Genomic DNA, 72089 nt, shown 5'->3' on the forward strand with positions numbered 1-72089 from the left:
CTGTATCGGAGGATGAGGTCGTGTCATCACTGGAATCGGACACATCAAGAGGCTCATCGCTTGGATGTAAATCTACACTGTCTTCTCCGTTTGCAATGAAGCGTCCACGTTTTGCGGCTTTTGTGCTTCGATACCCATCTACACGCCTCTTTCGCAGAGCTCCATCAGGGTGTTGACTAAGGAATAAATCTGTGGCTGTGGCATAACGACTGGGGGGAATGTCTAACACTAACCTTACAAGCGCTCATGTGGCCTCGGCATTTTTATTGCCGACGCTAATACGCCATTTATGCATCAGCGTCAGCAATCACCTCGGCAATTGCCGATACTAATTTCGAAGACTGAGAAACTCTTTTCTTAATTAGAACAAAAATATCGAAAAGTATCAAAATATCGTATCGTTTTGTTTTTTCAATATCACTTAACACTAGTTCGAAATGACTTGAAAAAATTAGGTCAATTTTAATTATTTTGGCCATTTTGAGTCATTTTTGGTCATATATATTATATTGTCAATTGACTATATATTTTTTCGGGTCTGCTACTATTCGGCGAGTCCAATTTGGCTAGTCCGATTCGACGAGTGCCCTATTCAGCGAGAGCCCTTTTCGACAATTTTTTAAATTTTTTGAAAAAGTTATCGGGTACCGTAGCCTAATTATCATTGCCGCTTTTACATTGTGTTAACGTCGCTAAACGTTGAAATAAGACCCTAAGTAACCCCTAACTCCTAACCTCTACGGTTCTACCCCTAATCTCTAACCCTAACCCTAAAACGGCAATGATAATTAGGCTAGGGTACCCAATAATTTAAAAAAAAATTCAAAAAATTGCCAAATAGGGAACTCGCCGAAAAGGGCTTTCGCCGAATAGGGCACTCGCCGAATCAGACTCGCCAAAACGGGCCATTCCGTATTTTTTTCAGACATTTTGACCGAATTGACTATATTTTTTTCGGACTTTTTGCTAAAAAATCGGTCAATGACCGATGAATGACCGAAAAAAAAACTCAGATTCGAAGACAACCTTTTTCTGAGAAAGCCTTTTTTGGAGAATTGTTAAATCACAGCGGCATATGTATGTTGAAAGGAATTAGCTTGCAATAGAGAAATGAATGATTAATTATGAATGAAATGAATGATCATTCAATAGTAGAGGATTCGAATATATTCTTAGTTTGCAAATAGACGGCGACACAGGATTCATGTCACTTTTATGTGAGCAAACATTTTAATTTAATAGTTCAAAAATAAATTTAATTCACTTTTTATTTTTCGCTAAATTTCAATTCAATTTATTTTTTTTTGTCGGAATGCAAAGGAAACAATATTGTGGAATAAAATACAAATTCTTTAAATAAACAGAAGGCGTCGTTGGATTTACATAAGGCGTCGTTGGATTTTCAAAAATCTCCGAATTGGGATTTCTCCGAATCAGATTCTCCGACACGAGCTATTCGAACCGATTAGCAACCTCTACTAGCAACCTCCAACCGATAATGAACAAAGAATTATGCAAAATACACACTTGGCTTGATAACAATCAGTTGACACTATGCTGGGAGTCGAACCAGGATTGCATGATTGGAAAGCGAGCGCCTTATCCGCTGGTACAAGAAAGCAAACTCTCTCCAAAACTAATATCTGTTTTATTTCTTTTTTTGTGGCGACTTGTTTTCAGATGTAATTTGTAAAGCGGAGTTATGGTGGCTAGACTATAGAGCACTAGAGCAGTGGTTTTTATTCAGGGAGGTGTGAAAATTTACTTGAAGATTCTTCATGGGGGACGTGAAGGTGGTAGGCTGTGTAGCCAATTTGACTGGCTCCTAACTGTCTGTACCTAAAAGACGTGCTCTCGAACTGTCATGTGTAGAGAGATTGCTAAGCAGTATCTGCCAGCCTTTGTTCTCAACCTCAAAATAAATGTAAGGTAAATGATGTAGAGAGTACATTCGATGTGGTTGTTACAAAGAATGTGAGATTATTGCACATATTTTGTAGCAATGCTGTTGTGTATTGTACATCTTGGTATTGTCAATCAAAAAGTCTGAGTTTACAAGAAAAGAGTGGCAATGTATAGAAAAATATTTGTATGTTGCAGCAGACGAAGTCAATTGATGACTGGAAAGACAAGTTAATAAATTATTAAGTCCACTTTCTATGCTTACTGTTCAACTACTTGCAAGATACTGAACAGTTTATAAAGAAAAACACTATTATGTACTCTTAAAGACATGGGATTTCAGTCATTTTGAGCAACATTTTAACTTGTTTTCTTCTAAGTATCATACAATAGTACATGGCAAGCATCTGCTAATAAAAAAACTACATACATAGCTTGGCATTTTGAGTAGAAATTTGTATTGCTGATCTCAATGGTTTTTCCCATTTCCCTTCAGCTGTCAGGTTAAGCGGATTCTACTGTACTTTCAAATAATTTTATTTCTTGTAGTTTTCTTACTTATCAGGCCGCAGCAATTCAGACATCTTCCAACTCCTGCGGCTTGTGCACTGTCTGAGTGCTGAAGTCTGTGGGATCCACATCTCCCTTTGGTTGAAAAACTGCACTATGATGTGCTTCACTGTTTTAGGTTCACTATAAGTGCAAGATGGCTTTCTTACAGTGCAGGTGAAGTAAGTCACTTTAAAGAACATCTTTTCTCTGACTCTGAGTGAAGCCAAATATGTGCACAGACACAGTCTTGTCTACATTAATGGAGTCTAGCAGTTTTAATTACACAATTCAAGTCATTTTCAGTTGATGCTATACATTTTCCACTACCGTATTCATTCCAAATTTCAGAAACTGTGACCTTTGCGATTGTCTTTTGGTATACTGGGCTTTCTTCTTTATTCCTGTATAATTCAAGGAACATAGGCGACAACTAGCATTAGAGTTTCGTTTATTCTTATTCTGCGGTGGCTTATCAATTCAAAAAACTTGACTGAGGTCCAATTGTTAGAAGATGTCTTTTGTTGCATCACATTAAATTTTGATACACTGTGTTGTTTTACAGACATTACAGTGCACCGGCTGCTTTTTAACACTTATTTGTATATACAATTATACATTGTATTATATTAAGAAAACATATTTTTCATTAAAAAACCATTTCACTTCAACATTTTATTGAATTGTCTAATATTGCTTCAGTTGATAACTTTGGTTGTGATACCAAATCACTAGAAATTATTATGGCATAATCTGTAAGGGTATAGTTAATGTTTTAATTTCAGTGCAGATATGTGTTTGAATTTTATACAAAAAAGTGTTAACATGAATGCTTTCAACAAGCAGGATCACTGTCCAACGTGGTTATCCTAACTTCATAGTTCAACCAAGTTATTTTTGAGTATGAAAATTGTTTTCTGCCGATATACTTGTAACACTTTTGCATGCGCTTGTAACTTGGTGTTTGATGAAGCAGTGGAATATATATCTGTGTACTGGAGATTAAGTTTATAATATTTAACAAAATTAAACTCAAACCTGTAGACTTGCCTCGGGCTATGTCACTTTCTGACTATATGTGAAAGAGATAGAAATTGTTGCCTGTGTTAATATCAGGTTCTTTTATAAATTGCTTTTTTTTTTCGGTTGCCAATTGCTCCTTGTTTTATTTGTGTGTTCATTTGGAGATAATACATACATGTGGATAATAGCTTCTTAGTTGCTGCTGAGATGTATAAGCTGTTTCTGAGATTTTGATTTGAATATTATAGTAGTTTATGCTTTGATACCTTTTAGGTCAAGCATATGTTTCTTTTTGCAGCAGTACATTGTTTAAAAGTGAAAAAAGCAGCATTAGAAATTATATATAGACATTAGACATGCACACCTCATCACCGCTGGTATCAATGCACAACAAACGTCAATACAGAAGCATTAAGCAGAAGTTGAGAGGTATATCAGGATGTATATTCTAACCAAGTTTCCTGTAAAAAACGTGCCTTGCAATTTTAGGAGTATGCACCATTTTAACAACAGAGTTACCCATTGCTTTATGAATAAAAATTGAATGGTTATGTTTACTTTTTAGTTTGTATTTTGTGATGTGCATCAGCATTTTCAGAAGTAGCACTGTGTAGTCTGACTAAGTAGGTGAGCCAGGTTTTATTGCTGACAATAAATGTAAATTAGACCCACGAAATTGGATAATTTCTATGTTAGCAGTTAAAAAAACCTTTCTGTATGAGTGTATGTCTAACTTCAAGGAGTGTAGTTTACTTTTAAACTAGGTATATATGTTTCTTGCTACTTTTATGTGTAACCATTTCAATCTTAAAGCAATGTAGAATGAAATATATATTATATATTTGTTATTGTGTTCTACCTTTGCTAATCTTTGGACATTATTGTCACTTAGATATATCAAACGAAAACGCTACTGCACTGCCTGAAGACAACCATGTATGTCTTGTTGCAGAGTATTATTTGAATTTAAATATCTATAAAATGAGTATATAATGATTGATTTATTGAGCTGTGCCGGAAACGGCAACGACATTACTTAGTGCGTAGATTCTACCTTAGTTTGAGCAATTTTGTTGATTGCTGTACATGTGGATTACAATGGTTCGAAAAGATTCATCAAGTTCTGCATCAGGAATTAAATCTCCTGCAACAGTAAAGAGCAACTCTGATAAAGAACTGCTTTCAAAATCTATTATAGAAGCTATAAGACGGGTAAGTATTGATATACTAAGCTAATAGTTTTTATCGAGTTTGATCATTTGTATTTTGTCTTTCGCACCTTCATCATTTATATTGCAAAAAAATAACAATAAAGTTTCGCCAAACTTACGGTACCGTACCGTATTATTTTAATGAAGCATATTGTTCAAAGACAAAGTTTTTGCAAACTTTAAAATTTTTACAAAATTCAAACAAATACCAAAGAATAGCTTGCTACATATATTATATAGTACTGGATATCTATTGTGACAAGAAAGCCAATTCATAGTACTGTATCATATGTATTGTCTTTTCAATCTTTTTTTGGCTATGGCACACCAAAGAATTTTGGAATATATCACAGCACATTGATTTACTACGTCAATTTTTTCTTTTCATTCATTTCTTAATCGAAGCTGCTATGTTGAACAAACATGACAGTGGTATGTATCTTGGTAAAATCAGCTTTACTGCAGTATGGAAGGTCGGTGTGTATAGTTTTGTGCGCAAATAGACTTGATTCGTTTCTGGTAATTGACAGCGCGAAAAATGCCAATTTGCGTCATCCAAAAACCACCAACGTCAATTAGCGTACATTGTGTCTCGGCTGTAAGAAGCTATCCATGCTAAATTTGAACACTTGCTCATATGCTGCCAATTTCAAGCTGACGACATTCAGCCGTAGTTTTCACTATACAGTTTAATGGTAGGAGTTGGGAGTGGTCTGATGATCAAGCGATTTATGCAGTTAATCGTGGGCAGTTATCGTAGCCCACTGTAATCCAAAAGCAAATATGCTCCCTTTTAAACTAAATTGACAAAGCGTTGCGCTTACGGTTACAATTACAACGTTCAAATTACCAGACTATCGCGACACACTTTGCAAGCCTCTCCAGCCTAAATCACCAGGCACACAGTTTGGGAACCTCTGGTATATGCTATGTAGTATGTATCCTTTTTAGGTTGTTATAAACTTTCTTTGAAAGTACTGACACTCATGCATGCTGACTGCAAGGCTTGTGAAATTGTTCCTTGTTTGGTGATGGACTTCATCAGTGCATAATTATATACATGAAATCTTGCAGAGAATACATGTGTTTATGTCATTTTTTGCATATCATTGTGTAGTGTATCACTTTATATGATATGTTTTAATTACACATAGATTCGAGCTCAAAAACAACGTCCTTCCCTTGAAAGGATTACAAAATGGATTCTTACTCACACTGAAGGTCAAAGTTATACGTTTGATGAAGTGACTGCACGTCTGGAAGCCATGACTAAAACTGGAGAAGTCTTGAAAGTATGATTTACTTAACACCCAAATTTGATGTATAAAAGGATAAAACAACAAAGTGTAGTTTACACTGCACAACTTTAACAGCAATACATGTTGTGTTTTCTGAATGCCTCAATTTGCATTGTTTAATCGATTTTGTGATTGTTACTTATGATAACATGCAGGTTTTAAATCATGGAAGCTTTTCTTATCGAGATCCTCAAACAATGACTCCTAGAGCTTGTGGAAATGTTTCAAAAAGCTTTAAAAAGGAATTGCCTGTTTCTACTCCAACTGCAACTCCAAAAAATGTCCATAAGCAAGCACCGCCTAAACTTGCCTCTCCAGAACTGACTCTTTATCCTAGAGATCCTTTGATGCGCCATAAGACAATAAAGGTAAATTGCAATTGAAAACCGCACATCGCACATATACTGTCACATTGCTTATTAGAATGATTCGCCAATTAAGCAAATCCACTGAGTGTACTAATTTAAACTCTTCTTTGACAGTGATATGTAACTTAACAGTTTCTCTCAATGAAACTTCATTACTGAGATGGCATCACAAATGAAATTTTTAAGCATGTTTCAACGAAAATGTAAACATGTGCAAATAATTTGAACTTACTGGTTCATTCATACTTTTATGCTGAAAGCGCGAATCTTTTCATGCTTTAGGCCACTGCTCCTCAAACGTAAGTTAGAAAGTACACGCTACGTTCTTTTTTGTTACAGATGATTATCATCCCTATGTTGTAGCAGCAGTTTGTACCAATGGTGATTTCTAATATATTTACAAACAACGGTAAATTGGTGCACTACCTTCTTTGTTTAAATTGTTTGCCTTGTTTTTATTTTGTTTGAAACTTGCTAGGAAATTATCATTATTTCAAATAAGCAAATGAGGTCTATCAAACTAAATAAGTTTGAGAACCACTGCTTCAGATGAAGAACTGATATGTTGTATAAAGCTATACCTTTGTCCAGGTTTCAAATTATATCAATCTTGTGCATATTGCCATAGAAGGATTAAACAAAACTGACGGAGCTACTGTAAAAGATATGGATAAATATTTGAAAAGCAAATACTTTGTTCAGGTTTGTTGCAATATTAACATAGTGTGGTGACTGATTCTCATTTCTAGCGATTTATCGTCAATAAGCCAAGAACTTATAATCATCGGATTGCTTTTGTTCAGTATATCTTAGTATTTTTATTTTATATGCATAGAATGCTTATTGCAAAGCCTACACTATCACACACGTATCGTTTGTAATCCTGATAAATCTTTCCCTAGATCAGAGGTGACGAACCTGCGGCCCGTGGGCCACATGCGGCTCGTCAAAGAATTTTGTGCGGCCCGCAAAACAATTTGACAATCGCTCATGCATTAAACACAAAAGACATCTCAAAGCTGTTTTATGCCTTCACTGGTACACCTATCCTTTGCTATTTTCTTACCCTAAACACTTACGGTACTTTCAGGGTTTAAAGTTAGAAAATAGGAAAGCTATAAGGTAAAGTTGTGAAAACACTAAGCCTATTCACCAACTTCACCTTGTATTTTCGGTCGATTCCAGTCTATGGCGTCATGGAATTTTGACAAGCGCTAAGTTGTGTGGCCCGATAACTCATGTGTGATTGACAAAGTGGCCCGCAACCGCAAAAAGGTTCGTCACCCCTGCCCTTGATCGTCTTTGGTGCCAAGGCAGAAACTTGCTTTGGTATGAAAACAACTCTCTGCTTCCGCTTTAGAAAAGTAGGCTAGCGAGATTTTGCTATGCAATCCCGGTTGTTGCCCACTTCATCTTTCCGGCAACACTCTTAACTACTGCTCTTGAGATACTGTTTGAGATGCGTTTCGTGTTTTTTACGGTTAAGCTTACCCTCCATGATTTAATAATAAGATAGTTTTTTTTCTTCCCATTCTATAATAGAGACAAGCTTTTGAGTCTGGTGAACGTTCATGGAGTCTTCAGTTGTTACTGTAATGCGAACTCCAAAAAGTTGATTTTTATCACCATTTAGGCTTTAAAGCTTGGTAACAATGAACAATTTTTCATTGGTAAAAGCTCCAAAAGCAAGACCACATCTTATGAGGCGTGGCCTTTGGTACCAGTGCTTGACTTTTTGTGTCTGTTTTGGAGAAGTTAAAGTGTCATTTTTTCCCGCAACAACTCAATATCTTTTGTATTTCGAGCTCTACAGCATTTTTTTTTCAATTACATCCTGGTAATTCTTGCTAGCTTTGAGGAAATCTTCATACTTCACGCCATTACGGTTTGTGGGCAACTCATCTACAACACAATCTTACATCTTATTATTGCACTAAATTCTATAATTTTTTTTACGTATTAGAGCTTAAGTAAGGAACTTAACTCATGTTTAAGAAACGGTTCGAAAACTCTTTAATTAGTTTCAGCGTTTAAATTATGTGAATTCAGTATTTCAATCAAGTTTTTTTTCATACTTTTTAACACCATATTTACAATATTTTTGCCAGCTGAGGATCAAAAGCTTGGCTTTCTGCAGTTAGAAAATTTTTCATAGCATAGAAGACAAATTTTTGTTTTGTGTGAAAACGTTACTAGTTTGTGCAATGTAAAAACCATAGGGTCAAGGGCTCAAGGCAAGAAAAGGTTTAAGACTGAATTTCATTGCAGGGTATATCATCAAACGATTTCAGTCGACATCTTCGCTTGGCTTGCAAACGAGGCGTTCATGCAGGAAGGCTGTTGAAAGTAGGGTTAAATCAGTTGAAATTGGCAGAAGACAAATTGGCAACTAGAGACAAACAGGTGCCTTATTTTTTATGTACTAGTGAGAGATTTTGTATTAAAAAAACGTCTAATCAAATTAGATAATGTTAGTGTTTCAAAACATTGACATGCTAAGTTCGGAATGGCCCGTTTCGGTGAGTCCGATTCGGTGAGTCCGATCCCTTTACGGGGGATTTTTTCAATTTTTTTTTTAAATTATTGGGTACCGTAGCCTAATTATCATTGCCGTTTTAGGGTTAGGGGTTAGGGATTAGAGGTTAGGAACTCACCGAATCGGACTCACCGAATAGTAGCAGACCCTGCTAAGTTTATAGTATATTTTAAGTGGTAACATTATCAAGTACCATTCATAACCCTTTCTTGCAAATAAAACGTGTGATAGACTGATAGTTCGTTGTATTGATTGCTTGGGTTTTCTTTTTTCAACATTTGTAACCAAGAGTCTCACACTTGTAGTTGAAAAAGCACCTAATTTATTGAAAGATTTTGCTTGCTTGTCTGTTGATAAAGATATACGTTTCCTGTAATACCAACTTGTTGATGAACATTTTCTACACGTGTATGACAAAATGTTGATTCTATTATGTCTTTTACATTACTGTGTACTGACGTTGACAACAAATAATTAACAAAAAATCTCATTCTGTGTGAGTTGATTTTTAAGTAGGCTATTATTTGAATTGCGAAGTTAGATTTCTTACTCCTTTCATTTTGGTGATGCTCTGGCAATCGATGCTGCGTTAGTAAAAAAGCGTTGTTGTGAACAAGCTAAATTGAAATTATTTCAGTCTTTGATTTTCATATGGTATTTAGGCCTAGAAACTGATTTATTGTTTGATATTATGCCTAATACGTTTTGAAGATGTTTAATGATAACAGGCAAGCACTATTACAGTATGCCTTTGAGTGATGTGTTGAGTAACAATGATTATAGTAGCCCGAATTTATGAATGGCCTTCTTGGTACTTCCCCCAGGATATCCGTTTATATATTATTTTGTACATATCCTCAGAATACGTCTTGCGAGTACATTTTACTGTAGTAAGTACCTTGTCACACAATGTAACACAATCGGGACCTTTGGTATCTGCTTTTTAGTTGTTAATCCTTGCATAATCATTTAATGTCACTTTCACGTTTCAGTTATTTTTGTTTTTGTTTAGATGTATTAATTTGTTTCCTGATGATCACTGAGTTTTGCCGAAAACGTTTGAATTGATTACTATATGTACGTTAGTTTATTGTATTTTTAAAAATAGTGTCGTTCAATCCCATTAACTACTGCTAGTTCCCAATTATTATTTGTCTGTGGTATTCCAGAATTGCTTCTCTCTCACAGCTATGATGTAATACCAAGTGATTCATTGTGAAGCTAAACTTACGTTTAAAGATTCAGCAAATAACACTGGATAAGGTCGAATTCTGTTTGCATCAAGACATTTTTTTGTTCAGTTAACGAAACGAAAAATGTGTTTTCTTGCGCTGTTGTTGCCATAACTACATGAACGCACGTGTTGAACTCCTCATCGCTTGCTGAGACATCACATGTTGTTCTTATCGCTGATTGGTTAATGACCATTCAAACGTTTGAGTCACGTGCAGAGTATTATGCGGCCCCAGTGGTTTCGTGGCTACAACGTCTTTTTTCGATGAATATCAATTATATTTTACAATCACTGATCTCACAAAGCCGATCAGGGCAGTTCGAAACAGTTGAAGCGAAATGAAATTTCACTTTGTCCGTGCTTGATTTTGAAAGAAATTTTGTTTGGAAAAGTTAAAACTATCTTCTTCTTCTTGCTTATGAGGCAGCAATTCAGGCAACATCTCCCAATTGTTGTAACCAGAGTAATGTCTTCATATCAGGGTCTATGAGATCCACATGTTTGTGTCCTGAAGGCTTTGAGTTTTTACACTCATTAATCACATATATGCAAAAAATGTCACTCCCATTGTAACGGATAGTTTGGTTGTGTCAATAGCAGGTAAGTGATATTATGCTACTTTCATGGCACATTTTACACAACCACCATCAAACAAACAGTGCAAAACGTTTGCGTATCAACTGTGCAACAACGTTCAATCAACGTTAAGCACTGTTCACGAATCATCACTAAGCTTTTTATTGACCTAAAAATTGTCTTGCATTAAACTATGAAGTGGTATTTTTTTGTTCCAAAGTTCAAACCTCAAATGAACGCCGCTTGACTACGATCCTAGTCATGTACTTGCGTCAGAAGGTGATCAATAATATGCAGATTATTTTTGCTGAAGACTTGTTGACACCGGAACTTATGTATGTTGTCAACAAATTATTATTTTTTTGCACCAATTAGAAAATGTGCGGAGAGATAATAGGAAGTGTCAGGGCTGTCATAAATGCCTTTAACACTGCACACTAGTTGAAACACCAAAACGACCGCATGTAAGATGTGCAGTTTGTGCACACCATACGATTCTGCTCTCTGCTTGTTCAACAGAACAAAACCAGTACACCAGTTAAAAATAATCTTCATTTTTCTCATCATTTACTTTTTTTTCAACAAATGGTTAAAATTTGTGATATCTTTTGCAAAAAATGTGTTCAATATTAAGTGTTACCCATGCTTACATTTTCATTATGACTGTTATATTACGCAATCAAAGCAACAAATTCATTATGTGCTTTATTTATATACCCATCACTTGCGTTAACATTGTGTAATACTCTTGGATTATGAGTAACCATTACAGGAAGAATGTCCCATGCAGTTGAATTTCTATGTTACGTTTCACGTCTGCTTATTCCAGTGGTTCTCAACCTTTTTGACCTTGCGGCACCCTATCAAAGAGATAAATAGTTTGCGGCACCCTGGTAAAACTGGATCAATTTTATGAGGTTTCTGCATTTCAAATAACTGTATGAAATAACAGAATGAGTTGTACAGTAGCCTATAGCGCGGGTAAATAAAGGTATTTATTCAAAAGTTAGTGTGAAATTTGGGCATGACTTCTTGCACAAAGGCCCTTAATATTTGGAGGCACATTCGATAAAGCCACTCGCATTTCTTCCTCGACTATAAGCAGTCGTTCTCGTTTTTTAGTTTTTATGTTCGTTAATACAGAAAATCCACTTTCACATAGGTATGACGTGGAAAACTGCAGCAAAAGCACAATAGCTTTCTTCCAAACGCAAGGTTATATATTCATTTTGAATTTTTATCCAGAACTCGTCGAGAGGCATCTGCTTGTGCATAAGCTTAAAATTTCCATTGTTACGAATGTCAATTAATTCTTCTTCTTCTTCTTTAAGATTCAAAACAATATGAGAGTCCAGTAAAAATGGATTTCTCGGTATCTTCGCAAAATAAAATCATGAAACCTTGCAATAATGATGCGTTTTAAACGTTTTTATGGAAAGAACAACAACGAGTTAAAATCTCTTTCACACTGTTTTTCCTGGTTGAGAAAACAAAGGCTTACCGCGGATTATCAACCTACCGCCAGCGACTTCCCCACTAAGCGACTCTCCAGAAAGGAGCAGGGAATAACTGGGAGACGCCAAACTTAATACGCACTGAAACCCGGTTAGAAATAAATAAATTTCGCTCTTAACGGGTTAAAGTTAAAATAAAGAATGAGCCGCAGTATTGCAATATCTCAATATCTCGCGGCACCCTTGAGCATTGCAATTGGCACCCCAGGGTGCCGCGGCACCCCGGTTGAGAACCACTGGCTTATTCACTGGCCAACAAATCAGTTCATTTTAATGTCTGCAAAGTGCAAACGTTAAATCAACGTAGAAAAAGGTGATTTGTTGGCTATGTGGCTTTTGTAGGGTAACTGTCATTTGCTTTGTCAAGTTTCAACATAACGTGAAAACTTTTAATACAATTTATACAAACTAGTTTTTACAACTATTTTGAATGGTATGATATATGCTGTGATACTTTTAGGTGGTATCTGTTGAACTTTCTTACACTTCGAGGTTTTCGAAAGCACTCATCAATTTTCTGACTCATAATTGGACAGGCATTATATGTTACATTGTTTTGTGGACTTATGCCTTATGTGTTGTTTCAGTGCTGCATCAGTAATGTGTGTGTCTGAAATCGGAAAGATGAGACCTCTTTATTTCTTAACATCTGGCATTTCACCAGCTAGTAATGCAACGAAGTGCCTTCTATTTCAATGTCTAATTTTCAATTATAACGTCAATTCTACTTTATCTAACATCTATTAAGTGTAATGGTGAGTTTTGCAAACTGTGGCACAAAATGCAATTGTATGATCACATGCCCCAACCAGCAATTCAGTCTCCATTTACATTTATTCAACGTCTGCAGAAGTTGAATCAATGTAAATGGAGACTGATTTACTGGCTGGGTGGTTGTACCTCTCTTTTTGTTTGCCACATCTGTCACATCAGCAGTTCTTTCCTTAAAATCTTACATTCCGATTAAGCTGTTCTGTGAGGTGATGTGATTTTTCTTTCGGCCTCCAATCAGTTGTCTTAAAAAGATGCTAATACCTCAAAATGTCAATCCAGGCAATTTTTCTAATCACTGTATAACACAGATCGTATTCAATGTTGGTTATTGTTGAAACTGAGTTGGTGATTGTGCAGTGTCCGGTAAAAGAAACCTTTTACTTCTGAGGTCATGTTGGCAGGCCACATTATTCAATCGTATATATGAAGTATAACGGAAACGTGTATTGCAGCGCTTATGCTGTCTATTGTGTTCACATCATGAATACAAATGTTAAAAGTAGAGAAATATCAGAGCACTTGTTTTCATTGTCGATTAAACAACTTCAATTATGTTGTTTAATTGACCAGTTGTTTATATTCTGTTCACACGTATACCGTATGTCAAAAGTAAGCAAATAATATAGAGCATTCGTTTATTTTAGCCAATCGAACACCTAATAATTCTGTATAAATCTCCTGCAGCAGCATCCAAATTGCACGTGTCAAGTTAAGTCTTGACAGTGATGATCGTTGATTTGAATATTTATTGATTCTAAAAGATGAAATGTTATTCATTGTTCGAGTACTCCATTCTTCGTTTCAAAGTTAGAAATAAGATTATAGAGTAATCTTCACAAAATAGTCTGCAAGCTTCTGTGAATGAAATGTAGTGTCATTTTCCTATTGCCATGTGTTCGCTGTGTGAAACGCAAGGCAGATTTTTGAAACAAATTGACTTTCTATTAATAATAGATGACAGCAGGTAGGTCATGTCAAACGGCCGTTTACCTTCTTACCAAGACTCATATGGCTTTTGTCAATAGTGTTAACTTATTATTTCTTACCATGTTGCAATCGTCCTGAAAACTAATTAGGGCAAGTAACAAAATATTGTTTGTTTAGCTGGTTGTGATTAAGGAACAAGATTGTATTAAAATGTTGATCTGTAAGTTTGTTCCTTTCCAAAACAATTTGACCTGCCTGCTACTAAAATATGTTTTTTAATGCATGAGTCATCCTTGACAGCAAATCAACCGTTTTTCATTTGAATCAACATTGGATCAATGTAAAAACGGTTGATTTGCTGTCAGGGTAAGCAGCCATACAGGAGGTCATGCGGCTGGCAAGCTGGGGTGATAGAATTGCATTATCTGTTCAGTACATTGTACACTATCAACATTAGATACCCAACTTGACGTTTTTGTAACATTGAATAAATTTGTTGGGGTGTCTAGTTTTTACACATGCAGTATTTCAATTTTCTGTTGTAGCACTGAAATCTTTTCCTTTTTGCTTTCGGTGGGAAATTTTGTAAATGAGGTCAATAAAAATGGTTACCGGTACTTTGTAAGAGCAATCACTAGATTAAGGTTAGGACAGATTTTGAAGGTGCAAGTCACTTTTAGCATTAAAATTCTTGTTGGTATCGATTTGTACGTGGCGATGGGTCAGCTTTCAGCTAGAAAATATCAATTGTAGCAAAAATTTAGTTGAAAGATCGCTTTCATCCTTTGTGCTCAAATGACATCAGTGTTGTCATTTGTATATATATTTTTCCTGTGTGATGATTGTTACTCATGTAAATTTGATGTAAGATTTCTTTTATTTGAATCGATAAGGGTGTTATTACAATAAATCGAGTTCGAAATTCGACCAGTGTTGTTTACTTTGATTGGTATGCCATCGTGTGTTGACAGTCATTTCTCTTTTGTTTGCGTTATCTTTGCGCTGCTAGATTGCGTTCACATTGTGTTCAAACTGTTTCTCTCATCTGTGCGGTCAATGATGCCTGTTATTTTACTCGCAATAAGTCGACTATCTGAAGGAAAGGATAGTCCTCTGCGCAGTGGTAAATCAAAGTGAAGTGACGGTTTTGATCAGTCAAGCGCATCTTCTCTCGAACTCAGACTGAAAGTACGTGGGTAACATTACATGTTGACTGACGTCACGCGTCATCAAAGCCTTCGTCAGCAAGCGCAACTCGCACAACGGTTGTTTTAAATGTCACGTGCATAATAAAAAACGATTCTTATTATTTTAGTAAATATTTGCTGAATTGCATGTTTATTCACGCGACCTGCCCAATCTGCAGTATTCACTTAACTTTTTAAATTATTTAGAGGTCGTGGTCATTGGGTGATTGCTGTTAATTCGACAGGTCTCGATTTGTTGGTATGTGCTGTGATGCGTTGAATATGTTTATATCACATTAACACATTTGATCATTCTCTCTCAAGGTTAAATGTTTGCTTTGTCAATAACAATCCGTTCAGATAGTCATTACTCATCGTCTGTGATAGACTCAGGGTTAAATCACACTGACATCTCAATGCGCATGTCATTTGAAAGCCATGCTGTGATGAATGTAATTTTTTTTCCTTTACACTCTTTCGCTACCAGCCGTTTTGCCACTGTTGTCAGCAATAAGAGATTTGCTCGTTTGTTATTGACTGTGTGTTGAGCATACGTGGCTAAGGTTTAAACTCTCTGGGTTGTGCACGTACACACACACGTTGGGCAGGTCTGCGCGATCCCAGGAGCATGTATGTGTAATACTTCTTGTTTAAATGGTTGGGCGCGCGTAACGTCTGCTTGCTAAACCAAGATATTGATTTGTGCTGAAGACTTTTTCGCTACTTGTGCTTTATCTTTAAAGTCGCTAAACACAAGATCAATGATTGCTTTGTCTTGTGGCTTTGAACTCATCTTCGTCCATTGTTCCTAAATTACTTGCACTGAGGGAATGATTAGTTAGTTTTTTGTGATTTGCAATTAATGGTTAAACACATTTTTTTATTATGTAATTGTATATTTACAGTATTTCTACTACAATATATATACGCAATTTTTGAAATACAAAAAAAAAATTATGAAATAACACCGATAAACAACTAACACCGATAAACAATTCCTCAGACAGCAAATCAGTCATTTTTTACATTTTGACTGATTTATTAAAAAAAAACTGATTTGCTATCTGGGTCTTCTTTTGTGCACATCTCGTTGTAAATCGTAGTAAGTTTTTGATGTGTTTATTATTGTGGCCCTTCCAAAGTGACCAACGAAAAAAACAACTTGAATTTTATCTCATCCGCAACTTTTTTCGTTCAAATGGCTTTCAAGGGTAGGTTTCCAAAAGCAGTTATGAAACTCATTATATAGTGTGCTTTCTCGATACGCTTTGCTTTTAGGGGCTCAACCAATAAGTGATACTCACAAGCAAGTATTTGTGACAACCCAAGGACTTCGTGTTGCTGTACTGAGCTCCAAATGTTTTTAAAGTTGTCAATTGGAACGGCTGCGGTCGGCGATCATACTGATCGCATTGTTTAACCGCGAGACATCAACAACCTGTTTTTCACAAGTCTGCCTACTCCAGGCATGTAAACACACATGCAGAGAACAATTCAGATAGCAAAAGACGTTAGTTTGCATCGAGATGACGTTTTTAGTTCACAAATCCAACCAGACTATAAGCTCTTTTTTTTAAACTGTGCACATTGTAGTACTGTATTGCAATTTGCAACGTAAAAAAATACTGAATTGCTGATTGAGAAGCTTGATCTTAGTAAATTAGTTATTTGGTGACATTACTCAGCATGTGGGAGAGCAAGGTTGTGGCAAACTGGCAGTACGTAAACGTTAAACTATCTTCGGAGACGTTACAAAGGACTGCTTTTACGAGCAGGGATCTTTGCATTGCGTAGTTGTGGGCTTATAATCAACGTTAAAACACACACCAAAGCGTCCTTAAATTGCATGTTTTGTCGTTTTCCTGTGATCTTTTAGCACCCCATAATTGGCAATGTATGTCCTGACTTCTGATGAGCAGCTATGCTCTCATCGTCGAAGACAACACTGATTTCTGATTCTTTGGTGAACACAGGAAGATGTAGGCTAATGTGCAGTCAACGGGATTCGTTTTTCTGCTGTCTATTGTCTGTGTACAGTTTCAAAGATGGTATCGAAAGGCTGAAACTTGTTTTTAAACCGTAGCTCGGTTTATGCTCTAATTTCATTTACTGGTTGAATGTCGAAGTGCCAAAAGCTGTTTTCCGAAAAAGGCATCGAATCAATGTAAAAGAGGACAATTTGCGTACCGGGAGACGTGTTGATTTGTAACTTCGTACAGTGCGATGAACCGCAAACACAATAAAAAGGGTTGTACAAATCTTGAAAGTCCACGCTGTTCGAACGTTGCGTTCATTAGAGTCGACAAATGACAATGTGTCTGTTATCGCCCGAGGTGTTTCTACAGGACATGACTTGCTGTTTCAACCCCGACGAAAACGCACTGATCATTTATGTTTAACGTTGGGTTGGTGTTGGTTTTTGAAATCTAGATTGTTCAAGAAATACAACATTCAGTGCACTTTGAAAAACAAACAATTTCAAAACTTTCTGAGTTTCTAATTCTTGGAAATGCTTTTTTTCATAATTTTCTTCTGTCAGTGAACTGTGTCCTAATTGTTCGGCTTTGCGTCGCAACCCCATCCATAGCACGCTTTATCATGGACGAAACTCGAGACTTTTTACAATTTTGATTACTGGTATAATGGTATTATGCCACTGATATGTCACTTGACTCTTCTTACTTCACTGTATCTGAATAGTGATTAATATCTAAATTACCAAACACGATAATGGTATTCCTTCTAAAGATTTTAATGAGAATGAAACAGGCTGTTTGTGAGACAAGATTACTTTGACCATAGATTTGATATGTTTTAAATGTATATTATATATGTTAGTTAGTGGTTACTCTGGCAGGAAAAAAGTTTTGTCGTTGAATTTGGAAAACTTTGCTTTGGATCTTACGCAACTTCCCCTTTTGCTATTCTAGACTTCACATCACGTTTGTTTATTTTTAAGTTCTCGTTTAAAAAAGCATCGAAACTCTATCATACTCTTGCATTTGGCAGACAAGATGCATAGTTTTTCCATATAATCATAGATAACTTATTCCTATTATGCACGTTTTTTCTTAACTTCTCGTTCAAGGGTTTAAAACTTTAAATGAACTGAGATAGCCATCACCTATGCGACGTATATACAAAGTTGTTCGGCCGATGATGGCTCAAACCCCTTGAACCGATTGTGCCCCAGACAGCAAATCAACCGTTTTTTACATTGATTCAACGTCTGCAGACGTTGAACCAATGTAAAATAACGGTTGATTTGCTTTCTGGGGCCGGAACGAAAGTCGCATTATCAATCATTTAATGTTATTAGAAAATAATCAACTCTGTTCTATGTGGACAAAACTCTTAGAACATTTAGCTCAAGGCTCTCGTTGAACGCATCTCTTATTTTCTCAATGTATTTGCTTGTTGGTGGTCTCGTTGAAAGCGTTGTACTGAGAATACATGCTCTTTTTGTGGCGTGATGGGATTTAGTTGTCGGTTTGTCTGAAAGCTTGTTGATGTCACAGGCATTCTGAAAATATATGTGTTATTTCCTTGTTTTGGAAATAGCTTTGTGTGGAATATGTATTGATTGGGTTCATCGTTTTGATTCCTTTACACATCACAAATATCACGAAGGCTTGAAATCACGAGAAGTTTAACTTCTATATTCCCATTGGTCTTCGTGGAATCATACCACCTCAAGAGTTTTTCTTTTAGTGATTTGTCTCATTTGAAAGGTGCACTGCTGAACATTTAACAATATGAAAGTGCTTTAATGAACAGCACGGGAAAAAGTGTTTCTGTCATTGGTTACACAATATTTTCATCACTCTTTCATGATTTACATCCACGCTGCGAGATATACCGTTGGAACTTTGTCTGACTGGTCACGGTCAGGACAATTGTGTATGTGTATGTGCATTGTGCATTGCATGTTCAACATGTGATGCAAAAGATTTTTTTCAAGTTTATTCCTACATAGTTTACCCACTGTCTAAAAAACAATGGATGCGCTACGAAATTTGATTTTTTTTTTCTAACGTGATAAGCGCACATGATCATTGATTGCAATAGAGTCAATAGACTTTTTTCAATTTTCTTCTGGGCATTAATTTGCAGCCATTGTTTGAGGAACTGTCGAACTGACAAATTTAGTTCGCATTAAATAAATAGCTGCGCGCGTATGCAACGCCTTGTATTGTTAATTTTAATGTACGTTTGCGTATTCAACTATATAAGTTTCGAACAAAACAAATGCTTTTGTAGGGAGGCGGTAATTACCACAGCGTGCTTGTGTCCGAGGCAGACTCTAGTGTCGTGTCGGTTTGCAACGCTGTTTTGGCTATTATTAGAATCTTCACAGAGCCAACGACACGACTTTCTATTCTAATCTGTGCAGATGCAATGCTTCTGTTGTTTTTCAGTATGTTCGCTTTCCTCAACCTAAACTCAAAAGCTTACAAATCTGAGTTTTGACATGCTACTGCATTCAACCTGGTTGCAGTGATGACATCATGGCCACGATTAAGCATTATCATTTTTTAAAGTTCAGTTGACCTACCGGTATGTGTTGAAATTGATTACGTTTGATCGTTCTCCTGGCTCTACCACCCTTCTTTGTAGACATCCTCAGTCAAAGCAACTGTCTGCAGGGTTAATTAGAATTATTTGTTCGTGTGCCAAGAAACACTTGACGGAGGAAAACTCGTCTAGCGTTGTTGTCATTTCCATAGTAGCTTGAAAGCTGTTCGGATAAACTCTATTGTGTGAGCGACGGCAACTTTCAAGGAACTACGATATTTCAATTACAGCACACGTATCATATGAACAAACTTGAGGTTACGCAGCATGTATATATTGTGGGTACTTTGTTTTTTTTTGACGAGAGTAGTCTGTTGATTGAATAGGCAGACTTTGTTGTTTAAAAGAATATAATTTCCAGTGTAATACTTTTTCGGATACAACACATGGCGAAATCCTAAAAGAACCCATACCTTACATCGGTTTAGTTGTGCCAACCTGTGTGTTTGTATTAAAGATGTTGTTATTTTGGTTTCATTGGAATTTTTTTGTTGGATTCCTTCCTTGGTTAGATGCTCGTTTGATGATTATGATCATTGTAAAACATGTCGCTTGTCTATTTATTATACTGTTTAATTACACAATTTATAATCTTTTTGTTGCCGAGTAATTTGCTTTGTTGTTTTTTCACTAAAGTTTTTCGAGCCAGATTTGAAGTGTTCACGTAAAAGCATTATAACCTGTTTGCCATGTTGTGTATTAGGTTGTATGCAACATCCGTAATATTCTCTATTAAAATGATCAGTGTAAAAGGTGCTTCGTTATCTTGCAGAAGGTGACAGCTGTCCTTAATCTAACCTGTGGTGATGCTGGTGATGGCGTGAAATTTGAACTCGCCTTTACGATGCTTATCTCCGTGCAGGGTTGCAATTTGGCCCACCTTTCAATCGATAACCAAAAGCGATGAACTTGCATCAGTCAATATCACATTTTGAAAATGTTAGTTGATACAAATTCCACTACACATGGAGTTTTGTAATAAATTATGAAGGAAACTCCCGTCGACCCTCCACGCCTGTACTGTTGCTTAGTGACGTTGAAACAACGTAAAAACGGCAACTTTTATCCTGTCAACAAAATTGATCCTTTTTACATTGATTTGAGGTTTGCAAACGTTGAATCAATGGAATGAGTTTGGCTGGAAATAAACAAATTTTACGTGGTATGCTTGCTGCTCTACCTGTCGCTCTTTTTCATGCTCATCACACAAACCGCAAAAATTTTGATAAATTTTATGAGATATTGGCAACTTTAATTGGCACAACAAACAATAGTCAATAATTTCTTCATTGATCGCTGTCTGAGTGTTTTCTGATCGGTTTTCAAGTCTTCATCTGTGACAGTGCAATGTCAACCGCTGTCGATCGTTTTATGCAAGACCTGAGGTCATTCAAGGTGATTTAAAGAAATTCGGAACGAGCGTTCGTACTCGATTGCACTGCACTCTTACCGCTTCTATGTTTTGGCAAGATTTCGTAACTTGGCAGCTTAGACCTCACTTGCACATTGGTTTTAACGTTTATAAACATTGATATCATAAAAATCTTTTTATTTGTTTATGAAAAATTATGTTCATTACTCCACATCACATGCTGCATAAGCTGTTGATTGAATAAAGCAACAACAGCGTCTACATTCTGGAATGCGTTGTTTTGTGTCACTTGATCTTCCATAACAGACCACACAGCTTACGTATTATTTTCACTATCGCGGTTATAAGATCCACAATGGTGCGAGGTTAATTTGCTATGTATCTTTATCGTATCTGAATGTCGCACTCAGTTCATGTATGATTGTATGTTGATGACTCAAAACATATTAAAGTAAATTTTTGCTTCTTTTCATTGGCTGCACAGATTTCGTCGTGTCGTCAGTTGCATAGGATGTTGCGTAATTTTAATTTTTATAATTGACTCGTCCATGTGTAGCAAATGACTAATCACGTACGCTCTTGTGCATTGTTTAGACGCAAGTGCGTTGTGCTATTCCGAAGTTAACATGCAGCTACTGTTGTGGGACAGCACAATGCAACAAAACAGGAAGACATGAAGCACTTCTTTCCTGCGTTGACTGTGGATATAGCGGTGAGCCAAACTAACACTTTAATAATAATTGATTATTGTTTTAATAATAATTAATTATTCTTGTTTTCTTTTTTATTTTGCATGAGATGGTCGATTTATTGAAATGTTCTTTAACAAAGAAGATCACAGGTTTAGTTGTGTGAATTTCATGAAAGAGTTTCTCAGGTTTTTTGAAAATTTTCCGTTGAAAGTTTGCACTAGTCTGTCTTTATGTCTTTAGAACATATGACTGACATGGTTATGGCCATTGGCGATATATTTTCGTTTTACTTTGAATGGCATAATTTGTAGATATATGAATTGACTACTGCAATTAATAATCTTGATTTTGAGATAAACTACATTGCTAAAATTTGCTTCTAGTGACACCTGAAGGATTGAAGGGACCTTCCAAAAAGTGTCATTATGGAGAAATGCCACAACACTAACAGCCGAAGTCATTATATAGCGATATTCGGCTGTAGTTTAAAAACAGGACTTTGCAACAGATGCCACTGTAGAGAAATCTCACTATAGTCGAATTCTACTGTATTACCATGTTGGTATTCATCATATAGCGTAGCCTACTGAACAGCAAGTGCAGCAATAGGAAGCTTTGAAAACAAACCTACGACATGGTTTGATCTTTGATCTTGTCATCTCTGGACAGAAAAGGAGCGTTTTCAATTATTGAAGACTGTTAAAAACTTTGCATCATTTCTCTTCCAGGGCATCCGTCATGCATGAAACTGTCTGAAGAGATTTCTACCAAAGTGAAGGAACTAAGTTGGCAGTGCATCGAATGCAAAAGTTGCAACATCTGTGGCTCCAAGGGAAATGCTGTAAGTTGCAATTGCTATGTTTGTAGTAAGGAAATGCTTGTGTGATTGTACTAACAGTGGTGTAAAAGTTTAGAAACAATGCGTTCCTCTGCGAATTTTTCTCAGCTACTATATTCATTTCTTGTTCGTTGTTTAATATTGAAAAGGTTTTTAAGAGATTAACTTAACGCCAAAGATTTGAAAAATAAGAAGCATTTCTTTAGAAAATAATTGAGGTTCTTTCCATTTTCCTATTCACACTATCTCTTGGCCATCCGTGATCTTACAAATCACATGGCACTCAGATTATGAGCTTACCCACGGCCTACCATACCCTCTTCATTATCTTATTCTGCTTTGTGGTCACGTGGTTTATGCGGCGTCTGGTACGTTCCCTTTAGAATTCAAAAACTGGCGGTCTGATATTTAACGAGGGTAGTGGCTGTACCTTAGCAATGCATGGCATGCTGTTGGTAGACGTAATGCTTGAGGTCTCTGAATCCTCCTTCACTTAATCCGGATCTTCCTCCACATCTGCCTGGATGTGACAAAAAGTCACTTTACCAGTCTTCACTAAAATGCATGCGATGCATTTTTTCTTTGTTCTTAAATGGGTACTGCAGTATATGTAAATTTATCTCTTCATCGGAAGCTTTCTTTATAGCGATACCGAATGATTCAACAATTTTTTTGCACATAACTCTCCTAGGAACGCTGTGGCTTCGCTGTGTTGAGCGATTTTATGGTATATAGTCACTATGTTTTTTCATTCTTTCGAAAATATGTGCAAATTTGGTTGTAAAACGACTGGCAAATTGTTTTTCAAAGTCATTTAATCGACGATAAACGGAAGGCTTTTTGTTATCGCAGATAGAACGCCAGTTATCCCAGACAGCAAATTTTGTCGTTTTTACATTGATTCAACGTCTGCAGACGTTGGCAGACGTTGAATCAATGTAAAAAGACGGATTTTGCAGTTTGGGATATTTGCATTCTGACAAATATCATGTTCGGATGCATCCTTCAGCTAAATTGGGATTCTTTTATCAAATTGCGAGTTACTTGTGACGTCACCCAACGTGATCGTGAATATCTTGTATTTCCGTTCGTCCTTTGCAAGTCTGGGTTAATTTTGTCACTCTAGAAACAACTAAACAACTCGTTAAACTTAAAGTAACGTTCTTTTCATCACTAACATTTATTTGCGCTTACGGATTCTATGTATTTATTGTGTGTGTACAACTCTTCCGATTTGTTTGTTTGCGACCGATGCGCTTGTGTTATGGTGATGACAAAAGTGACAAACTACTGCACAAAAATAAAACATTTTTGACACGGTGTGTAAAAGGAAGTGTGGAAAAAAATTCAAGGTGGCCTTAAAAACGCCTGTTGATGCGTTACAATTTCGAACGCGCAGCCACATAGCAACGGATTACAATGTTAAATAAACTTGCTCAATACGATCGTTGATAGGAATATCATTGGTACAGATGCACAGTTGCACAATGCACACTCGACTAATATTTGTTCTTTGTCGACTTGAATCAACAAGCTGCTAGACCGGGCGAATAAAGCCTAACCATCGACTTTCAGTGGCAACCACAACAAAAGAACTCTGCTTAACTGGTTTGATAAAACGCAACTGTTTTTTGAGTCATGATCCATATTGTCGCTTTTTTTTTCACCTGCTGCTGTAATATTGTAACGAAGCACCCAGTGGATGAATAGATTTTAACGTTGAATCAGACATTGTTCACTAAAGGTGTTTGTGTTGATAACATCTCGTAATTAAGCGTTTTTTCGATGAATGTTAACGTTAAAGTGACGCAAACCTATCGGATAGTGTTGAGTCATGACAGTTGTTCGGTGGCTACCTGTTTTGGCTGCTCAGTCGCAGAAGAGAATCGATTTTCGGAACCTCGTCTTCGATAATGTAGGCGGATGGCTACCCACATTGCCTCTGTTATTAAACTGCCTATTTGCATAAAGTCAAAATTTAATCTTTCCTATCATTCTCTTGTATACTTGTATCAAAGATGTCATAGAAACAGCAACAAACCTAAAGTGGCAATGGGCGGGACATGTAGCAAGAATGAAAGACAACAAATGGGCCAAGATAACCACAGAATGGACACCAAGATATGCAAGAAGAACTAGAGGGGGACCAAAAAGAAGATGGCGAGATGACATAGAAGAAAAGATTGGCATCACCTGGATGAGAACAGCAAAAGACAGAATGGTGTGGAAACATATGTGGAGGCCATCTGCCAGCAGTGGCATGACCGGCTGATGATGATGATGATTATTCTCTTAGCCACGTAGCCACCAAGATTTTTTTAGCTTGTATTTGTACTGCTTGTATGTTGCTGAGCGAAATGGCTAACAAACCTTACCACGTAACGTAGCATATAACATTGGTTGGAGAAAAAAAAGTAAAAACTATTATTTTCGCATTTTTATAATTTCATTGGACTAGTGTTGGAATTTTACAGCGTTATGTGCTGAACAGCGAACCCCACCCAATAACTTTAATTTTGATAAAGTTTTTTTTTTAATAATTTTACGTTAACCTGATTGAAGAGCATGTTCAACGGCAAATAGACACACGCTTAAAAATTAATTATCCAACAGAAATTGGCTTTATGCAGTTAATCTGATTCAGATTGTCTTTTTATTGTATTGATAGTTGCCTTTACCTTATGAAGCCAGTATTGGATTTGTAGTGGAGTTTGTTTTCAGAGTTCAATAATTCTGATTTGCAATATTGTTGAGGTTTTGTAAGTGTTACTGGTAAGGTGTATGAAAATTATGCTACCTGTGGAGTGGATGCCTACAAGCTATTTAACTTAACAACAGCTTTTCGGCTATTTCTTGAAATCACTTCCAACTCTTGACGTTTGATTCCGATTGTTGTTGTTGTTCAATCTTTACAATTGACCTTGTGACGTATAACTCAATGTTTTGTGCAGTTTTCATGCTATCCTTTTTGAAGGAGTTATTTGCAACTTGTCCTCCAAGAGATATTTGTCTCAAGGGAAATCGAGTTAAATTATAACTTAATCGATTTAAACGCGTACATCTTTCTACTTGTGCGCACAAGGTGTTGCGTAGCAAAGTTGGAGAGCGTTCAACTAGCGTCCAAAAAGCATGACGCGACGACAGATTGCGTGGTTGCGTATAGGCAAGAACAAGGTTTATTACATGTTTGAAATTACACACGGATATTGACTGCCATACTTTTCCACACACCTCTTTAAATCTTCGACCAGGAGGCATTAGCCTATGCATTAGCCTATGCCCTATTCCTATATATGACAGAACTGTAGTGTTTATGCACATCGATAACAGTAGCTCAAATTAAGACATTTTTTCAAGGTATACAAATCATCTCCACACATCTTATTTTTGGTTTCATATCAACGAGCCCAATTGATACATTGACAAAAGCGGGGAATAATAATCAACAGTTATCTTCTTGGAAGATCTCACTGTGTAGATTTGTTCCGAGATGAATTGGTAGTTCCATATCGGCATTCTACCAATGTTCTGTTGATTGCGGTTATTCCCCACAGCAAAATCCGTCATTTTTACATTGATTCAACGTCTGCAGACGCCGGATTTTGCTATCTGGGTCTTGTACGATTTACGTTCATCGTGTGAGCGCAACTGCATACCAATAAAATAAACGTTGACACCATCACAACTAAATCAACATTCCCTTTGTTTACCTTCTGTCTTTTTCAGGACAACTTGTTGTTTTGTGATTCTTGCGATCGGGCTTTCCATATGGAATGCTGCACTCCTCCGCTTAACAAAATGCCAAAAGGTGAGCTAGAGTCCGGATAGTAAGATGACTCATTGCCCGCAAAACTGGTGCGTTCGTGTTTACTGGGAAATACGATGTGTAAAAACTAAAACCTCAACTTTTTTCAGGTTCTTTCGACTGTGAGTTATGTGGAGTAGCAGAACCAGGTGCGAAGAAAAAAGGTAACAAGTTGAAGACCGCAGCGTCATTTAAAGCCGCTAAACGGGGCCCGGGGCGGCCCCACGGTAGCCAGCGTCATCATGTGCCCACCGAAATGGCCAATGGACATGCTTCTGAAAAACGTCGTAAGTGCAACACGGCAGATTTTAGTGTGGAAATTTTTGTGGAAGCAAATTAAGAACCACAGTGCCTATATACTGTGTTAGATAAATGTGAGTTCTGTTTTTGGTCAGTTAGAAATCAAAAAAAGGAAACGCGCCTTTTGAACTGTAATACAATTTTACTGGTTCTGCTTCTATAAATACTTTTGTTGCTAGCGAGCCAAACTTGATCAAACCAGCATTAAGATTTACTGAAATGGTTTTGCAGTGTCTACAGACAGCTCGGGTGAAGCCACTCATGAAGTCACAACGAAGAGCGGTCAACATTTTCTTCAAGTTCCTTATGACAAAAAGCCTAAAGGATTAATTGATGGAATGACAAAGTACGTTTTTGAAAGCTAGTTTCGTCAACGAAACTGTATAACTTATGAACTTCTCTATGTTATAGATCCATAGGATGTGTTGATACCGGCACTTTAAACAAATGTGGTGAAAGCAGATTTGCAACCTAAACCCAAGCCAGACGCAAGACTGCGGTCTCGCAAAGTTTTAAAAATAAAAATTGCTGCGTCTTTTTGAAGTTTTGTGTATATTAAAATTTTTCCACTCATGGACTTTCAAACGCTTTTAAAGAAATGCAAGTTTCAATGACGTACTGACAAGGAAAGCATGATTCTTTCATTGCTGCTTCTCGAAGAAAAGTTTCACCAGTCAAATGCTTGTAGAAAAATAAAAAGAAGCCGTTCAACTTTTGCTGAAATTTTACCATTGATCAAACGCTAAGCCTCCATCTCAGGTTTTTCACACCTTCCATGGGCGGTCGCAGGACTCACACTTCCCAAACACGAACGACACAGTTGATGATTATGCAGAACACTAGTGAAGGTCTCATGAACGGCGATTCTTATTCAGAAGCGGACGACGTATTTTGTGAAGGTTGGTTTGACAACGCAGACAGCAAATCAGTCGTTTTTTTAACATTGCAATGTAAAAAAACGACTGATTTGTTGTCTGGAAAAGCTTATTTCTGTTGGCAGCTGTTCAAAATGCACGTCATCACTTTAGTAAAGTTAAAAAAGTACCGTTTAGCAGCGTTAAAAATTGGTAACAAAACTTTGTTGGTATAGGTTCAGTCCGACGCACTGTGTCTCAATATTTTCTAACCATTTCCTTCCTTATGTTGTATGAAAGTTGCTTTTGCTTTTGAGTGCAAAGGCGAATTTCTCGATTGCAACAGTGTACTCTCTCGTTTCTAACCTAATCCTGTTGCTTCAGAGAGCAGCGAAAGATCGTGTAAAGCCAACATCACCGAGCAAGATGAACAAATGTTCTTCCACGCCAGAGAAGAATCCTTTCAGGTTTGTTTGAAAAATGCAAAATTTGTTGTTTTGATTTGGATGTCGTAATCTTTCCAGGCCTACAATTTTCTTTGTAGATGCCGGAGCGTCTTCTGTTAGCTTCCACCGTATTGTATGATGTCGCCAAGAGGGTTTTCCGTTTCCAAAATACTTTATTTTGTTCATCCTTCATCTTCTTCAAATATTTTTGCTATCGCTGTATCTTCGCTTTGGTCTTCCTCTATTTCTCCTTTCCACGTTCAAATATCCGACTGTTCTTTTTTTGTCATTATCTTTCCAAAAACCGTCTCTTTTCCCAGTTGTGAATAAAACTAACTTGAAATTGTATTGAAACTGAAAGTAAGGCAGTTCACGTACAGTTCAACCATTTTGTTTTCTGAACAATCACTTTACTTTTGGTTGTTTCGCAGAGAACTGGCGCGGTTGATATCGACGCCTCTGATCCCTCATCCACACGATGTCCTGCAAGTATCGAGTTTGGAAAGTACTTGATTGAAACCTGGTATTCATCTCCCTATCCTCAGGAATATGCCCGGTAAGATACCCTTGAACAAACACTTCTTCCAATTGTAGACCTTGCAAAATGGTAAAAAAACAAACTCTGATGGTTACGGTTTTGGTCTTGTGACGTCATAAGATTGCGTTAAATTTGTTTCATTAATTATCTTGTTCTCCCGCAGGCTCCAAAAGTTATTTCTGTGCGAGTTTTGTTTGAAATACATGAAGTCGCATTCGATTCTTCAGCGGCACTCTCAAAAGTGTGCCTTGTTCCACCCTCCAGCCAATGAGATTTACAGATCCGGTGAATTATCAGTATTTGAAGTCGACGGAAACATCAGCAAAGTAAGTTGGTAGGATAGAGTGTAGGTATTTTACTGATATATAATAGTATAGAGATCAGAGGTGCCAATAGTTCTTTCAATAGAAATTTAAACGGGACTGTTCACCAAAGATCTAGTATGTTTGGTATGCGAAAGTTTCTCTTTTCCGCCGTGCACTTGAAGAACTACCCCACCTAGTTTCAAAAATTCAATATTGTTTGTGTTTTACTCGGTTATTTCTAGTTTTTATCTGATTACTGCGGATTTAATTTTAATGTAGTAGAAAATCTATTTTAATATAACTGCTCATTTAAGAAACATTTTGTTTTCAGATTTATTGCCAAAATCTATGTCTCTTAGCCAAGCTCTTTCTTGATCACAAAACTCTGTACTATGACGTCGAACCGTTTTCCTTCTATTGCTTGACAGTCAACGACTCGAAAGGCTGTCATCTTGTGGGTTATTTTTCCAAGGTAGGTTTCAATATTTGCAGCACTGCTTGAGTTCTAAACAAAGTAACTGTCTACCCGTCACTGGATTATTCTTCAGATGCCATGTTGTTGAATCTTTCTTGTGTATCCGGGAAGCAACTTTCCAAAATGTACCATAAAAAAAATCTCTTATGTTAAAACTTCGGAAGAACAAAGAAAAAACGCAAATAGTAGCTAAATTAAGTCATCGGTTTGGCATCGGCTGACTTAGCGCAGAGGGTTAGGGTGATGGTGGTCATTTCATTGATGTGGATTTGATTCTTACCACTGCTATTACTGTTTTTTCTTCTGTAATTACCAAACAAAGTTCAAAGTCATAAACGTTAAAGTGCCTACCCTGCTGATCAGCGCGACTCTGATTGGTCAAATTTCAAAGTAGGGAATTTTTTTATGGTACCTTTTGGAAAGTTGCATCCGGGCATTGAATGTAAAAATGGTGAACTACGTTGTCTCTCTGCTGTTACGTCACAGTCAACTTTTGTTTGTTCTCAGGAAAAGCATTGTCAGCAAAAGTATAACGTCTCCTGTATTATGACCATGCCACAGTATCAACGACAGGGATACGGACGGTTCCTCATAGACTTCAGTAAGTAGCAAGGCCACGCGGATTTTCAGTTAATTAAGACAACAAATGTTCTTCCGCTGATAACAAAGTTTGTGCTGTGAGCTTGTGACACTACCACTTTGTCATGGAAGCAACACTCCGTTAACCGTTTACCTTCTGCAGGTTACCTGTTGTCGAGGAAAGAAGGCCAGGTTGGGTCGCCGGAGAAGCCGCTATCGGATCTCGGGCAAGTTTCGTACAACGCTTATTGGCGCTCTGCTCTTTTGGAATACTTTGCTGTGAAAACGAAAGAGAGACTCATGTCGTTGCAAGACATTAGCAAAGCAACTGGTAAGTTGGAGTTAATTCTCAAACAGTGTTCTTCTCTCGGCCGCCTTTCCTTCAGCAACTACGCCCTCCCCATTTATTACACCATGGGTAGAGGTGAGCGGTGTTTTTCTACAACCAGCTTAAGCCGGGAGTCGAACCAGGATTGCATGATTGGAAAGCGAGCGCCTTATCTGCTGCGCCATCCCACCAACCGCAATGTACATTTCCAAAACGTTTGATCTGGCATTTTGCCCAAACTTGGCAGTATTGTTTAAGCTCAACAGCGCGACCAACGACACGTTCATTTGTTTTTCGTATATGGAACTATTTGAAACAATTGCGCTTTGTGGCGGTTTTCCCCCGCTGACGCGGTTGATTGCTTAAAATAGTTTCAAAAGTGAATAGTCAGATCTCGCCATCAGGAAGTTTGACGTCGGTATTCCCTGATTTTCGACACAACATCTTTCAAACTACTTTCTTGGATTTTTTTCACCTTTTTTATATCAGGAAAATTTCCCAATCTTGCTGAAGCGAGTTATTTGACGAATTTGGTCGAATTAACGAGACGTGACACTGTGTTTTCATCAATAAAGCAGTATCGTTTGTTTGTTTTTACGCTGCATAGTGCATAGCCCACAATTCCCTCTTCTATTGTACGTTAATATTAAACATCATACAAACTTTTGTTTCTCTGCAGTCGAGTGTTGCAAGAATTGGACTCATTAGTATCACGCCACCAACTCACGTCACAGAGCTCTCGATCGCTGTTTTTGGCAGTCGATTGAAATTACCTTTGTGGAATATAAAGAGTTAAACCGCATAAATCTTGCTATTTTATAAAAAAAAAATTGTTTGCTTTTCCAGGTATTTGTCCTCATGACGTAGCCAGCACCCTGCAAGCGCTCGGAATGATTGAAGTGAAGACAAAAACCCAGACTGATGAGGCAGAACCTGAGATCACGTTAGTAATTAAACATTCAGTACTTCGATGCTCAGAGTTGTTAGCAATATTTCGGGGTTGTGATCTCGAGCATGTGATAGTTTCCCATTTGAATTTGCGAGATCTACTTGTGTCTTTGTTACACAAGTTGTTCAGGTATGATTTACTCAAATTAATGGAACAAAAGCAAAGAATTAAAAAAAAATGACGGCAGGTTGATAGAAGATTCTCCAAGTGTTAAGATTAGATTTAAGATTACAAGATCCCAGACAGAAAATCAACCGTTTTTTTACACTGATTCAACGTCAGTAGACGTTGTAAAAAGCGGTTGATTTGCTTTCTGGTATTAAGAGAAAGGAAGATGGTAAGAGCAAATCTTCTTGTATCCTTCTACAGGTTCAACTTCCACCGACGCAAGCAACTGGTATTGGAATATGTGAGGAAGCAAGAGGACTACAACAGTGACACCACCCGACCCCCACGGCCACGTGTGGTGCCTGACTGTCTGCGATGGACTCCCCTGGTGGCTTCAAACTTGTTTTCGGATGAGGTACTGCTTCCGAGATATAACAATGCACGTTCGAAGTCCATTGCTTACTTGTGTTCGAAGTAAAGTCACTTTTAGTGATTGAACGATTCTAATCCATTGTTGAGATGTCCCAGATATCAAATCAGTCGTGTTTTACATTGATTCAACTTTTGCAGACGCTGAATCGATGTAAAATACGATTGATTTGCTGTCTGGAGCTGTTATTGTCAATATCATAGTGACCTCATGGTTTACTGTTTCAGTCTGATGTGACGTCGCCGGATGTGACGCCAAACAGGCGGTTTCGACGTTCTTCGGCTTTATTGGGGCTCGGTCCATCTGAATTTTCGCTCAAAGAACCGAACGTTGCCGAGCTGCTTGCGTCAGACAATGAGATTGACAATTTGATTGACGTGCAAAGTCGAACTCTTGCCGATCGTGAACTAACGCCGGTTGACTATGACAGGCCGGAAACAGACTCAAATTCAAAGCTTATGACAAAATTTGATGAACTTCCATTGAGCTTGCTCATAGAAAAAGGTATCTTGCCAAGCAACAAGAAAGTAAACCATGCCAATAAAGGGACTTTGGTCCAAAGCAAATCCCCCCCGGGGATGACTCCTCATCGAAAGAGAGGTCGCCCAAGAAAGAATTTCTCAACTATTTCTGCAGTAAAACCTCTTTCTGCTAATCCAGGCCTAAACTTGTCTTCTTCACTGAACTTGAAAAAGAAGAAAAGAAAAAGGAAAGTGAAAGGATACCCCTGGACAGCTGTGACCAAAAAGAAAAAGAAAAAATTATTGGAGGTTTGTAATTGTGATTTAAAACCCATCTATTTTAAACTCGCTCAATCAAATGCAAATTATGCGTTTTCTAAGCTATTGTTTTGACATTGAATCATCATCCATCCTGGTTGTTTCCTACTAGTTGGGGCTGTCGGTTTTATCTAGGCAGCTATCGACTCCACCCCTTTTCTTCATTTTAATCTTACTTCAGTCTTATTTTTTCTATGTCATCCTTTCCTTGTTGTATAGGTAGAATGAATCTAATTGAAAGAAGGTACCTTCTTGTTGGTTTCCTTTGTCTATAAATTTATCACCACTTTACGATTGACTTTATTCCTACGACAAGTTCTTAAAGAGAGTCAGAGGAAAAGCAGTGAAAAAAACTTCTTCTCGCCAAACTAGTTTGCCGACTCGTCATTTTTGTTTCAGAATGTTTCGGAAAAACCGTTGGAACCCAATGAAAGTGGGCCTCCTGCACTGGTGAATGATATCGACCAAAATGGGCAAGACAACCACTGGCGATTGGGTAATCCCCGTTTGTCATCCGATTCTGATGACAACAACGATTCGGACAATGGAGGTATGGATTGCGTAATGTCTCTTGGTTTTATCGGTTACTGATACGCCATGTTCAATTTGAATTCAATAAAAATTTTCACTTTTGCCAGGTTGCTAGTTAGTTAGTTAGTTAGTTAGTGCACGGTTTTCCGTTTTTTTGTTCTCCTTGTTGCGATGGTTGGACGTCAGCAAATTTCGATTCGGCTTGATGGCGGCTTCCCACGTATTCCTATTTTGATCGTTGACCGCCATAAGGTTCCCCTTTTAAAGGTCGCCCCGCACGTTATCGCACCACCTCTTTGGCCGTTGCATGATAAAAACTTAGCGATATGCTTAAAATGTAAACATCACGCCAACAGTATGTAGTAGACCAATTGCACTAGTAAACTAGTTCAACAACTCTTTGAAATAGCTTTCTGTTTATTGATCGGAAATCTATTTTTCCAGATCCTCATGATGCGGATTACCTTCCAACTTCAGGGTCGGCAAAACTCGTTCAGAAGACCGATAATGGACGCTTCATTCCACAGGTTGCTTTAGGACAGATAGTGCCGGGCAAGAAGAGACGGCGGAGAAAACCAAAGGGATATCAATGGGGTATAAAACGCAAAGTGAAGAGACCTTTATTCTCTCAATTAAAAGGTGTCGATAATGAAGTCACAAGACTCCACCCAGGCAAAGCTCCTGAATATCCCAAGAAGCAAGAATCTGCAACTGAGTTGTCAACACAGCCAATTCAAACCACCATTGGTGATTACTTCAAAGCTAAGCCAAAACCTGTATTGCAGAGAAAATGCTCCAACTCAAACAGCAATAATGGGACCCATTTATCTGGGAGCGTCGATTCATCTTCCAATGCTGCAAATGAAAAGAAAGGAAAGTTTTACGAAGCACTCACTGATTCCAATCACGTTTTAGTCGCGAGTGTAACCGTCTCGCCAAGTAGCAAACGCTCATACAGCCAATCGTATTCATCTATTGCATCTGCTCTGAAACCCAGCAGCTCAAAAGGAAGTCAACCTTCATCGATGAAGTTAAATCAATCCCCATCTTCTGTAGAAGAACCGAAACGACGGCGCCGCAGTGCGATAGCTGGCGAGAATTTTGTTGCCAGTATTCTGTTGTCCAACAGACCATCATCTTCCAGGAAGAATTCTTTACCAGAGAAGAAGCGCCCGAGAGGACGCCCTCCTCTTCATGGTGTCAAGCATAAGCTGATGAATGCACAATGCAAACCAACCGCATCAAATGAAAGCGATCAAACCAGATCCGTGGAAGCAGATCCCGAAAAATCCCAGCAAACCAACGGGACTTTTTTAGGGGTGAGCCCCCAGGATCAAAGCGCTGATGTGATGTTAAAATCTCTCAAAAAAACAAATGGACAAATTTCAACAGTCGCATTTGCGAAACCGTGGATTGCCACTCTCACTTCAGGCTCGTCAAACGTCACCGAGGGCTGTCGCAGCTCATTCAAGTTGGCGAGTGAAGAAACAGCCAACATATCATTCCGTGCAGCCAATCATCAGTCTGGTAGGAAACTTGCAAAGTCGATCAACTGGTCGCTGTATCGTGATATGACGCGAAAGGATGAGGATGACTTGGATGAAGAGAACGATGAGTCTTCATCGTCCTCTTCTGATGCGGAATCGTCTTACTCATCATCGTCTTCTGATGAGAACAGCACTGGTGAAGAAAGCGATGGTGATGCCATTGTTGCTGGGAGCGATTTGCTTAACAGCAGATGGAGGGAAAAGAACAAAACTGAAAAACCGATGAAACAAAAAATGAATGTTGCGAAACCCCACTGTTTAAACTTGGAGAATTTGAATCGATGCAAAGAAGTTAAACACAAAACGAATGTGCTCAAACCGTTGACCGTTTTCAAGAAAGGAGACAAATGCTTTGAACTGGGGGCTGAAAAGCAGGTGGTGAAGGGAAAGAATGCAAACAAGGTGGTTGAGAAAAGGGGCCGTGGTAGGCCACGAAAGACCCCACTGCCACAAGAAGGAACGGAAAAAATGTCTGTAAAAGGAAAACCGAAAACTAATGTACGAAAGCTGAGGAAGCCTAGAGATTACGACATCCCTGGTAGCATCAAGTTAACTGTGAGTAAAACTGAAGCTGGGTATCATGCAAAGTCGTCAGAGAAGTGTGAAACTGTGCCAGTAGATGATGATACAGCACAAATTGTCCCAAAAAGTTCTTCCCAAACACCGCTGACCGTTGAAAGTGAAAGAATTTGCTCCGATCAACAAAGTGAAAGTAAAACGCCGGAGTCGAAACAACAGTCACTCTTCAATATTGAGGACCACGAATTGGATGGGAACCACGGTCAGTTTCAACTGGAAAACGATGACATCCAACTCATCAAAGCAACAAATAGCATCTCTCCGAATCCCCAAGACTACAATTCCTCCTGCAGCTCTGCTTCGAATTCGGAAGATAATTCAAGCAGTTGCTACAGTGATAAAGAGGAGGAAGCATCCACGAAGAGCGATCATCCTCCAAAACATCATGGTGATCCCACGTTGCCAAGGTGGTCCGAAAAGAACAGTTCTGGCCTGACAAATCCATGGAATTTACCAATAAATTCACCAAAATCTCAACCAAGCAGTGATGATTCTAATCAGGAAAGTTTGATGAACACTTTGATGGACGATAGCTTGGGCAGTGTGTTCCCAACAGTGGCGAATGTCCAACAATCCTCACCACTCCCTAATGTTTGCAGCGCTGCTAGCTTAGAGTCAGACGAACAAGATGATGTCCCAGTTGCTGAGCAACCGACGGTAAGAACCTACATTATGTCTTTACATAGACTGATGTCTCTTTTGCTTGAATTCTAGTGAATTTTTGCTTTTACAAATCTTACTAATTTCAGTGTTTGGCCGTTTTAGTAACTTTAAACAGTTTTTTTTAAATCTGTTAAAAAATCTTAAAATTTGTCCTCTTGTTGTGTAACAGCTCTTTTTAAGCAGTGTGTGTTGTCATAATATTTCTGCGCTTTTAGACCACGGCCAACTTAGCTTTACCCAATTCGACCAACTACGTGTCGTCTCCGTATGAGGAAGAAACCAAATCGGCAATTGCTTCAATCACACAGTTGGAACCGAATTCACCAATTGGTAATTTATTTTTTTACTCCATTATTGCGCAAGGGTTTCTCCGCTTTGATTTGCTGTCTGGCCAGGGTTACTGTATCCACTGTTTGGACTTTATTTCATTTGTAATTTTTCTTGCAAACGAGTTTGTCTTGATATTTTTATTACCTATTTAAATTTTTTTCCCTAAACATATTGGAACTCGCAATGCATATCAATTTTGGGTGAAAAGTCACTAGTGATTATTTCGGAAAATGAATGCAAAGTCGTAAGAATGCAAAATTTGGCACAAAGACATCTTGACAATCAGGCAAGGTTAACAAAAAACTCAATAATTCTTGAAATGACTGAAAAAAGCATCAAATACGCACAAATAAAACATTGAGATATGGTGAAGTTTATTATTTGATGAATTATGACGGAATGATTTTGTAAATGTTTTTTTAGGCACATCACTTCATTTGATTTACACTTAACTCGCTTGTCTTGTGTTTAAGGCATTGATTTCGAAGCCGGTCCATCATCGATTCTTTCGCCTCGTCCCAATCTATGCGACTATAGCAGCTTTCCCATCGTCAACAATGGAGAAGGAACACAGAATGTCGATGGAAATCTTCCTGAATTGAGTGATACGGGTACCGTTCCATCAAACATTGGAAACGTTTGCAATGGTGATGAAAACGACATTATTCAACCAACTACTGACGTATCTGCAAAATCGCCTGAAAATGTCGCTGGTGGTCGCACAGACGTCCGCGAACGTGGTCAGTCCATTCAACCGCAAAACAACCCATCCGGTATTACTGACCAGGATTATGATTTTCGAAATGAGTTCAACGTTCAAACGGTTCCTGAACATAATGCAGAACCTCTTCAAGCCAGTGACCTGAACTATCCCAACGCCGTCTCTGAGCAAGAAGTAAACCGCGAGCCATGCGACGACATACAAAGAAGCTATGAAACTCAATTAGATACAGCGCAGGATCAGCAGCAGTGCCAGTACAATCAAATATGTGATGACGTAACGGCGAAAGATGAAAGTTGTGCTACTGGCTATAATCGAGGCACAGCGGCCACTGATTGCTATGAGCAAGGTTTCATGCAAGCGCAATCAAACACCTACGAGCAGCCCCCCTTTCAACAAAACTACACTGAGGGCAACGACGTTCAGTATGATGTGAGTTACACTACGGACCCAAGTTACAGTGAAAATCAAGTACAAATGTACAAGCAACAGGCCTGCAACAACGAACCAATACCACAAGGCAACGGCCTGTCTTGTCAACAGCAAACCGACAACACTCAACGAGTCATCATATCTCCGAATGGAAACCTTTCACAAGTCACAGCTGGCAACACCGGTAGTGCCGAGTACAACCAGGCGAGCGAAGGAGCAACTCCAATGGCGGCTCCCGTCCCTCATGCTTTAAATCCCGCTGTTACTCTTCACCACGGTCATGGTCACCCAGGAAATGGTGACATTGGCTCATCGAGCGGATATGAAACTCAGAGTAACAACAGCGCGAGCCCATACACGTCACCTGACAGCAACACCAGTCTAAACCCAGGCAGCTGTGACCAGACGAATTGCACTTCAATGACAATGTCGCGGATGGATACCAACTACGCGCCGTCGCAAGTTCAAAACAGCGGAATAGTGAGCACCATGGTGCAAGGAAGCACGCATCAACAACTTACGACCGCTCTGCCAACTATACTCTACTCTGCTCCCAGCAATGACTCCGGTAAGTCACTTTGACATGAAAATATTGCACACTACCATGTAGGCACAGCCTTACCATTGATATGAATAATAATAGCTTTCGCATCAACCGCTATGTTGTTGACCCAACAGTTAAGCGTGCAGCTGTTTTTTCGCTAATGTGCTGGCGAAATAGAAATGACAACTGTCCAAATGTCCACCTTACCACAATATGTCGTTGGTCATCTTGTGAGCTACGATACTTTGCAATGCATTAACTGTACACTGCTTTTGTTTTGAAGGTCACGGAAGTGAAACCTTTTCTTCTCCAGTCAGCCACCATGGGATGGCTGCGTGCCAGGGAACTCCTCCACAACAGCATCCTCTTCCTCCTATTGTGAGTCCGGATTCTTTCCAGAAGTCCAACCAACAACCGATATCTGGCAATCCTGGCTATGCGACAAATTCATCGTCAAGTCTTAGTTCTGCTGGAAGGTCCAGTTGCGCAATGCTTGCTGAAGGAAGCCATGTCCCAGCTAACGATCACTCATTGAACTCTTGTGCCATGCAACAGCAACGGCGTCCTTCAGTTATCAAAACACCCACCACCCCTCACCAAAGTTCCATGTGCAATTTCGGGTATAGTGAAGATACAGCTAAAACCAGTTACCCATCATCAGATGTTCCAAACAGAATGTACCCTCAAACCACGTTAGCTGCGGTAGCGACCCCGGAAACTGACATGACTAGTCTTCGGAAGCTTCAACAGCTAGCGCACGATATCCCGCCTGGCTCTGCAGTCGCGAAACTGACATTTACTCAAAGAAAGATTTCATTTCAAGAGCCACCGACCTCGTTCTCACAACAGGCAGTGGACAACCGAAGACCGCGGTATGGTTCTGTAGGGGGACTCGAACGCCCGTCCAGTGTACAGTCACCAATGGTGACGAGCATGCGTCCGCCATCTCAGACACCTCCTACGGCCCTTGCTATAATCAGCGAAGGTTCGCCCTGTCCCCAGCTGCCAGAACTCCATCACAATCCGGTGTACAGAAAAGAATCCGTTCCCGATAACCTTTTTGCAAACTCGAGGCAATCCGCAGGCGCTTCGACAATGTCCAGTTGGCCCCCTCACCATCCAGCACATTTATCACGCCAGCAGTCTGCTCCACCTTGTAGCTACCTACAAGAACCATCATATGTCCATCGCGAATATAACACGTATGCGGGCTACAATGGCGGCTATAGTAATTCTCAGTACAATCCCATAAACCCTCAGCAACAAAGGTACAACGCTGGTCCTTCTGGCTCGTTTCAACGGAAGGGAATCTCCCCTGAAAACGCTTTTACTCAATCAAACCGTCCAACACCAGACTCCTTACCTCAGAACCATAGTTTTGGTGGGTTAGGGATAAACCCTTACTTCCAGCAGGGCGAACCAAGACAGGAAGGGTACAGTCCCTATGCTGGTCAACTCCCATACGCCCCGTACCCACCACATCAAAGTGGGGGTTACTTTGGGCCATACGGGAGTATGTACAGATAGCAATCATGTGATATCACTCTTTCTCAATAATGTTTCGGTTTTCATGGACTGTTTCTCCGCGAGCGGTAACAGCAGTGCACACAGGACTCAAATGTTATTTGATCATTCTATTGCAGTTAACAGAATTCTGAATTGAACTTTGGCGAACCTTTCTTTTTTCTTGTTTTTTGGCCTCGATTCTATTGCACATTATTGAGTGTGTATTACTTTATTACAAGTGTACAAGAATGTTTTTTCGCGTTGCCTGCGATGCTCTGCGGTCTGCATGTCAAGGCAAATCAGTAGAATCAGCAAATCGCTTATTTTTTTCACATCGGTTCAAACGTTGAACCGATGTGAAATAAAAAACGAGTTTTCCGACTGAGCTATGGAACTTACATTACAGTTGGAACTCCCCAGATAACAAATCAGTCCTTTTTTACATCTATAATTTTTTACAGTGTAGAAAACGACTGATTTATTTTCTGGGTCAATATCAAATGATTTTGTGACAAGTCGTTGCAAGCTTTGCAAACGAAACATTTTGACTTTACTTTCGCGCGCGCAGGGTAGTTTCCCAATGTACAGAGCTGTGGCGTTGTGTCGCAGAAAAACGAAAGGTGTCTATTTGCGTGATCTATTTTGTATCAATGTGCTCGTCTTTTTGTGCCGCCTTTTTTACAAACTCACACGCAGTGAAGAAGAAGCCAACATCACAAGAATCCCTTGATACTTGATGTCAAATTTGGCAAAAATAACTTATCTACAAGGTGATGCCACCTCTTTACTACAACCTTTCTTGCCCTACTTTGGCCCTCATGTATGAGTTTGTTATACAGTACACGGTGGCTGGTAGTGCATTTTCCTCAAGCAAATGATTTTTTTATACTTTGATTTCAGTTCCCAGTCACACTTTCTTAGAGTGTGGGTAACTCACCGGTTCAGTCTGATATCTGCAAATTCTACGTTCTTTTATTTCAGTGCTAAAGATACAGAGAAAATATTAATCACGTGTGGAAGTTTCTTTTTGTTCGAGATATTGTTGCAACTAAACCTTTTCCATGCTAATCAAAAATTTCGGTTCCAATAACTCATCTTTTTTTGTTTGTGCGCATTAAGTGTTTTGTTGCAAGGGGTGCAGTAAGAGTAGATTATGATTTTAATTTATACCGAATCACCTAATTTTTGCTTCATAAAAGTAACATTGAATAAATCATTATTAATATAGGATGATGTTATGGTAACACTTTTTACAACCGATGGCACTTGTGCGACGTAGATGCTAAACCAACAATGCTATCAGGGCGATGGAAACCAACAATGTTATCAGGGCGATGGAAACAAAGAACATAGCAGCATATAAACGGCTTTATGATAGGCTCTCGTTTATCTGGATTTGGCCCGAGACACATTCAACTCTTTCGAGTAAAATAACGTTCGCTAATTGTCTAGCCATCCCCTGTATCAGCCCAAAATTGTCTAGTCATGGGATGAATCAAGAACTGTTTCATCTTTTTTTTTCTCTGGACGTTTCACATTGTTAATGTTCGCTGGACTTTTCACATTGTTAACGTCCCAGACTGCAAAAAGACGTCATTTTTACATTGATTCAATGTAAAAATGATCGATTTTACTATCTGGGGTTGTGACAAGCCACCTGCTGATTACCTATTTTCATCGCAATGAAATGTAAATACATTTGACTATTTTTAGCATTGTGTTTGTACACTTGCACCTTTCTGCTGGGAATGTGCATTGAGACGCACAAGTTCTATCTCTTTTGCTTGAACATTGTTGGATGATTAGTTGACATGTCATTTGATAGATATGCGCTCATTGTATGCTTTTTTTGTTTTTGACGTGTATATATCGCCTTTTGTGAACTTTACTGCATTTGTAATGAAAATGGAACCCTCGTTCATCAGCAGAAACGTGTCTTGTCTGGGTTAAAGTTTACGGTCTGCCAAGGAAAGGTGAACAATTGCAGTCTATTTAAGCGTTTGCTTAAGCAGTTTATTTAAGCTACGTATCGCTTTATTCAGAGATGGTTGCCTCGAAGGGACAAATAAGTAACTAAGCTGAAGAGGCACTGGAAAAGTAATGCAGAAACTTAGGGTATTCACATGAAAAATGATCAAGCAATAAGATGCCTTACCGTATCAATTTGACAATTGCCATTTTTCATTGAGGCTTTGTCAACGAAGATTTTGATGCGATCTTAGATTTGGTGGTTGACGTTGACTGGAAACAATAGGTTCTTTGGCCATTATAATCAGCATTAGCATGTGTGCTCGAAATAACTTGAAATTTCAGTTTAACAGTGGCTTGGAAGTGCACAGGCGTAGCTTGTAGTATCTTCGGGGTAGTAGCCATAGAGACCAAGAGTCTACAGTCCCTTGCCAACGTACGAACTGCCTGGAGGCTGGTGTAATAATATTTTGCTTCAAGCTCTTAGCAAAATACAGAGTAGGCTACATCAACTGAAATTTACAAGTAGCCTGGTCTTGGGCTCGTAAATTGACCTAAGCAGTGTTGCCACAAGCCGCAAAATCAAACTCCCAACAGTCGTTCCATAAATTACCCAATGGCAATTTGATTTTTACAACATTCTTCCACTTCTGCCAACTTCTATAGAGATGATCCAAGACCTTGGATGATCTCATGACAGGTAGGCTATATTTGAGAAATCAAAAACAATTTTTACTCTGCTTCGGCTTTTAATTATACGCTGGCTACGGCCCTGTGTAGGCGTACCTACGAGTGGATCGGTCAGAATATCACGTGCTGAGTCGCATGACTGAAATCAGCTGATTCGCAAGGAAAACTGTCCTACGTCAAAGTGCCTACCCGCTGCAGTAGATCGAATTATTGACCAATCCGAAGGCAAAATTTGAATGATCCAAGAAAAACAGCTGGTTCAGCACGAGATGTGCGCCTACTTGGATGAACAAACTAGTTACAAGACCATCAAATTTTTTGCTGTTGATATAAAATATTTTTGTAAAAAGGTACTCTAATTATCACAATCAGCTTCACCATGTTGTCTCAAAAATTATTTTCTAAAAGTATAATGATAAACCTTTTCAGTTGAATGGCCCAGCATCTCATAGCTGAGAAGACAAGTCGGTTTGACATCTATCAAACGTAAGCTACTTGATTGAATCCATTCTCGGACAGGGAAAGCTTCTTTGAGAGCTTAATCCTGGCAGTTTCGCTTACTTGTAGAGAGAGAAACCTTTTATTTCGTCTGTTGCGACAATAGTACGGTACAATTATAAACAATACGAATAAAATAGTACCATAGCTATCTAAATACCACAACAGACAGGAAGCAGCGAAAGACTATATCAGTCATCGAGTCAGCTGCTTCCCAGTTCTTAATGTGACAAATGTCAAGCATCGGCAAATTACGTTGAAACAAGATAGGCTGATGTTCAGTAATATTAATGAAAGAAAAAAAAAATCATGTGCTGCTGCGATCCTTAAGTGAAGTCCTGTGGTTTTATTCAAATATAAACTTTATTCCGGGTGATTAAAAATAGGAAAAACTTTTGAAATCAATAAACTCTTGTAGCAAGGACGTTTAAACTTCAGTGCAACCAAGAAAAGTTCAAGCCAATAAATAGTTCAAGGCTACGAGTAAAAACATTTTCAGTAACAGTATTACAATACAAAAATAATCACAATTTAAAAAAAAGGTATAGCCTAGGCCTATTGTTCTGTCATAAAAGAAATGGCTGAGTGATTCTCAGTGGTACCTGTTAGGCTGCATGAAACTAGCGCAATGTGACCATATAATTTGACAAACAAATTGAATAGAATGTAAATGAGAAATAATTGAGTGTAACCGAACAACACAATAGGTCAATAATGTTTTCTTCAGACAAAATTTAACAAAAATCAAATCCAGACGACGTATCATTACAAAGTTTGAGCCCAAAATAACAATTTATGACAATTTTTGTCACTTTTCCACTGACATAAAGCAACAAAATTTAAATTCAATTAAAAAAATCAAACACTTCGCATTGAAATAAAAGCAAGAAAAAAAAAGCATTTTTGTCGATTTAGGCTAAGTGCGATTGATCCAAACTTGTCTGGCAGCCCTGCTTAAAAACTGACTAGGCTTGATTGCTGGCCAACGTTCGATTTTTATGTCAAAAACTAAGTAAATTATCATTAAAAACTCTTGCGCTGGTTTAATTAAATTGATTTATACCGATACAAAACACACTAATCCAGAAAAGTTTAAAACACAACTGAATTTAAAACAAAAAATTTTAGGACAAACTTTGAACCGATTTGATAATGGGCAGCAAAGAACCAGCAAAGTAGAGGCTTTGAACCACTGACTGCCTGGTTACCAAGCTTGACAAAGTGAAGTTTCCGATTGTTGAAGTGTTGTTTTTTGTTGTGATACTTAATGAAATGGACGTTTAGATAAGTAAAACATTTCTTGCTTTGTCTTCAACTAAACTGAAAATTGTCTCTCATTGAGACAAATTTAATAGTTTTCGCAAATGGATTTAACCGCTAGAGGGTGAACATTGAGATTTGGTTGACTGCACTCTTTCGCGGTCTTTATAAAGCAACGTACGCTTGCACTGACTGATTGCTGCATTTGGTATCCGTGGCTGTTGTTTTGCTGTGGTCTTCCTAAATTTGCTGCTCATAAAATGACATTTATGTGCTTTTCGAACTATCTCCTGCATAAAATGAATGGTTATACGTGGAACCAATGTGCATTAGCTCTATTTAGTGAATTAATTAGGTTTTGACATTGTGCACTGAAACATCTTTACCGGTACCTCCAGTTAAATATTCATATTGGTATAAATTTTCTGCAGAAAGTCATCTATGGGCTGTAGCAAAATATGTGCGTTTAAATTTACTCTACAATATGATACAGGTATATTTAGAGAATCTTATTTTCTGCAGTTTTGCTTGTATTTGTGTTTATTCAAACCAAAGATGACTAATCAAACTATCCAAAATGGAATTGATCACATCAATGAAACATTTCTATTCACCTCTGAGTCAGTTGGCGAAGGCCACCCAGGTAAGTCATACATCAACTTTGATATTAATATTAAATGCCAATAAAACCTAAAACAGTTTTACAATCAAGCTGATGACCAAAAGGCGGATCTGGTGTTCAAGTCTCTGCCTTGGTCATAAATGCTATGACATGAATATAGGCTACATCAAAGATTGGAATTGACCAAGACATATAGGGTGAAGTGTATGAACAGTAAAGCAAAGGTAAAGTAGTTTCACCCTATATTTTTGGTCGATTTCAATGTATGATGTTACCTCCCAAAAGTCTTGTCATGATATGTAAATTTTTTCTTATTGTATTTCATATCATTTTATGTTTTATCATTAACGCGTCCGAAACAAAAAAGATACTACTAGCTATATAGTCAATATACCAGCACGTCAATGAACGAGAAAAATAGCAAAATCTTAAAAGGTTTAACACATGTCTGAATAGTATGGTAGCTCATGCGATATAGGCAGTAGGCACATGTCTGTGTAGCTAGCACGGCCATGAAACACAATAGTAACTTTTACAATAGTTTTGTATATCATAAGTATAAAATGTTAACAATAAAGAAAGCCATTTTTTTTACAAATAAACGTATATTTGTATGTTGTTGTACAGGCTATTGGTTGATTTTGCATCAGTTGCTATTTGCAAATTTATACTAGTGTTTACAGATATTGCATTTCAGAGTAAAGTTTTTATAGTATATAAATAAACTGCTTTTTTGTTTATAGATAAACTATGTGATCAAGTCAGTGATGCAATTCTCGATGCCCATTTGAGACTTGATCCTGATGCCAAAGTTGCTTGTGGTAAGCATTTAAGTTTTATTGATCATATGGTTGTATAGGGTACTTTCAAATGCTATACCTTTTGTTTAGGCCCATCACTTACCATACCGTATATGTTTTAATTAAATCCAAAATGAATTGTGTACCGGTAGTTTTACTATTTAATCTTAATTTTATTCTTGGTAAAAACAAAAGCAACGAAAAATAGACAATTTTCAAGTTTAAACTTGACGCTTTTCATAAAAGAAGACATTGGAGGTGCTATATAATTAATAGCCTATTATCAATTTTTGTAAATGCAGTATAAAACTACCAAAAAATTCATTATTGATGTTTACATATCCAGTGGAGTGTTTGCAAATTGGGTACATGTAAGAAAACACCATTGAAATTATAAGATTCTTTGGTGTCACTGTATTGTTCAAATGTTTGAAACAACTGTCGTTATGAACTCGGCACATAAAGACTATCATATGCCAATATCTCTACCCTAGCTGGCTATTCTATTATTAAATTATAATTTACTAATAAAATGCAACAGAGTGTTTTTTACTGATAATTATCAGATATATATAGAAGTTACTGATAATGTAGATATAGAAGCAGTACTTTTATTTAGAACACTCTGTTGCATTTTACAACTTTTTATGTTCATTGTTTTAAAACTTTATTACTTTGTTTCAAACCAATGGCATAGCTTGACAATGGAACAACATTATTTAGTATCGTTAAAATAAATTACTATTACTAAACGTTTGGCTCACATGACATCAATGTTATCAGAAACATTTGCCAAAACTGGAATGATTTTGGTTGGTGGTGAAATTACATCAAAAGCCGTAATTGACTATCAGAAGATCATACGTGAAACTATCAAGCACATAGGGTATGATGATTCTAGTAAAGGTAAGATTTAGAGATTTTTTGTATATATCTTTTATTTTCATTTCTGTGTAGTGTACTGTAGATAAGATTTACATTTATCTTCGCATATTTTATGTGCCATGCAATTCTGTTCCAATGAATGTTGCTGGAAAAGTCTTCTGCACATTTTTCACCGTCTTTTTTAAGCACATGTTATATATTTCTTTGTGTCTCAGGCTTTGATTGCAAGACATGCAATGTACTTATCGCAATTGAACAGCAAAGTCCTGATATTGCTGAAGCAGTGCACATAGGAAAGGAAGATGAAGACATTAGAGCCGGAGACCAAGGCTTGATGTTTGGATATGCAACTGATGAGACCGAAGAGTGCATGCCACTCACTGTAATGCTCGCCCATCACCTTAACTCAAGGATGTCTCATTTGCGACGTGATGGAACGTTGCCATGGCTACGACCAGATTCCAAAACCCAAGTGTGTGCAATTTCATTTCATTTCGCAATAATTTCGAATTTTTTAACATCACCGTTTGTGCTAAACGTTTCAGTCAAGCTAGTTTGAGCCACACTCTTAGCGATGCACTTTTTTAAACCAAACTTATTCAACTTTAAACTTGTCTCTATTTTACTTTTTTTAATTTTATATTCAGACTGATGCTAAAGAACGCTCTGAGAGTGCAGCATCTGTTATTTTGCATTTGGCTTTTATTTCACCAACATATAAATACGGTATACAAATATTGATTACATAAAACACTTCAAGTTCTTCAAGCGCACTGGTGCAATAGGAACAATAAGTCGTCTTATTGCTTGTTAATAAGTGATTATTGACTTCCTTTATTTAGGTTACAATCGAGCATCGGTTGGAACATGGTGCAGTCATCCCCATGCGTGTCCACACCATCGTTATATCCACTCAACACGATGAAGAAGTCGATGTCAAAGTTTTAAGAAAAGAAATCATGGAAAAGGTCTAATGGTTTAAACTTGTTGAGTGAATCGCATACCGTAGATTTATTTATGCAGAAAAGCAATCAGTTTTGCTGAAATGAAATATTTTAAAGCAGTTGTAAAATGTAGTTTATTTTTTACTTGGACTTCTTCCGTTTTTTTTTTTTGAAAGAAATTTTATTGTTCTGCAATGTATTTTCTTTATCGCTTTTGATGAAAACCCGGATTAGCTTTTTGCTTATTGGGGTCTCCAGCAGACTAAAGTTGGGTGAGAGAAACTGGGGCTTTCCATGTATGATTTGTGAACTGTGTTGTAACTACTTTACTTTCAAAGATTTCCAACTGTTTTATTTATAATTGGGAAAAATTGCCTTTGTGCCATATACTACTTGTCACCCAAGCTCACATGTCAGTGAAAGCTACACTGTAACCATGCGGAAATGTCAGAAATGAGCTTTTGCAGTGACTTTGTATGAAGATTATCTTAATGATTTGTGTAATAGAAAAACTAGTGTAATTATCAAATATACATATGCATTTGTTATCCATACTGGCAAACCAGCCGCCATCAAATCACTTCAAAAGTTCCACATGTTAATTATAATTAATACCTAAATAGTCTGGAATATGATGGTCTGTTACGTAATTAATTTACCGATCTAATTTCTCCACTGCAGGTCGTAAAGCACGTTGTTCCGGCAAAGTACCTTGATGACGAAACTGTCTATCACATTCAACCGTCTGGCAAGTTTGTCGTCGGAGGCCCGATGGTGAGGACTCGTTGAATCGTGCTATTTTTTGTAAGGTTGAATTTTGGTGTTATTGCAATGCAGCAGCGCACGTTTGAAATGTGTACTTTTGTTTGCATGGTGTTCATTGTTCACAGTTTGCTTTTCATGTTTAGTTTTAATTGCTCTTCAGTTTGACTAAATCGCACGGCGTGCACGTGTTTATCTAACCATTAAAACATTTGTTTGCTTAACGTTCTGGCTTTCATGCATTGTCTTCATCCATGTGTTTGCTTGCTCACGACAGCCTTGCCAGGCATGAGCGTGTTTGCAGCCTTGCCAGTTATGTAAGATTGTACAAAGAGTTTGCCGGGGGTGGCTTTCTAAATATTAGCTCCGTTGAAGGGAATTCTTATTATTTAAATTCGGTTTGACAAAGATTCTTTTTGTTGAAGAAATTTGGTGTCAAATTAAAAGTATTTTCAGTCTTTCTGGTTGCTCTCTTTTGTCTGACTAAAGCTATTTTAAAGAAAGCCAATTATTAACTTGGAACGCTTCAACTTCTATCAAAAGCAGCCTCTTCCTCCTTAGAACTGATTGAGAAAGAATATTCTCATTGTAATTGTGTTTGTACTGTGCTTGCTCCACGTTGGATGAACTGATAGAATTTTGTTTGTGTAGTGGTGGCGGTTATTTCGTAAGCAATATTCTGAGAAAGCAGTGTTTGTTTTGGCTAATTTAAGATGTAGAGGTGTCACTTGTCTACCTTGTGGACGGCTTGTTTACTTGTAATTGTACGGAGATCTTTTCAAGGGTATGCATTGGTGGTTTGAATGTGTGGGACAAAGAATTATTTCAGAGATGCGGAAGCTTGTTGGTAAAGTTTTCATTTGCTACTGCATTCTAACTTTGACACAGGGAGACGCCGGCCTAACTGGACGAAAGATTATTGTGGACACCTATGGGGGATGGGGAGCTCACGGGGGTGGCGCATTTTCAGGAAAAGATCCATCAAAGGTTGACCGCTCGGCCGCTTACGCCGCTCGCTGGGTCGCAAAATCTCTTGTTAAATCTGGAATTTGCCGCAGATCTCTTGTCCAGGTGATGCTCTTTCTCGGCCCATTTCCAAGTGAATTTTCCTCAGTCCAGACTCGTTTTTTTTCAAACTATTCTTCTTGCCTAGGTGTCGTATGCTATTGGCATTGCGGAACCCATGGCCGTGTACATTAACAGTTACGGCTCGAGCAAGTACAGTAATAAACAACTGCACGACATTGTGATGAAGAACTTTGATCTTAGACCCGGTGTATTGATGAAGTAAGTAAACAACCAGAGAGAAAGCAAGTTTTTTTTTCATGAAAGTTTGACTCAAAACAGACAACTTTCTCATAGATACTAAAAACATCCAGGCAAAAATCATGCGATCCGGTTTATATTTTTCATTTTTGTCCCAAAGTTACTGGCTTTCAAAATTAGATTTATTCTAAAATTTCTAAGACGCTTTTCTCCAATTTTAGAGATCTTCAACTGAAACTTCCGATTTACCAACGCACGAGCACGCACGGCCATTTCGGACGACATGGCCCAACTTTTACCTGGGAGGTGCCAAGAAAAATCACGATACCAGATGGTTTGTAAAGACACTGCGCACTGTCGAAATCACGACCCGTTTTTTGCTGTTCCAAACAGCAAAACATGACCTTCCCTATGCACATGGCTCAATCTTAATGTCTTTTTATATGTTATTTTACAAGAACAATGAACCTGAACTTATCTATGCAACTATGCAATACCCAAAGAACGATTTTCAAAAGTGTTGAAAAAAAAAATTTTTTTCAACAAGTATCTTCAATCGTCATTGTATCAACCTACCTAGCCATGTCTTTGATATTAATACGAACTGATTGAAAACCTGGATTTCTCGGATAATCGATTTTTTGTTTAAACTTAATGGTTAAAATAAATCAAAAAAACCCTCAAAGAAACCCGATTTTTTCAGTTCTTTTTACATTGGATTGTGCTGACATAGTTACCAGTCGCTGCTTGTATTGCACAGTCATTTAAAACCATGGGCAATCTGAATACTAAACGCTTCTAATAGCAAGTGCCATTGTTGGCACTGTGTATTTGGATAGCACTGTAAGTGCTCTGTGCTCTGTTATGAGTGATGTGCTCGATTTTAAAGTCCTTGCTTGGTTGCTGTGACATTCATGTTCTTGAAGAATAGAAATACTACACGATGATGAAGTGATATGCTCTTTTGAGTGTAATATGCAAGCAAGTGCAATAGTATATTTAAAGTTTTACTCAACAGCGAACAAGAATATTTGAATAAATTCCACTCTAATTAAACCTACGTGCGTGGCGTTCAAAATTTACCCATGGTAGTCTGTAAAAAAAGTTACAGTTTGCCTGATTTCGTTGGTGGCGTTTGCGGTGCTGCAGATGCCTAAATACCGGCAGAATAGAAGTAACGTTTTTTTTTTTCAAAATTAATTTTGCAATCCTGTAGTGCGCTAGGCTAGCATTGTAATTAATCGTTCACCTGTATAGTACCCTATCTCAACTTAAAGGTGATTTTAAACGAACTTATCCGTCTTTTTACATTGATTCAACGTTTGCAGACGTAGACATCTCAACTTTTGTTGACATAAAGCCCGTTTCTTTCGCTTTCATAACCTTTTAACTGTCATCGTTTCAAAAATGGAATTTAGTTCGATTTTAATGAGTGTTCGGACACTGCTTTTTGCAGGGTATATCTTTTGCATTGTCGCATAAAAATTGCACCATTTTGAATTATTTCGCCACTGGTGGAATTTAGGTAACCATAGTGATTCATACTACCTACTTTATATGCAACTCTCATGCTGTTCTGGTGGCAATATAGTTAATCTAATATGTGCGGTGGATAAGCTGTTTGTATTTCTGTTAATTTTACGTAGTTAATCATAGTGTACAAAACCTTGCAATTGGTGTTTTAGCGCAATCAATATTATGCAACTGTGGCGTTGATATTGCATTAAAATACAAAAAATAGTTTATTCAAAACTGGTTGTGATGGTCAAACTTTCTGTGAAGGAAGATTAAGAAAAGGCCTTTTTGTATCAATTGACTGTTATTGTGTAAAGAAGCGTGCCGCTTTGTGGTGATATGCTTTTAAGGCCCTTTCTTGGCTTTCAAACCACTTCGAGATGACCTCGTCTACGGAAGATCGTGTCTAGTGAAGGTATGGTTGAAACTCTAAAGTGATCTTTTTTGCTTGCAAACTACCTCCGTTACATATCTTGTTTGAGCTTTTGCCTTGCTGCATGCTGTTTTTCTGTTGATTTAGATCACGCATTATCACTAACTTTGCAATGATGCATCTTTATTGTCACTTTTTTATGTTTTATTCAGTATACACCATTTTCTACATAATTTTGTTCTATTCCATTCAAGCAGAAATCTGAACGTACCATATGTAACCTTTATGTTTTGGTGAAAGTCGTTTTAATTTGCAAAATATTAGCCTCAGGTGTATTTGTAAGACCCAGGATTGTTTTGTATATTTTCGGAAGGTCCAATATTTTACATTTTAGAGTGATGCTGGTCTTACTGGCCGTAAGATAGTGGTCGACACCTACGGAGGCTGGGGGGCCCACGGTGGGGGTGCGTTTTCTGGGAAGGATTTTTCCAAAGTGGATCGGTCTGCTGCATACGCTGCCAGATGGGTGGCAAAATCTCTTGTGGTGGCGGGATTGTGCAAAAGAGCATTGGTGCAGGTGAGACAAATTGTTTATACATATTTTACCTTATTGTGTGGTGTGAGTGTAACCGTAAATAACGCACCTTGTTTCATTTTAACAAACAGTTGTATAGTTTTTAAGCAACAATTTGATCTTTTATCTATGTTTAAGTTCTTACATTAGCTTAGTATTTTATGCCTTATTGGGAGCGCATTTGTATTAGTGCGTTAATCTGTGCCGAGAGGTGCAGTGAGTATGTGTGCCAAAGCAAACATGAGTTAGAACGCCTCGCTGTTATTAGCATGCGTTACTATCACCTTTGATTAAATGGTTGTAGCCGCTGTGATAACTGTGTCTGATGCTTATCAAGCTATGTGTGTTTTTATGCAACTATCCAGTGGTTCTCAACCTTTTTTCTTTTGTGGCCCATTTTTGTTTGCATAAAAGTTCTGTGGCCCATTCAATTTTTATGTAAGAAAAAAAATACAAAAAAGGTTTATAAACAAAAAGCAGCAGAACATTGCCTTTGGAAAGTTGCTGTTGAATCCAGGCGCTGACGCTTCACATTGTCTTCTTTTCGTTAAAAAAATTCACATCTTCATCCTTGTAATTTGGATAAACTTTTTCCAGGTGACGTTTCAGTTTTGATGGCCTCAATGAATGATGACTAACTGTTGTACATACTGAATGTAATTTTCATCAAACTTAAAGCTTCAAGTATTGTCAATTCCTCCCCAAAATAATCCACAAAATAAAATGCTGCACGTACTAAAAAGCGGATCTGCAGAAGTTCAACAAGGCTACCGCTTATAAAGATGGCTTAATTGTAACCACAAACTAGTCTATTACATCATAAAGTGTTGTAAAAACTGAGTTGATGTAAAATTGTATGTTGCAATAATTAGAATGATAATTGCCACTGTGTAGCTAAAAACAGCAGCATCATTCATTGTAACTGAACAAACACACAAGTGTAAAATTGACTATAGTGACAAAAACGAAACAAAATGTTTCAATAAATCTTTCAATTTTTTATATATGTCTGTGGCCCACCTCAAAATGCTTTTATGGCCCACCAGTGAGCCATGGCCCACTGGTTGAGAACCGCTGAACTATGCAATGGCTGTTTGGTTGTACTGGTATGTAGCTTTTATGTCAAGTGTGTCTTACATTTTGGAAACGGTGTCGTGTGTAAAAGGCGAGTTCTACTGCCCAGTGAACGATCCAATGGCAAAACGAAGGGAACTTTTTACTAGGTAGTTAAGCTTAAGGCTCTTTTGCATGCACTTCAAGCTTCTTGAACAGCAGCACCGAACACGAGTTTGTTGTTTTTATTACGTCAGGTCTCGTACGCTATCGGCATTGCCAAGCCTTTAGCTGTGTGCGTCATCTCCTACGGCAGTTCGGTTTTGACCAATCGCCAACTGCTTACGATCGTCAACGACAATTTTGACCTACGTCCCGGAATCATTGTCAAGTCAGTGCTTTTCAAACTGTAAATACTGTCGTGTTTCGTACTAGTGCTATATCGTTTCTATCAATAATTTTCAACCTGGGTTATTTCTCTTGTTTGGGTAAATCAAAAAAAAAAAGATCACATGATAAGACCTTGAAGTTTAGTTAGAAAAAATCTGATGAGGATAAATTTAGATTAGACAATCGCTCGGGTGAACAAGAGTAAAATCATTAAGAAATCGTCGTCAATACTGTGTTACTGTTAAAACTCTTCGTGAAGTTCATGTAAGCTCTACAATGTCTACATATGCAATTATTCCACAAAAAAATGTTTGAGGTAGTCTTTCATCATTAAGTCAAGTGAGAAGGTTTTCATATTGTTTGGAATCAAATTCTATTCTCCATTAAACTGTTACTATTAGCACATGCATATTTTTCAGTCGCCATCATGTTATGGATAACGAGAGAATAAAGTTGTGGCTTCATTAGCTCCCTCGTTGTTTACTTGTTCTTGGGAGTTTACGTAAGAGCAAGATGTTTCTGCAGTGAACTGAAGCTGCGGACACCCATCTATCACCAAACGGCGTGTTATGGTCATTTTGGACGACCTCACTTTTCTTGGGAGGTTCCGAAGAAGTTATACCTCCGGCCTGCAATCATTGACTCATTAAAAGCGTCACCTCTATATAACAAGTCTACATTTGAGTCCTTCTAAGGTTTGCTTCTTCAATACTATTACTAAGCACTGCGTTTTCTTTACATTTTTTTACATTGGAAAGTTTTTTTGATCTGTTGCTATGGATTGCTCATCAACAGAATGATTTTTGTTATTTATTCATTTGTGTGTTCTCTAATCTTACCATAAAAAGTAGCAGCTTCTAAGTGTTATGTCTAAAAAGATATGCATGACTCTACTGTGATAAATTTTCTTGTTGCCATGTTGTTTGTGTGTAATAAATTATTATTATCGACCACTGTTCGCACTCCTCATAGTTCTGTGTGAATCCACTGTGTTAAAGTTCACTCTCAAGATGCAAAATAGTTGGAATATCTAGAGATTTATTTATGTTTCACAATACTAAGCGCGTTCATCATTGTTCCCCAGCAGTCTACCTCGGGTGATGTTACTTTCTATCTTGTTTGTTGGTTGTTGGCATGGTGAAGTTATAGCCTGTACGTTTTAACGCTTCAGCATTATACTATTTTTTTTAAAGAATTAATTAGATTCGGAATTAAACCATGCCAAATTTCATATTAAAAGCAATTTTCCTACTGTACAAGAGGCCTACTATTGTGTTTATGCAAACATGTCCGTTTGGCGGTTGATGGTATGACCTAGCAGCTGTGTGATTTCACGTTTTGCAATGCGCTTTGACAATATGACTTGGCTGCTACCAATTGCAGCGCAGCATCCACAAATTTAACATTTGTTTGCCAAGGTGTCGCAAGAGTATTTGTTTTACCTATTTTTGGAGCTTTGTACTACAAACAAAAGTGGAGCCGTTCTATTTTTAGATCCAAGCTCATAGTGGCGTTGCTGCTTTGAAAACGTTCAATCTGTCAACATGCGGCTTAATATGAATAAAAATTGATGGCGTTCTTGAAATATTGACAATTTACTTGATTGGGTGTGCTGCTGCAGCAGATATTGTACTGGAATTCTTCCATTATTTACTGATCACAAATCGTTGTACGTTATCTTCCATTGGAAAAAGCCTGCTTTTTATTTCAACGTTTTCAATGCAAGTATTTCTACTTCATTCAATTGTTGGACAACCAAAGACCGCTAAGCACAAACAAAATACTGTATTTAACTTTCTTTTTCTTTCACTGGATGAAAGCAAACAATAGAAATTATTTTTTTGCCCTATTTTCATGCCTGGATTGCAGCCTGCATCCCGACTTTTACGGTGTGCATTCTTACTGCTGACACTTGAATATAATCGATGACTAAACCAACAAAGGTATTCATTCGTCAACCCTCAGCTTTTTCTTGGGTTTGATCAAGAATGCCAACGCTAGCAGTCATGCCTTTTACGCATGATTTGTTTTTCTAACGGCCAGCACACAACACTTGTCACTGATGATTGAACTGGTTTGTTTTCAAGCAAACAAAAGTTTTTGCCAATTCATGCTGACTCAGATAATTTTTGAGACCTTAGATTTAGAATGATTTGAAACATGCATGACATGTCTTCTGACCACTAGCTTTGGCAGTTGGGTTCCGAAGGTACGTTTGGACCCTGGATGATTTTAGGGGTTTTGAGCATTTCTGGGCGGCGGAAACTTTTAAAGAGACCTCCGCGTGTTCTTTCTATTTTGTGCGTTTACGTCTAATCTTCTTTTTGGAAACAACTCGAGGTTTTTAGGAGAAAACTACCTCGAAGATTTTGTTAGTAGGCTACGTACGTTTCGATTTTTCTTTTTTGAAAAGGTGTCTTTGAAACGTCCATTGATTTGGAGATCTCATCAGTACCGAGCCCAAATTATCCCGACGTCCTTGCTTCTGACTGCGCTGTCAACAGATTACTTATAAGAGATGAAACAATGTGCAAGGCAACTTTAGGCTCGTGCTAAATTTTTCAACGGATACAAAGATATCAGACTAGAAGTCAACAAGAAATTGGCAATGCTCTTCTTTGGAAACTAAACTATGGCGTTACTTAAAGGAGTTGGCAAGCAAAAGCCTACCTCTACTCTACCAATTAGAGCAGGACACTAGAGTGTAGAAACACGAACTGTCCAATCTGATGAGGGACAGGGGTGTTTAAGTTAGTTAATGGTGTCCGGATACATCCGCCTCTAATAGATGATGATGTTTATTCTTACCCATTTAGGCCTATTATGTTTCTAAATAACATCCAAACAATAAAATCACATTTAAACGAATTAGCCTTAGGCTACGTAGCCGAATTGTGGCAACAACATTACGTATAGCCTACCTTGAACTCCTTTGCCTACATTCTGCATGATAATCAGTGAACACTCGTCGGCTGCAGAGTAGTGAGCGTCCTGGTATGGCACTCCAAAATGGCATTTCATATGCAGTATAGCCTACTGGTAGGCTATACGCTTCGAAGAAACAAATTTTGGTTTCTAAACAATAGTCTGCTTTGCAGGATAAATTAAGTTACTAGTGTTTAATGTACCGTGGGCTATAGTGATTTCCCTAACCATGAATATTTAGTGAAATAACACAAATTTTAAAATAAACAGGCTAATGTTTGTTTAAAATCAAAAACTGAAATTGCACATGTAAGAAGATTGCTATCCCTATTTCTGCACTAAAATTTAAACCAAAACCACTTTTCAGATTTCAGAAAATGTTTGACCTAGGCCCAAAAACCTTTATCAAATCAAAAACTTTCTGACTGTCTGCACTAACTTTGTTTTAAATTCTCTTCTGGTGAGCCTAGATTGACCAGTGAAACATCAATGGAATTGGGAAGTAGTATAATAATCTAGCACCACGCCATGTAGTGAAAAGAACGTTGATTTATATTGTGTTAGTTTTGTTATTTCTGGTTAGGCTAGATAGTTGTTTTGGCGAAGTTGGCCTAAGTGATGGTAAGTGAAATAAGAAACAGTTTCAAATTTGAACGTTAGCGAAAAGTTTTTTTTTCGCCTACCAGGCACAAGCGAAGTAAAACCGCCCAATTTTCTTACAATTTTACTCGTAGCCTGTTTGACAAACTTTCGATATCCTTTCATGCTCAAGCTATTTAGTCTAAATTTCGAAACATTACCGCGTCGATGAGTTTACAAAATTGTTTTGGATAATGTCGTGGGGACTCCAAAAGTTTGGGCGTTCAAGTTTTCAGCAGACAAGCATTGAAATATTCGTTTGAGCGGTTTAAAATAGCATTTGGCCTGAAAATTTAAAGAACATCTGGACTGACAAATAATTTTGATGCGTATTTTTCTCAGCTAGTATCAAAGGTGTACGGAGTCGTTGTCTGGGCTCCTGCTCCATTCGGAAGTCTGTGACTACAAACTCCTTCACCAAGTATTTTGAGGATAATATTGATTCCAAACTCCATTCCGACTTCCAGCGCAAACCAATAAACCATAATCCAGGTTTTTATGTTAACTTGTAAGCTACCTTCCCTATCCCCTGTCATAAGAAAAATATCGCCTATTTTGAATGAAAAAATTACTACTTGGATAAGAAAACTATAGAAGTAGCCAAGGCTACAAAAAAAAAAAAACTGCGCTAGGCTATACACGAAAATTTTACGAACAATAGCCAAAAACATCAGACCGTGGCTTCTGTTTTTGCCAAAAATGGCAAACTCTCACTCCAGTCCAACTCTTAAATACTCCAAAACTTCGACTTCTTATACACACCTCTGGCAGGTACAGTATCTTGCACATTCTACACTTTCAGGCATTGCTGTTTTATAGAAGCGCAACCGAGAGTGCTTATGGCTTATTTTGGCGCAACACAAACTATCAAACGAGAACTGATAAATACGAGTATGCAGAGCAGTAAGCTAATTAAAAAGCGAAAAAAGTGGGGCCTTATAAATAATGGTTGGTTGGTTTTGGATCGTTTTTCTCGGATTGACAAAGCCTTGATAGGTTATTTCTGGCAGTTTCGCATACTTGTAGAGGCTTTAAAGTTTAAACCAACTGACATAGGGTAGGTTACCGAGATTGACAGAGTGAAGTTTCCGATAGTTGTTGAAGTGTTGTTGCCTTAGAGTTATTCCATCCACTAGATGCCGCTGAATGGAGAGCATTAATGAAATACGTTGCTCAAGCGCACACTTCGAGAGTCAAACCAGCGCCGCTTGACCTTGAGTCGGACGCAATAGATAGCCTAGGCGAGGCTCTTGATTGAGACAAACATTATAACTGGGTTTTCCGTGATGATAGATATAGTTAGACTAAAAGCTTCAGAGGTAGCCTGTAGGCTAATTGTTTAGAGCAGGCATATAAATCATATATTAAAAGTACGAAAAGCGCATTTATTCAGCCAACAAATTCTTTTTCTGAAAGCATAAACGGCACAGGAAGTTCTGGAGACAATAGCAATGGTCTAGGAAGCGGATATAAGAATTAACCTACTGCATTATCACCTCTACATTCATCACAAGCAGGAAACAGTAGCCTATATTATTATGGACTTTGAATACGCAGCTGCTATTCACTTTTTATGCTGGTGAAAGATGGCTTTTGCTAATGAATGCATTTACAGGTTTATGCAATAAGCCAACATTAGCCCACGAGACAGTTTTTATAGTAAATATGCATAAAAAGCGTAAGTGATAAGTCCAATAAAAATACTTATTGCCGCAAGAAATTCTGTTTTGATTTGCAAAAACAGCAAGGAATCAGCTCTCATTTGCTTGACAAATATTGCTTTCTTATTGCAAAATGGAAATTCTTGGTTGGGCATTGGAACGTTCAGAAATTGACACAATGGTTTCCAACCGTCACTCAGGTTGAAAAACAACAGCTTTTCTTCAGAAACTGTCTGTAAGAAACATTAAATGATGGCTTTAGACTGACTGTTAATATAAAATAGTCTATAGTATCTACACAGATTGATTAATTAGGTTGGGCTTATGACCGTTAAGACGACAATTTGGGCCCGGTACCAATGAGACCTTCGGGCCCAAAATCAAAACACGTCTCAGAAAAAACGCACTATATCCAAAGAACAGGCGGTGGTTGCTTTGTTTTCGGGCCCCTAAGAAACTTTACTTCCAAAAGTAACCCCTGAACCCCAGTTAACGCTACTAGTTAGGCTTAGGGTATAAGCTACAATATAACTTTAAAATTGCGAAAAATAAGCGTTTTATATGACGCGCCGTTGCTTGGGCCTTCTGATCCCTTTAGTTTCCTTGCCGCTATTTATTTGTATTCAAAATACTGCAAAATCTATAAGCCTATAGTGAAATGTCCATCTGCAGTCAGAGTAATTTATTCGATTAGCAATGATGAACAGAAAAGAGGAGAGATCGATCAAAGGGATTAGCAAGACATGCATAAGTAAAGCCGGAAAAGTCGGTTGATACGTAGGCTACTGTAATGATAAATATTATTCAAAATAAAAACTGGAAACACTCAAATCTGAAATTTTTTCTGAGGAAATATTTGAAACTAACCACTTTTAAACAAATAGCCTAACTCTTAATGAAGAAGTTTTACTTTTAAGTTACACTTCTGCACTCAATAAACAAGAAAGTTTCCGGATAGTAGCGGATCCAGGGGGGAGGAGTTGGTGTTAGTCACCTGCTTCTTTCCAAAAACGAAAAATTGAGTAGTTTTTACCACACTGCATCAATCTAATCGGCGGTATTGGGTATAGGTGTATTTTCAGCAATGCATTTAAGGGGAAAAATTATTGTAGGCCTATATGTCTCCCAAAAACTAACAAACTAATGCAACAATTGCAAGCGAATGCATTGGTCAATTAAACTAGTTAACAATCAAATCAATTTGTTCCAGTGTTAATGATATGAGATGAAATGTTCCTCGTTTTCTTTTAAGGAAGACATCACAAACAGTTTTTTGGAAATTTTGCTGAAAACCATTATAATACTGCACAAAAATATCAAATAAATTGATGAAAATTTTTCCATGTTGTCAACAAAATAAATAATCTGTAACTTTACTTTAACCCTATGCTTTTCAACGTTTTTCTTAGTAAGTTAACTGCTCAAGGGGGGGCGTGTTTGAACCAAATTCAATCAGCTGTTACGTGTGACCCGCTGGTGCTATGTCAATAGAAGTTGCACTGGAGTGTAAAAATATTATTTGTCTATAAGTTTAAAAAGTCAATATTCTAAAATTTTATATGCTAAATCTAATAATTTATTTTTTGCAAAGATACCCAAAAACGACGATTTTGCTTTATCTTGCCGCTGTTTAATTACCGTGCTAATTCGATTTCATGCAAAGGTCTGGAGAACAATGAGATCGATCAATTACACGAAGTGTGTATGTCCACTTATTGCATTGCTAAAGATTTTCGACTTGCGGGAATATCCTATTGTGCTCATTCCTTTTAAAATAGTTACAACCAGAGTAATACTTTTACACAAATTTGAAAAAAAAGCTGGATTTGTTGTTTTATATTTTTGTCCTAAACGAATGATTTCCGAAACTTATATGCTAGCTTCTAGTTTCATAGGATCAAACTTCTCACAACTAACACCTCATTTGAAAAGTTGTTTATCAAGTGCATGGCGTTACTGTGTTCTAGTAATCAAAAGAAATATGAGGGGATCAGTCTGGCTCTCCTTTGAGGAGCAAACTGTTAATTTTTAAACCAAACCTTGTAACTTTGCAACTCCTACAAATGCAACTTTAAATTTTATAAAGTTGACCAAATACAAAAAGCTGTGCGTCTTGGAAAAAACTATTAGGCCTTAAAAAAAAGCAATCCAAACAAGAATTTTTTTGTTTTTTCGGGGCCAAGACCCTCAGACCTCCTACCAAATTATTTATTTTTTTTTAGTCTCAACTTTTATATTGTTTATTTTCTCGTAGAACATTTGCCTCACTAGTGAACCCCTCAAAAAATATTTTCCTAGATCCGCTGCTGTTCACCGGCACAAGATAAAATTGGAATTGATCAGCATAATGAAAAAAAGACGACAAGAATATTTCAATATTGGAAAGGCTCTTAAACTTACTTTCGATAAGAATGTTAAAAGTTCATTTTGAAATATTCCAATGTGGCGTGCTTAAACTTTTTTTTCACTCCTAATAACCTAAAAATGTTAGCTTGATCATGTGCGTATCATCACGAGCTACCAAAAATGGTTTCTAACTTGGATCTAGTGTTTACAGTTCACACAACGCACATTGTAAGCTAGCTTGAATTAAAGCCAAGTTGCCGCTATTATTTCTTAGAACTGCGAAACTCAGCGAAAAAATGTGAAACGCAATGACACAGGGCACAGTTGCTTAAAATAGGATTCTTTTGTTTTAAGCGTATGCTTCGTAGCGTTGAATAAAGCATATCTGTACATTTAGACAGAATTAGGCCTAAAAAACTTAATCGTATCGGGTGTTGCTAAAATAAGTCATCACAAATTTAAGAGCTACAGTATAATTTGTATAAATTAACGGTTAAGTCTACCTGAAGAACATAACAATTGTGCTCACGGTACCGCTTCAACGCGACTCTTTGGTTCACCTTCCGAGCCAACCAAGGCTTTGTTCCACATTGGCCAAGTCCGACTCTCACTTGATAAAAAAAATTGCTTTATTATATCTTGAAAAGTGATGCAGTTCGTAAGCCTATCACATTTTAATGTATTACCCCTTAACCATGGCCCAAAAAGTGATAAATACTTTCACATACCCATAGAATTTCCATATTCATGAGCCCAATGTCCAGTATAAGTGATTGTGCGTATAAACCTCCATATGACCTGTTGTTTTATTGTATCTACGAGATTATTAAAGCTTTTCAGCCATTCCTCTTCGGTATTTCTCACACACAAGATAATCTTTAAAAAAAAGCATGAAAAAAGTGTTAAGCCAAGTCAAGGATAAGCAGACAATATATAGTCAAGTAGTGTTTGATTTGTTGATATATGTTAGGCTCTTACATCATTATTAAGTATTATCGGGTCGGTCGATGTAGCATGAGCCTTTGGGCTCGGAGATCTACCCTTTCATCACTTTACGAAACTATATTTCCCCAACTACATTGAGGTTTTTCGAGAGTAGCATTGAAATATATTTACTATGTCTAATGTAGAAATTATTTGTCAAAACGATCTTTACCAAATAAATAACGGCTTAATTTTTATGCTCTGTGTCAGGGGTCACCAACTGGCGGCCCGTCACGCTGTTATGTGCGGCCCGCGGAAGGTCTCCGCGTACAAGTATAATCAAAATTACTTTCTTGAACAGTTAAAGATCATGAAGGTAAAAAATCCTCTCCGGGAAGCATAGTTTCGCTTTGCATACGATTCCACCGACCGACTAATCATATTGTAGTTCTAGGTGGGGGTTGCTTAAAGTTATTCCAATGCGATGTCCAGCCACACTGTCCAGTGGTTGATTAAAACGTCTGTTTTCGAAATTGTCTGTGAGTATAGGGTTGCTTATTTTAAGTTTGTAAATGTCATGTAAACACTAGTGTGCGTTTCACCGTTATTGTGTTGTGTTTCACGAGCAGTGTTCCCTTTATGCAAGTTTTTGTTGGTGTTCCAGACAATGGTTCACCTAATCAAACGTCATATAAAAACCGTTCAAGTCTACTGAATATTACGTCATGGAAGTTGCTAGAAAATGTGCCAAAATTGCACCAGCGTTCATAAGAATTGTGTCAAACCTGTTTGGGCCTGTTTAAACAGGAAATATTACATCAGCTTTAAACACCTGTTGGAATGACTTCATAATTGTCTTTCATTATTGCGTCACAGTATTGCATACGTGAATTTGAGATATTGCTATCTATTCTGGTCATTCGTAAAATGATTGTTTGAAAGTTGGCCGCACATTTAACTGTTGGCTTAGTGCTTGCTAGCTGGACAAAGGTTCCGTCTTTTATCCAAGTAATCTGTTGTGTAGTGACAGTTTAAGTGGTGTAGGCGTTGCACCCCCTCGTTTTCGGTAGCCTCGGGCTAATTTTACAGGAATACACTGTTTGAAAAGAAGTTCAAGTGTGTGTTTCTTCGGTCATTATATACAGACGAACGGATTCGGGAACTTTATGTTAAAATTTTCCCAAGAAGAGATTATGGTTTAGCGCTGTGACCATAAAAAATAAAAGACAAAGTTTGTAGTTGGTAGGCTAAGAAGCACTTAGAAGCAAAGAAATAATAAAAGAAGATCTTATTGGTTGGTAGTCTAAAGAAGCAAAGAAAATTAACCCATTAGTGCCCGCGCGTCCTTACAAGGACGTGAAAAGTGGGCATTTTAGATTCCGAATTGCTTTCTTCAGATTGCTAATTTTTTTCAACTTTTTTTTTCTTCGGTTAGAATACCATTATAGCTATAGAAACAGCGCAAGAGCGTTTTCATAAATAAGTTTTAGTGTTCACTAGGCAACGTTCAATGTGGACCTTTTGTAAAATATGGAGCCAGCACATGATACACGAACTGTGACCTGCAAAATCGAGGTATGTAAAATTGTTTTTAATCAACTTTGTGTTTTGATAAATCTATTAATATGTATAGCTATGTGCCCAAAGCGAAATATTTTATTTTTCACTTATTATTTTTTCTGAATACAAGTTAGAAGTTAGGTGAGTCCCTGTAGGGACGCTTGGGCACTGGCGCGGACGCTTTGTGTCAGCTGTAGACATATAGGCAGGTTCGCCTAATGCTATAGGATTTCGTATGTTTTCATTTCTGGGCAAAAACAAACGTTATTTGTAACGCGCTGATATTAAATTTGCAAAACTGGGCGTTTTAGTTCGAGTAGTAGGTTAGGCTAGGTCATCACTTTCGTACGCGGACGGTGGTGCTTTGGGATCTAGGAGTAGGCGCTTTCACAGTTTTTGTACTGTAAATTGAGGTCTTGTTATAAATATTCATGTATCTTTAATTTACCTTTATTTTTTAAAGTTCATGCATAATTAAATTTTTTTACTTTTTATAGGAAAATTCATTTCACTGTTCAAGAAATTTTGGAAGAGGCTCCACCCAAGGAGCCCACAAATATTGTAATTTTTTCCTCCTGATGAATCCGGCAACGTGAGCGATGAGGACAGTGCAAATGAAGATGAGGGTGTCAAAAACGTTAACAATGTTGGAAAAGAAATCCTGAACCAGAAAGGCGAAATAGTGATTCATCACAATGAAGATACTCAGGACATGGATTTTGTTGAAGATAAGGAGAGGCATACATTTGATAAAGATGAGACAGAGCCGCTACCAGAACCATCCAAAGCCAACCCATTGCGTTGGAACCCAAGAAGAAACGTAAAGAAAGTACTGGCCACACAAGAAAGTGGGTCAACGCCCGTTGCGTTACATGACCTGGAAGAAGAATTATCGTACAACCAGCCTGCCAAGAGAAGGTTTTCAGAATTACCCAAACTAATTGGAAAAGTCACACCTGTAACTAAAAAGAGGAAGGGCGTCCATGAAAAACGGTGTCTCCTAACTCATCATAAAGTAAAGAAGAGTTAACAGAAGAAAAGATACCACCTGTACGCGTCAGAAACAAAGATAGGATCCAGTCTACAGCCAAAAATCAACTGAGGAAAAAAATTCCTCCTTTTCCTGAAGCTGAAAAACCATGATAATTTACCCATTGATCCTGATAATGTGAAAACACCGTATGATGTTATGAAACTCTTTATCTCTGACTGATGGGTTTGTGAACAAAGTAGTGAGAGAGACCCAGAGGTATGCAGCACCACAAAACCAATTGGCCTTCCAGTCAAAGATGGATAATTCCTTAATAAGAGCAAGTCATGCAATAATGTTTATGACAGGATACATCACCCCTTTCACACGCAGGATGTATTGGGAGAGGAGAGATGATACAAGCAATGTGATGGCAAGAAGAGCAATGTCAATGAGTATTTTTGATGAGGTAATGCGCTATAGCCATTTTTCCAACTTAAACCACTCTAAAGACGACTCATTTTGAAAAATTACCCTTCTTTTTGAGACTTTGAATGAGATAGCAGCCAAATTTGTAGAAAAAAAAGAGTGCGTAGCTGTAGACGAATCAATGATCCATTATTTTAGCCCCCCACCCTCTCAAGTAAATCATAAAGGGCAAACCAACAAGATTCGGTTTTAAAATTTGGTCTATGTGCACTCCCTCTGGAAAGCTTATCCACTGTGTCCCTACGCTAGAGCAAAAACAAACATCTTCAAGTATGGATTGAGTCAGGGGGCCTGACGTTGTTTATGGCCTTATGAAAAGTGCTCGACTGATTCCTGGTTCGAGGGTTGTGTGCGACAATCTTTTCAAGAGCCTGGATTTGATAGATCGTTTGTCTTAGAAAGGGATAGGTATTTTGGGGACAATGAGGTGAAATCGAATAAACAATCTATCTTTACCATCAAAGAAAAAGACCAATGATACGAAGAAGGGAGATATGAAGCAACTTTACCTTGAAGATGATCAAACCATTGTTGTTGGAAAGATTGGAAAGATTCTTGCACGGTACTGTCTTTCAGTTATAGTAGGTAATCATTTTATCAAATTTTAGATACTCTCGTGATGCAGTAACAAAACTGGACGTGGATCAGCCTTACTTACTCAAGATCTACAGTAACAACATGGTAGGTGTGGGACTGTTGGACAATCTCAGTTCCTGTTATTCCATCCGCTCAAGAAACCGCAACTGGTACAGGGGTGTGTACAATTGGATTCCAAATATCAGTATAGTGCAAGCTTGGAGGTTTTATAGAAAAAATTGGTGTAATCACGGAAGAGAGTGAGATATGGAAAAGATTAGCCTCCTTGACTTTATCCGATCATGCGTAGAAATGACAGTTGTGATCAATGGGAACAAGACATTTCTCTCTTACCATCGACATATGCACTTGTCAACCGTGAAGAGATCAGAAGAGATCAGGGCAATCACCTAATCATCAAGACAAACAAAAAAGGTGTCTGCAAACACTGTCACAAATGAACGTCAATATACAAATGCCGTCGGCAGGGCCGGATTTACCAATAGGCTAGGCAGGCTGAAGCCTAGGGCCTCAACGTCCAGGGGCCTCGAAATTCGATTTCAAAGTTTGTAAATCTTTTAAAAACTTGACAAGTTTAAACCCTACCTAAAGTACCTATATATATCAAGCTTTTCAGAGTAGAAAATTCTATACACAAGTTGCAAACAGTGGCGTAGCCAGAAAAAAAAATTTGGGGGTGCCAAATATTTGATGAATTGAAGAGGACGACAAAGCGTTTGATTTAAGCCATCGCCATCTGATGTGCAGTGACGTATCCTGGTGGGTTGAGCAAGGGAAGCAATAAAAGTGGTGGGGGTTAGAGCGCGCCGAAGGCACGCGTATTCTAGGGGAGTCCGGGGGCATGCTCTCCCGGAAAATTTTGCAAAATTACACTCAAATAATGGATTATATTGCTTTCTGGAAACACTTTTAGGGTAATATTTGTATGAAATTTATTAGCAGATAAACAGCTATTAACTTATTAAAGGTAGCTCTTACACACGAACGGACAAAAACTGCGGCTAAACTTAGAGAACACCAAAAACTCAGCTACACAAAAACTCAATAACTACACAAAAACCCAACAGAGTACGCCATTCTGAAATTGCTTTCACAAATTAGTTAAAAGAAACGTAAATCGCGTAAATTTTGCGCGATTTACGATTTGCAAAATTCATTGGAGTCTTTCTGTGTGTCTAAAACAAGTCCTTAGGGGTGTTATAGCCAGATGTCTTGGAAAACGTTATAAATTTCTACAAATTTTATTATATTTTCAACAAAGGGTTCAACTTCGAAATCCAAAGTTTGAAAATTTGGGGGGGGCATGGCCTCTTTTGTCCCCCCCTGGCTACGCCTATGGTTGCAAACAGTCATTATTACGTCGTTATTCGTTTGCATCATAATAAAGGCAATTATTGAGCGCTTTCTGCTGGAAGCTTCTATGTTAAAGTGCCGCAGTCTTCTCTGCAAAAAAAACAGTATGAAATAGTCTAGTGGTTTTCTTGGAGAATCTGTAGTGTTTTTTTTTTTAATTTTGAGAGTGGCAGCATCAACTTTTCTTCTGTTGTTAACAAAGAAGATTTAGATAATTTGCAAGAAGAAAAGGGAGCCTTGCCTCAAGCGTGCAATGCTATGCATGATAGTGACAACCTTAGCCCACCAAAGTTTTGGCTAAAACTGAAAATTGACAACCAAGGTTTAAAACTTTTAAAGGAAGCGTATCCGGAAGATGTTGACCCGAGTCCCGAAACTTACTGATGAACTTCTATGCGCAAGGAAAAAATTAACACTGCCTTTTAATATGTGGAAGCAATATTAAGACTGTTTCTAAGCTTAATGGTCACTAACTGCTCAGGAGAGAGATCTTTCTCAAGGCTCAAAAATGACTGAGATCGACAATGTCTCAAGTTGTATGATTTTGCTTTGGCGAAAGCTAGAAAAAAAATTTGGTAGCCTAGTCTTACTCTATTTGATGGCTGTAACTACTTCTTATGTCCTCGTAAACAGTGGCGTAGCCGGGGGGGAGGTTGGGGGTTTCAACCCCCCCTTTGGCACGCGTGTGACGTCACGATATTGAGTATGATGCTTTCAGTCTCTTTATATCTCTAAAACAAAGCTTGCCTAATTTTAAAAGAAACTGCATTAAAAGAGCGAGTTTTGCCAACACCAAACATTCAAATATCTCAGCCAGGAATTGGCAACAAGAAAACATAGAGACTTAGCTTTATTTTCGAAAAATGCCCAAGAAAACATTATCTTATCCTTTTACTATGCCACCGGACGGTACCACTTTACAGGAATATTCATACCCACATTTTTGTTGAAAATGCTCTCAGAATGCATCAAATTCAAAGTAATTTTTCAAAAATTTCTGGGGGTGGCCCCCCAGAACCCCGCTGCCGGGTTAGGCTACGCCTTTAGGCGAATACGCCGTCAAACCCCCCCCCCCTATTTCAAAATTCCTGGCTACGCCACTGCTCGTAAATAAAGTTTACAATCATTGTAACGGTTGTTTGATCAGAGAAATTAAAATTAAAAGCAAAACTGCCTTAACTAAATTTTTATTCTTTTAATTAAAAATTTGCACCCATGAATGTGGAAAATGAAAAGAACGAAGAGTTTAATGCACTCATATTTTTAACATTAAGCAATGACATGTGATGTTGTTTAAAGAGAATTTCTGAGCTCAAAAATAGGGAGGGGCCTCACAAATGGAATAGCCTAGGGCCTCTCATGATCTAAATCCGGCCCTGGCCGTCGGTATTATATTCGACAGCACCCAGATTGCTTCGAAATGTATCATAACTGAAAGGAATTTGTAATATTATCTGTTTAGATCGAGTTTCGTTTGTTCGTTTCTCAATAAATCTAATGAAAAAACGATGCATTTTTATTAGAAATTCATTTTTAACGCATCTCAGGGCAGCAGTATTGCATTTTATGACTTCAAAAATTCCATTACAGGAAAATGCTAATTTATTTTATTTTACATCAAGCCTTCGTACGAATGCCCAAGCGTCCATAGAGGGACGTACCATTTTCTGCATTCCTGGTACAGATATCAGAAAATTTTCTTTTGAATATTCATATTCAACCCATAAGGACCTTACATGAAACTTTTTGTAAAAATATTCCGACTAGAACGATGACCGGGCACTAATGGGTTAAAGACATTTCTTCTCGGTAGGCAACTGAAGAACTTTAAGCTAAAAAGTAAAGACATTTCTTCTCAGTTTGGTACAGAAGAAAAATAACTTTGACATTTATTGGCAAGAAAGAAGATTAAAGGCAATCCATCTGTGCTTGAAGATTCAAGTGGAAGAATCCAAGCAAGTTTTGTGGACGTTTGGACTTCACATACTCGTACAGCTACGGTATCGTGCATTTAAATTCTTTTTTGTATTTTTTACGGTCTTTGCAGTTAAGTTTTTTATAACTACTGTAATTTTGTGTGTTTGTGTAACTTAATTTTTTAATTGTTAAATTTAGCCCCAACATTTAATATGTCTACACTCGGTGGCGACAGGGACTCGACCGCCGTCGACTCGACTGAGTTTAAGCCTGATGATGTTCTTTGCTGTCGGGCAGGCCATTCTGGGGAGGGACCCATTAACGATGAGGCTAAGTCAGTTCGAGAGGCCCGGCATCTTAGAAGGGATATTTTGACTCAAATTGGGGAACTTTCTGTAGCCCTAGGTTATTTGAGTGATAAGCAGGAACTGTTAATTTTTCGATCTAAGTTATCTACTTTAGAAGAGGAATTACGGCATTTCCATGCTCTTTTGAGTAAAATTGTTAACTCTGCAATCTTGGCAGAACTTCGTGATAGGGTAGATCCCGAATTTAACTCGTTAAAAAATAACTTCGAACAAAAAGAAAGTGATTTCTCAGATAGGTTGGATGCTGACATACATCCTGAGGATAGCGCCTCAAATGTAAGCACTAGGATGTCTGAGAGCTCGTCACGGATAGTTGCACAAATTAACCTACAGTTAAGACGAGAGGAGCTCCAGATACAAGCCGAGGCCGAAGCAAGAGCTGCTGAGGCCATAGCAAGAGCTGAGACCATACGAGTTGAGGCCATAGCAAGAGCTGCTGAGGCCGCCGCGAGAACTGAAGCCATACGAGCTGAGGCTGCCGCGAGAGCTGAGGCCGTACGAGCTGAGGCTGCCGCGAAAGCCGAAGCGAGAGCTGCTGAGTTCGCACTCAAAGACGCACAGTTGAGGGCTGAACAACGTAAAGAGGTAGCTTTGGCTGAATATCGATCAGATGTGGGCTCCCGGCGTAGCTCTAAGAAGGGATCTTCTAGGCATTCCAGAAGTGAACATCAATCGCGGTTAAATTTAGATAACCTTTTCCAGACACCTGTCCAATCCGTAAGTGGTCCAGTACAATCCACATGTTTTCCAGCTGTTTCAGGAGGTCTCGGGGCCGCGGCTAAGGGTCTTCCGAAGGCTGTAGAGCCAAGGTCTGTGAATTACAACCGAACTCCTCCCCCAGAAGGGGCCGCCATTAGCAGTAATGTTTTGCCCCCTTCACAGTTTTCTGCGCCGCTAGTTTTTGATCGCCCAGCTACACGTAATCTGGGTGGTTGTGAGAGGCGTAGCGCGTCTCCTGATGTTAACGTGTGTGAGGATCGTGATCGGGCTGTGCATGTGACTGAGCCCCCTCAGCCCCTTAAGGGATATAGTTTGTCTTCTCCCGCTAAATCGAGTTCTCAACAACAGGATTGCTTTTTTGAATACCAAAATAGTAGGACGTTCTTCGATAAGGCGGCCTTGATTGGTTACGATGGTAATAATATGCCATTTATCTTCTTTAAAAATCGTGTTACGGCCTTGATGGCAGCTTCGCCCTTTAAGGGAACTCGTTTAACTTTGTTGCAAGCAGCTTGTGTTAGAACAGCTGCGCAAACGATTGCTAATTTGGTTTCTGACACTCCTGGCTTGTCAGAGGAAGACAGGATAGAAATGTCGTTAGCTCGCTTGTCCCAACGTTTTGGAGTTCGTGGAGGTCTTTTCGCCGAACCAGAAATTAGAAAGTATCGCTATGGTAGCAAATTGAATTCAATCTCTTCCAATGATTTGAAAGAGTTTAAAGATGAATTGTCGCAGTGTCTGCTTTACGCGCAAGCTTATGGTCAGCGCGACAAATTGGAAGGACGTTTTGTTTTGGATTTGGCTAAGCGACTCCCGTTTGACGCTAAGCAGCGTTATCTTGACTTTTTAGGTGATCAGTATGGTAGCACTGATGAGCCTACTTTTCAGAGTTTGTTTGATTTTGTGGTACGGGAGGAAACGCGCAAGTCGACTGATTTTAGCATTATGCTAATGGGCGATTCTGGTGAGTCGCAGTATTTTAAAAAGTTTGGCAAAGGAAAATTGCCTTCTTGTCCGGTTAGGCAGACGTCGGTAAAACCCCATGATAATGTGATTTCAGGGAGTTCGCAGTACTCGACTGCTGTTGGCGCACCGCGCGGTGGTGTGGCCAGACGTAGTGACATACCGGCATGTTTTTATTGTTCGTCACGTGGTCAAGTTGAATATCATTTTTTGTCTAACTGTAAAGAATTTTTGCGCTTGACACCTAAAGATCGGAGAGATGTCATTGTGAAAGCTGGCAAATGCTTGAATTGTTTGCGCCAGCATATGGTTAGAGACTGTAATCATGCAAATAACTGTCGTAAGTGTGGACCTACCAACGATAGGAAACACTATTTTCTTCTGCATGATTTTTATGTGACGTCCCGTGATTCTCTGGATTCGGTCGGTAAAGATGAGGCTGGTGCCAGAGTTCCTGTGCGTAATGTTAAGATTGGAAATGTTAAAGCAGCCTTTAACCGCGTTACTGCTGCTCGTGTTTTGAATCCAATGACTGGCAAATCGAAGTTGGTGTATTGTCAGCATGATCCTGGTTCGCAGTTGACCTTTGTTTCGAGTGACTTGGTGTGCGAACTTGGTCTTAAACCGTACGATAAAGCGTCGTTTAAAATGGATACTCTGGCTGGTCAGAAACCTACTTGTGCTGACCTTGTTAAACTCAACATCCAGTCGTTAGAGACTGATGAACTGTTTTGTGATATAACCTCGGTGGTTAACCCAGCTTGGGCTGACGATGTTAAAACTTTACCCCATAAACAAGATTTAAGTGGTTTCCGTCATTTTCATGACGTGAATATGTTTCATTTGAATGATTGTAGTACTGTAGATGTACTGATTGGCAACGACAACGCTTATTTGATGTGTGCAAAAGAAGAGCGTGTTGGTGACAATCGTAGTGAACCGCATGCTTTGCTCACTCCTCTCGGTTGGTTGGCTTGTGGTGGTAAGTCACCCTTAGTTGAAAGCGTTGCTAAAGTGTGCAGAGTGCAGACGTCTTCAGAGTCGGATGTCATCTCTGGCTTTCAGCGTAAAATTGAGTCTCGCGATATGGAAATAGCAGACCTGAATAAAGTCATTCAGGATTTGACTTTGCAAAATGAAACCTGTGAATTGTCTCGCAATGATATTTTGGCTAGAGAACTTGTCGAACCGAATATTGAGTTGAAAGATGGTCGATTTGAGATACCTGTTCCGTTGAAGGAAGATATTGATCTACCTAACAATTTTGTGTTGGCGTCAGATAGAGCTGCTGCTTTAAGAAAGAAAGCTTTAAAACAACCTGAACTTCGTGATTTCCTTACTGACACCATGAAAGATCTTAAATCTAATGGCTATATTGAGCGTGCGGGTGAAGCAGGAAATGTCAAGGGATTTGAATGGTATTTACCATACTTTGTGACGTCACAATTAAAAAAGCGCATTGTTTACGATGGCAAGTCTGAATTTCGAGGAACTTGTGTTAATGATGTAATGTTTTCGGGTCCTGACTTGTTAAACCCTCTGGTAGATGTCTTGGCTAGATTTCGGCTTGGTAGATTTGGTCTCATGGCTGATGTGACTAAATGCTTCTTTCAAATAATGTTACCTGAGTCGCAAAGGGATTTGTTTCGTATATTGTGGTTTGAAGATGATGACCTTGAAAATGGTAGGATGGTACCATTTCGTTTTTGTGTACACCCTTGGGGAATAAAGA

The 72089-nt window shown here is 38.1% G+C and overlaps 2 protein-coding genes across 3 annotated transcripts; both read left to right on the top strand.

Annotated features, from left to right (window-relative positions):
- The first annotated feature begins 4521 nt into the window (after positions 1–4521).
- LOC145768130 (uncharacterized) lies at positions 4522–41246 on the top strand. Its single transcript, XM_082579601.1, has 25 exons — positions 4522–4686; positions 5840–5977; positions 6139–6351; positions 6943–7053; positions 8620–8754; positions 21641–21758; positions 22467–22579; positions 26303–26384; positions 26492–26668; positions 26913–27027; positions 27441–27580; positions 27920–28002; positions 28413–28537; positions 28683–28845; positions 29156–29296; positions 29807–29900; positions 30042–30209; positions 31053–31149; positions 31525–31678; positions 31921–32463; positions 32872–33022; positions 33448–35786; positions 36008–36122; positions 36596–37843; positions 38103–41246. The coding sequence occupies exons 1-25, from the start codon at positions 4561–4563 to the stop codon at positions 39344–39346; spliced, it is 8133 nt and encodes a 2710-aa protein (XP_082435727.1). The 5' UTR covers positions 4522–4560; the 3' UTR covers positions 39347–41246.
- Positions 41247–44243: 2997 nt separating this feature from the next.
- LOC145768132 (S-adenosylmethionine synthase-like) lies at positions 44244–54495 on the top strand. 2 transcript variants are annotated; one of them, XM_082579605.1, is made up of 9 exons: positions 44244–44384; positions 45107–45184; positions 45947–46069; positions 46264–46520; positions 46891–47016; positions 47674–47766; positions 51303–51485; positions 52793–52926; positions 53451–54495. In XM_082579605.1, exons 1-9 carry the CDS (start codon positions 44297–44299, stop codon positions 53617–53619), a joined length of 1251 nt encoding a protein of 416 aa, XP_082435731.1. In that variant the 5' UTR covers positions 44244–44296; the 3' UTR covers positions 53620–54495. The 2 variants fall into 2 exon arrangements, with proteins under 2 accessions (XP_082435731.1, XP_082435732.1); XM_082579606.1 differs by lacking the exons at positions 51303–51485; positions 52793–52926; positions 53451–54495 and adding exons at positions 48643–48825; positions 48908–49041; positions 49242–50766.
- The last annotated feature ends 17594 nt before the right edge of the window (positions 54496–72089 follow it).

This window comes from Aplidium turbinatum, chromosome 4 (genome assembly GCF_918807975.1).
Source record: "Aplidium turbinatum chromosome 4, kaAplTurb1.1, whole genome shotgun sequence".
Classification (NCBI taxonomy): Eukaryota; Metazoa; Chordata; class Ascidiacea; order Aplousobranchia; family Polyclinidae; genus Aplidium; species Aplidium turbinatum.

Coding starts and splice junctions, on each gene's coding strand:
- LOC145768130 (XM_082579601.1), top strand. CDS start 4,561: ATGTGGATTACAATGGTTCGAAAAGATTCATCAAGTTCTGCATCAGGA. Junction 4,687..5,839: donor TTATAGAAGCTATAAGACGG/GTAAGTATTGAT, acceptor AATTACACATAG/ATTCGAGCTCAAAAACAACG. Junction 28,538..28,682: donor TATCCTCAGGAATATGCCCG/GTAAGATACCCT, acceptor GTTCTCCCGCAG/GCTCCAAAAGTTATTTCTGT.
- LOC145768132 (XM_082579605.1), top strand. CDS start 44,297: ATGACTAATCAAACTATCCAAAATGGAATTGATCACATCAATGAAACA. Junction 47,767..51,302: donor TTGTCGTCGGAGGCCCGATG/GTGAGGACTCGT, acceptor TTTACATTTTAG/AGTGATGCTGGTCTTACTGG. Junction 51,486..52,792: donor GCAAAAGAGCATTGGTGCAG/GTGAGACAAATT, acceptor TTATTACGTCAG/GTCTCGTACGCTATCGGCAT.